The 72089-nt window shown below is 35.0% G+C and overlaps 2 pseudogenes; one reads left to right on the top strand and one right to left on the bottom strand.

Annotated features, from left to right (window-relative positions):
• Positions 1-49796: 49796 nt before the first annotated feature.
• LOC149209450 (coniferyl alcohol acyltransferase pseudogene) lies at positions 49797-51366 on the bottom strand (annotated as a pseudogene).
• A 4086-nt stretch (positions 51367-55452) lies between these two features.
• Positions 55453-66990, top strand: LOC149209449 (putative protein phosphatase 2C 58; annotated as a pseudogene).
• Positions 66991-72089: the final 5099 nt, after the last annotated feature.

The following is a 72089-nucleotide window of genomic DNA, read 5'->3' as shown; positions in this document are numbered from 1 at the left end:
AGATTTCCATTATATAACAATGGAGGAGACCCAGTTTTTGTTAAAGATAATTATGGAAACTGGACAAAGACTAATCCCTATGTGAAATTACAACTCACTATAACTAGCTCTTCGGAAAGTCCACCTTTGTTATCATTGAATCAACAGACTTATCAGAATTATTGGCTAGGTTTCTCGAATCAACCTACTTGGATTTCCTTATTACCTTTTGGTGTCGATGCTCTTATCATAGGCCTAATGACTTTATTGAAATTGATTTCAAATTGTCTTTCCTCCTCAATATGCTAATCACACTTAAATATTTCCTCATCTCTCAAGGGATAACACTAATCATGGATACAACATGGATAGGCAAAGCAACTCTTTCACCTCCTACATTAGCGGCCCATGATTTTTCAACATCCTTCACCCAACAATTTAGATGATCTCCATAACACGTCTCCAACATTGCCCTGATATGCACAAACTACACTCTTACGTTGTTTTTCCCATATGAATTACAGAATCCTTCACCCTACATGGATTCATCTTAATAATTTCTCTACATTGTATGCCACCACCTCTAAAATTAGATGCATCTTGGCATTAAGAGATATATTGATGAAGATGAGGTTCAATTAGTATACACATTTACTTCTACTATTATATCAAAGGAAACTTTTATCACTTCACAGTTTGTCTATGTTCTGATTTCTTTCTCAACTTGCTTTTCTCTTATGTGATTTTTACCAAATTATTTTTCTTAATTCATTATGGATCATAGAAGCCTGAATACAGAAACTTGCTTTTCATAAGAAGTTTTTTTGCAAAAAATTCCAAGCAACAAAGTCTATGCTTGAAAGTAGGTATTAAATTTCCATCTGAGTGTTACCGTATTTTCTGTGAGAGTCCAATTGTAATAAAAAAATTAATTTGTTAAAAATTCCAAATCTCTAGATTGATGAGAAATTTGGTATGGAACTGTAATATGCATAATTGGCAAAAACAATGAGGAAATTATGGATAAGTTAATTGCATATTGTTGTGGATCATTTATTTTCACATCAATCATATGTTAGGCAAGTTTGGAGTGAACTAATAAAGAGATCAAATGGGAAAAATGATTGGTGCGGATAAATGTTGTTAATCTGCTCTGAAATTTGGTACGAGAGATAAATCAATAGTTGTGTTCATGGGAGCCTCGCATGCTTTGTTTTGTGAGGGATTTGGCTTGCTAGAACATCCCAAGACAAATATAGTCCAGCTAAACAGGTATGCCATCAAATTGGATATGCTATACAGAAAACATGAAAACATTTTGTCACCAAGAATTTTGAAAGCTCCATAGGTCAACGAAAATAAGGCTTCATTTTTTTTAGATGGAGCCTATCATGGAACTCTAGGCAGATGTGGAGTTGGTGACATGTTACATTTAAGGGGTACTCATTATATTATTTTAAAGAATGCAGCAAGTCAGGGGACAAATAACAATGTTGAGAACTAGGCTTTATGGTAACTTCTAAAAAGGGCAGCCAAAAAAGGTACTGAGTGTATCAAAGTTATGGGGATTCTGAACTATTATGTATTAGGCGAATGGAAGAAGAGATATAGAAAATATGATGCTAATTTCATTCATTGTTTCAGAGCCAGGGTTGGAATTTCAAAATAGACCCATTGGTAAAATTTTACGGTTTTGACATTTCTCTAACCCTTATTCACAATTTCAAGGAAAGATCTTCACATTTTTACAAAATTTTAAACTGTATTAAATGGGAGAATCACCCCATGATGGGAAATTTTCTTGTCAAATTCTATCCCACTTAAGAGCTCAGAATGAAATTTTCCAGAGAAATTTCTTACACTCATATTTCTAGACAAGAATGAGAATTTAAAGGATAGATTATATGTGGAAGCACTATTAGTACAGGAAGGAACTCTCGTTGAAACAGGAATTCAAGGATGAAGCTATCCTTACATAATTTGTTCAATTTTTATAATGAATTTTAGAAAACATAATAGTAAATCATCTGAATCTGAATGATTTTCATCCTTCTATGAAAATCCCTTAGTTCAGGCAAAGATAATAATGTAATTTTGTGGTGTTATTTGGTGAAGCCAGATAAAACATTTCCCTAGTATGACTAGAACATTTTGTTGTAGATTACACTTGAACCCTTTTTGGGTTGACAACAATTTACTCACAATATTAAAAAATTACACAAATTTCCATTATATAACAATGAAGGAGGCTCAATTTGTGTTAAATATAATTATGACAACTGTGCAAATACTAATCCCTATGTGAACTTACAACTCACTATAACTAGCTCTTGGAGAAATAATACAACTAGCTCTTTGGAAAATCCATCTTTGTTGTCATTGAATTGACAACCTTATCAGAATTATTGGCTAGGTTTCTCGAAGAAGCCTACTTGGATTTCCCGATTACCTTTTGGTGTGGATTCTCTTATCATAAGCCTAATGCCTTTATTGAAAGTGGTTTCAAAGTTTTTTTCCTCCTTAATATGCTCATTGCACTTAAAGTTTTCCTCATCTCTTGATGGATAACACTAATCATGGATACAACATGGATGGGAAAAGCAACTGTTTAACCTATTGGATTATCGACCCATGATTGTTCAACATCCTTCACCTAATAATTTATATGATCTCCATAATGCATGTCTCCAACATTTCTTTGATATGCACAAACCACACACTTCGGTTGTTTTTCCAACTGAATTAAATAATCTGCATGCATGGAGCTTACTAATTTCTCTACGTTGTAAGCCATCACCTGTAAAATTAGTTGCATCCCGGCATTAAGAGATATATGGATGAAGATGATGATCAATTAATATACTCATTTACTTCTAATTATCTCGAAGGAAAATTTTATCACCTCATAGTTTCTCTATGTTTCGATTTCTTTCTCATCTTGCTTTTTATTAGAATGTTTTTGAAAAACATTCCAAGAAACAAAGTATATACTAGAAAGAAGGTACTTAATTTCCATCTGACCATTAAAATATTTTCTGTGAGAGTCCAATTGTAAGAAAGTTGTTGACATGTTAAACATTCTAAATCTCTAGACTGATGAGAAATTTCGTATGGACCTGTAATATGCATAATTGGAAAAAATAACGAGGAAACTGTGGATCAATTAATTTCATATGTTAATCAGATAGTGTTGTGGATAATTTACTTGTGCACCATTCATATGTTAGGCAAGTTTGGTGTGAACCAATAAAGAAATCAAATCAGAAAAATGACTGGTGAGGAGAAATGTTGTTAATCTGCTCTCAAAATTGATACCAGAGATAAATCAATAGTTGTGTTCATGGGAGCCTCCCATGCTCTGTTTTGTGAGGCCTTTGGATTGCTAGAATATCCCAGGGCAAAGATAGTCTAGCTAAATAGGTATGCCATCAAATTGGATATGCTATACAAAAAACTTGAAAACGTTTTATCACGAAGAATTATGAAAGATCCATAGATCAACGAAAATAAGGCTTTAGTTCTTTTAGATGTTTCCTGTCATGGAACTCTAGGTAGATGTGGAGCTAGTGACATTTTACATTTAAGGGGAACTCGTTATATTATTTTAAAGAATGCAGCAAGTGAGTGGACAAATAACAACGTTGAGATCTAGGATTTATGGTAAATTCTAAAATGGGCAGTTAGAAATGGGTATTGACTATATCCAAGTTATGGGGATTCTAAACTATTATGTATTGGGCAAATGGAAGAAGTGATATAGAAAATATGATGCTAATTTCATTCTATGTTTCAGAGCTAGGGTTGGAATTTCAAAATAGATCCACTAGTCAAATTTAACAGTTTTCACATTTCTCTAACATGTCTTCACAATTTCAAGGAAATATCTTCACATTTTTACAAACTTTTAAACCATATTTCATGGGAAAATAGCCCCATAATGGTAATTTTCCTGTAAATTCCGTCCCTGTTTAAAGCTAATAATGAAGTTTCCAGAGAAATTTCTTGCACTCATATTGCTAAAAAAGAATGCAAATTTAAAGGACAGATTATCTGCGGAAGCACTATCAATGTAGGAAGGAATTCTCGTTGAAACAAGAATTCAAGGATGAAGCTATCACAAAATCTATTTAATTTATATATTGAATTCTAGAAAAGAGACTAGCAAACTATCTCAATCTGAATGATTTTGAATGTTCTATGAAAATCCCTTAGTTCAGGCAAAGATCATAATGTAATTTTGTGGTTTTGTTGGGCGAAGTCGGAGAAAAAATTGCCCAAGGATGACTAAAATATTTTGTTGTAGATTACCCTTGAAGACGTTTTGGGTTGATGGTAGTTGAAACCTGTGTCCTCTGCAACTTTCAAAAAGACATGTAAACATGTATTCTGATTTCTCCTATGAAATATCAAATCTGCATGTTCATTTTTCTGGAGAAAGATACTAGAAAAGACATGTAATGATGTATTGTTATTTCTTCTATGAAATATCAAATATAAATGTCTTTTTTCCAAACCAAAAAAAAAAAAAAAAAATCAAAATCTTGAAAGTAGTAATTTTCCATGACTGTCCTAAGTATCATTATATCGTAATTCAATAGTAAGAAAGGTGTTAACTTGTTTTACATGTGGATTTCTTATATTGATGATAAATTTGCCACATTTGTAAATACTAAATTTATTTAAAACTAAAATATAATAAATTAATAACCACTTGGAAAGTACATGATAGGTACTGGATGAATATCTGAATGTTCTATCTCCCCAAGGAGTCTTATTACGTTTTCAAATATAAAAATTAAAGATTCTCATTATATTCTGAAAAATAAAAACAGAGGAAGATTATTGTTTTAAGTTTTTCTCAAGCGGGTTTTAAACATTTGATGTAAGAAGAAAGTACCACTGGTGATGCTATAAAAGAGTGTGTGGTGAATGTAGTGATCTCTAAATCTTCATTTTAGTTGAGAAATATGAAAATGTTCATTATGTTAAAGTTCCCATAACTATTAAAAACATTAATTTAGGAAGTGAAAATGATACTAAAACAATTATATATTAGAGTCATCCTCTGAAAAACTCAAATAGGAAAAGGTATAATATTGATATACATTGCATTTTCAATACAGGACTTTCAAGTATTTATACAAATCGGTGATATCTAGACAAAATTTTCAACTTATAAGTCCATCACATACAAACATAGGAGTAAACTCTAGACAAATGTTGCAACTTATAAGTTCATCACATATAGACATAGGAGTAAACTCTATGTTTTGTGATCATTAAATTTCAATATAGTTGCTAAGAATATTGCAATAACCATCCAACTATATACAAATAAGAGCATATAAATGCTCTAAATATAGGTTGATAGGCAATGCAAACATATAACAATTTTTAAATGTATTTTTAAAAGAGCTAAACATTTAAAAGATAAAAATGCTATCACAACTATATAAAATGTATAAATCCAAACAAAAGAATGGCTAAAGAGATAATTTGAAGTCACGAGGGATATCAAACTCTCATTTGAAGCCACAAATGGTATTCACAAGATGTTTAGGATATGTGGTTTGGAGTGTTAACGACTTTCATGTTCAAATTAAGCAACATGAGTTCTTCTTGAAACAACAAAGTTGTAATTCTTTCCTCACAATGATCAATTTGTCATTTGAAGAAATGACCCTTCTCTGCATTATTTCTTCTAAATTGACAAGTATATTTTTTAGAGAATGAACTTGCAACTAATTGTGAACTAATGTTTCGGAACTATCTTGTGAGAGAAAATAAGAGTGTGGTTCTTCTTGGAGATTTAAGTTTTGCAAAATTGAATAGCATTGAAGATTATAGTGAATGGAGATTTTCAAGTGTTGCAAAATTTGCATGGTTTTGACACACACATACTAATCAACCTTTTCTAATTGTATACAAAGAGGAGCTTATAAATGCTCTAAATTTAGGGTGATAGGCAATGCAAACATATAACAATTTGGAAAAGCATACAATGGTTTGCAAATGTATTTTTATAAACAGCTAAACATTTAAAAGATAAAAATGCCATCACAATTGTATAGAATGTATAAATCCAAACAAAAGATTGGCTAAAGATCTAATTTTAAGCCAGAAATGATATTCACAAGATGTTTTGGGTGTGTGGTTTGGAGTGTCAACAACCTTCATGCTCACATTAAGCATCATGAGTTCTTTTCGAAACAACAAAATTGTTGTTCTTTCCTCACAATAATCAATTTGTCATTTGAAGAAATGACCCTTCTCTGCATTATTTCTTCTAAATTTACAAGTATATTTTTTAGAGAATGAACTTGCAACTAATTGTGAACTAATGTTTGGGAACTGTCTTGTGAGAGAAAATAAGAGTGTGCTTCTTCTTGGAGATTTAAGTTTGGAAAAATTGATTAGCATTCAAGATTATAGGGAATGGAGATTTTCAAGTGTTGCAAACTTTGCATGGTCTTCACACACACATACTAATCAACCTTTTCCAACTATATACAAAGAGGAGCTTATAAATGCTCTAAATTTAGCTAAACAATTAAAAGGTAAAAATTCCATCGCAACTATATAGAATGTATAAATCCAAACAAAAGAACGGCTAAAGATCTAATTTGAAGCCACAAATGATATTCACAAGATGTTTAGGACATGTGGTTTGGAGTGCCAACAACCTGCATGTTCAAATTTAGCATCATGAGTTCTTTTTGAAACAACAAAATTGCAGTTCTTTCTTCGCAATGATCAATTTGTCATTTGAGGAAATGACCCTTCTCTGCATTATTTCTTCTAAATTGACAAGCATATTTTTTAGAGAATAAACTTGCAACTAATTGTAAACTAATGTTTGGGAACTATCTTGTGAGAGAAAATAGGATTGTGGTTCTTCTTGGAGATTTAAGTTTGGAAAATTTGAATACCGTGGAACATTAGAGTGAATGAAGATTTTCAAGTGTTGAAAAATTTCCCTGGTCTTCACACAGACATACTAATCATCCTTTTCCAACAATATAAAAAGAGGATATTATAAATTCTCTAAATGTAGGTTGATAGGAAATGCAAACATATAACAATTTTCAAAAGAATAGAGTGGTTTGTAAATGTATTATTAAAATAGCTAAACATTTAAAAGATAAAAATGCCACCACAACTATATAGAATGTATAAACCCAAACAAAAGAATGTATAAAGATTTAATTTGAAGCCACACGAGATATCAAACTCTCATTTGAAGCCGCAATTGATATTCACAAGATGTTTAGGACACATGGTTTCGAGTGTCGACAATTTGCATGTTCAGACTAAACATCGTGAGTTCTTTTTGAAACAACAAAGTTGTAGTTCTTTCCTCGCAATCATCAATTTTTCATTTGAAGAAATGACCATTCTCGACCTTATTTCTTATAAATTTAAAAGTATATTTTTTAGAGAATAAACTTACAACTAATTACAAACTAATGTTTGGGAACAATATTATGAGAGAAAATAATAGTGTGCTTCTTCTTGGAGATTTAAGTTTGGAAAAATCGAATATTGTGGAACATTATAGTGAATGGAGATTTTCAAGTGTTGCAAAATTAGCATGGTCTTCACACACACATCCTAATCATACTTTTCCAATTATATCAAAGTGGAGATTATAAACACTCTAAATGTAGGTTGATAGGCAATGAAAACATATAACAGTTTGCAAAAGGATACAGTTGTTTGTAAATGTATTTTTAAAATAGCTAAACATTTAAAAGATAAAAATGCCATCATAACTATATATAATATATAAATCCAAACAAAAGAATGGCTAAAGGTATAATTTTTGAAGCCACAAGGGATATAAAACTCTCATTTGAAGCCACAAATGCTATGAACAAGATGTTTAGGACACTTGGTTTTAAGTGTCAACAACCTACATGTTCAAATTAAGCATCGTGAGTTCTTTTTGAAACAACAATGTTGTAGTTATTTCCTTGCAATGATCAATTTTTAATTTGAGGAAAAGACCCTTCTCCACATTATTTCTTCGAAATTGACAAGTATATTTTTTAGAGAAAACTTGAAACTAATTGTAAACTAATCATTGGGAACTATCTTGTGAGAGAAAAATAGAGTGTGTTTCTTCTTGGAGATTTAAGTTTGGCAAAATTGGATATTGTGGAACATTATAGTGAATGAATATTTCAAGTGTTGCAAAATTTGCATAGTCTTCACACGCGTAATAATCATCCTTTTGATTGAGTATGATTGATCTGTTTACAAATATTTTCTTCTAGTAATGTCTCAGCTATAACATCAGTTTGGAAAATATATAGTTCTATTAAAAATGGACATCTACAAAGAACATGTTAGAAGTGTGCGGGGTGATACTTAATATTTGTACACCAACATACTTGTTGACAACTTCATTGAGCTATTGCATTTCTATTGGTTACCGAAAAACATGGATGCATTGAAATGCTCACCTGAGTGTTAGCAATCAATATCATTATGGTAGTGATAAGGAATTATTTGGTTGTTAATTTCTTGATAAAATTGGACTAACTAGGTTTCAATGCAAGGGGCTTCTCACACAGTCATAGAAAACAAAAAATGTGTATAATACTGCCAATCATAATTCTATCTTAGTTTTAGTTAAAATAAAAAGTCCTTTACTTCAGCAAATCAAGGTTCAAATGCAATACTCTCCATCCTAGATTGGTAAAATAAATAAAAAAATTGAGTTTCACAATATTTTATCTAGGTTTTTCTTCTTAATGGACTAAGTGCAATCATGTCTTCATTGAAGGATGTTTAAACAGATCTCGTATATTAAACACATTTTTCCATGGTAATAAGAGTTTTATAGTTTTTTATAAGGAACTGACATGTGTGTCATGAAAAAAGTCATGACTGCTGCGTGATACAAAAGATGTGAAGGGATAGAATATGGAGGATTTAGATCCATTCAATAATTTCATGGAAGTGATGTGGTTGGATTTGTTTTAAAATCAACCTTATCTCATGAAAAAGAGAAAACCATTAAAAATATTTCACATGACATACATTTTTTTATTAGGCCTCAACTCATTGCAAAATAGAAAAGTTGTTATTGATCTTGCAACTTAGAAATAACACTTGAAAGGCTACCCTTCTTAGTGATCAAGATTCAACATCTAATTATGTAGATATTGGTGTAGATGATATGAAACTCCTTTAATAATCAACAATGTAGTGGAAAAGGAAGAAAAACAATCCTTTTTATGGATTTTTATTCAACATGAACTCCCATAGAGCTTGAATACAATCCAAATTTGTACAGTAGATAAATGAGTTGTCTTTGTTGGGTTTCATAAACATAACTTGGTACCATTATTGTGTTTATTTACACCACATTACTATTTATTGCTAACTTAGAAAATGACTACTTTAGACTATTGCACCACTCGATTTTTGTTTAATTAAAAAGAATAATTAATAATTTTAAAATATTATTTAATAACTTTTTAATTAATAATTCTAATTACTATTTTAATTATCAATTTTAAACAAAAATAATATAACATAACATTTTGAATTTACAATATCTCAATATAAGTGAGAAATATAGAAATAGTGGGAAATGTTTGAAGTTCAAGTCTTTCTGAATTTCCACACACAAATTCTCTATATTTGTGGACATGAAAAAGCAATGAAGAACCCATTCTAAAAATACACATGTAATTAACCTTTGTTATAAATCTTATAATATGTTAAAATGGATGAAAACATGGACAAAGGTTACCTTTGCAACAGAGAACACGACGTGAGGGGGTGACATTTTAACACCGACAGACTAACAACCGAACACGGTACGAAAGTAGAAAGTGGTTTGTGCCAAGATAAAAAAAAATTATGGTAATCATAAATTATTAAATATCAATTGGAATGAATAATATAGTTTTAGTGTAGGTTCTATGTTCTATGTCGATTGACGATATCAAAGTTTTTCATCTTCATTAAGTCCAAATCTACATCTAGAAACTGTAAATGCCCACTACATGAACGCGATGACCTAATAAAGATGGATAAGAGGTATTGTACAACATCTCCTTTTTGTAGGGATGTCTTTTTGGAGAGATACTATGTGGCGAATTGAAAGTGTAATCCATTATAAGCTATTGCTTGTAATTTTTTATTGAAACTTACAAAATCATATTAGAAGATCAAGAGCCAACCTTCGTTACAAACATTATACTATCTATAAAATTCAGATAATATAAATCATTTAGCTTTATCTTCCACTTTTCATGCAATCTTTTTTATTAATTCTTATTTTCGATGACCATTTACATGTCACGATGGTTCCTCAATTTAATCCTTATGGCATTTCCTTTGCAACATTGGGTGCAGATGCTAGTTTTAAATACATTTCAATATTATTTCAGATTGAAATATTTTATTGCTGTTGATATATATATATATATATATATATATATATATATATATATATATATATATATATATATATAGATATATATATATATAGATATATATATATATACTCTAAACTTGGTATTAAAATAAATTAGTTAATGTGGATATTAAAATGATTTACTTACTTAAAATATAAATAATATCAACTTTATTTATTTTTTGTTTTAAATATTGGAAATAATTTTAAAAGTTGATATAAAATTATCTTATTTCATATTGACATGGAAATATTTTATTTCTAACAAAGAGTGAGAGTATAATTTTTTTTCCATATCTCTTTTGTATCAAGGAATATTCGAGGATTAGATGGACATGAATTGACTTAAGGATGATCCTTTATGTTCAGTTGTAATATCAACAAACAATAAAATCACATTTAGAGTTTGTTTGGGGTTGCTTCCGAGCATATGTCTAGAGGTATGAAATACCTTGGCTTCCATATTAAGCCATGAAATTACAGGATCCTAGAATGGTAGTGGCTTATCGACTGATTCTATCAGAAAATTTCGCGCTCAGAATTTATATGACTTGTTATGGGAGGTCGCTTCACTCTAACTTAGGCTGTGATAACTCAGATGGGTGTGTATTGGGCACACTTATTCCATCTACCCATCACGATCATCAAAAAATTAAATGGGATGATTACTAATTTCATCTGGTCCAGAATGTGGCAAAAGCATAAATATCATCTTACCAAATTTGATCATACCTCCATGCCAAAGCGATTGGGAGGCTGGGGCATATTGCATTTGAAGAGATTTGGCTATGCTCTTCTACTCAAATCTTTATGGCGAGGGATATTTGGATATGACACCAAGAGTTCAATCATAAAACATAAATACCTGAAGGACATCGACTTTATGGTTTGAATGCGTTGGGGTTGTATTGGCTGCAACACCGGCTCATCTGTTCGACGCAACTTTACAAAGATCCATCATTATTTTCTATCACTTCTCTCATGGAAAGTGGGTACTGGACACCACATTGCTATTGGATAGCATTACATCTAGGGCATTGATGATATTGACAAAATCTTAGATCCCCTCCAACATGGTCTTAACAAAAATGGCATATACTTCTGGGAATAAGTCATTTAGACTTGGCATAATAGTTTCCCAATTTGGAATTTCTCTGTAAGGTTGGGGCTATTTGTACATAACATAGAGGATTGGGAAAACATCTGCACACAACTACAGCTGACCGGAATTTGCAGAGATGCGGAAAGAGATTCGATTGTATGGAGCGGAAAAACGAAGGGCGAAAACATCATGGTGGCCGATGCATATGAACAACTCTGTTGTTGGGACACCATACATCCTAAGGTATGCTAGTTTTCTAAATTTTGGAATTCTCACATCCCTACAAAAAACACTTTTTTCTCTTGTTAATCTCGAGAAATAAAAATTTGACATGGACAAACCTTCAAAAAAGAAATTGGTCCGGACCTGGGATTTGCGCTCTTTGCAGGAGTGCGAAAGAAGATAATTGACATCTATTCATTATTTGTCCTATTGTTTCTAAAATTTGGCAAAATCTAGCTGCCATATATGGTCTCCAACTCCCACAGTTCACTTGCATATCTAACTGCCTTGAATGGTGGAGTCAGCAACACATTACATAATGCTATATTCCCCCTATTTTCCTTTGGGAGATCTAGAGATGGAGGAACAACATTATCTTCAACAACTACAAAGAAAACAATGCATTGGTGGCGGAAAGAATTAGATGCACACTCTCATCTGAACTACAAATGGGCATGAATACTAAAAAATCTAAAAAAACAAAAACAGGCCCAAACATCATATACCCTGAGGGGTTTTTTGACGGTGCATCACAAAGCAGCACATGCAGATGTGGTTTCTTGATCCTATTTTCACCTGAGCAGGCATATCATGTTCACTGGGGTGCGGGTAAAGGCACTAATACAAAGGCAGAGGCAATGGCATTATGGGGCCTACTCTGGTTTGCTAATTTCCTAGATATTCCTACTATTCACATATAATTTTGTTTTTTTTTAATATTAAACACTACTCTATATTAAACACAAATAAAATTACACTCTTTATTAATCACTGATAAAATTACACCTACTGATCACCGATGGAATTACAAATGATGTCATACTGGACTCTATAATAAGCCTCTAAGTTCAATAATGTTTATCCTTAATAATGCCGCATTTTATTCAAACTCAAACCATTATTTTATTCTTTACAGAACATGGGATCTTCCTATAAGTTTATAGACAATCGACGAATGATAGCCAAGTCGTAATAGATCCAGACCATCCCAATCTATGGCCCAGACATTTTGGTGGGTATGCATTACAATTCAGGTCACTGTAAATTTTGGAAATTTAATGTATAAGATCAAAGTCAAACTATTGTCCTTCATTTTTTTTAATTTTTTTTTTTTTTTTTCAGAATTCGACAATTCAACAAGACAATCTTTACAAATAGTTATCCACCACAAAGAACTATCTATTAGTAACAAAACGATCACAGGTGTGTATCTGTTAATTCTTATTATTATGCATCTATAATAAGACAATCTTTACCAATACTTATTGATTCACATCCACTTAAAAATCTACTCACCACAAAAAACTCTGTTAATAACGAAACGATAATAGGTGTGTATAAAGTGCAGGTTTTATTACACTGAGCCAACGTTTACTGTTACCAAAATGGGTTTGTTAAATGATGATGATAACAACTTAGATTCGGGGTTTATTTTTCACTAATGCATTTGTTAGAAAAGTTACATGACTCCAACAAAGAGCATTTGATGTTGGATATTTAATGGACACTTTGAATTTTCTACCGATTAGTTATTATGCCAACACACCTCCAAGGCCCATTATGCAACATTACTATTAATATATATTACTATTAATATTATATAGAGTAGAATCAGTGTAATCATATTAAATATATTAATGTGGTTGATTTATGGTTTACATAGCTGAAAGTTTCAGTTGTATCTATCATTCATAAATATATAACAAAAAATACTATTGCAACAAAAAAATTATTATTAACTATTGCAACAAAAGTATTATTATTAATTAACTTTGATTTTACTTGACCCTTAAGAATTCCAGGTCTTGATAAAGAAACAAAAGTATTGAAGATTTTCATCCTTTACAACCAAGATATAAGGAAGTTATTCTAAAATTAAATATGCTTTGAAAATCCAAATTGGTGGCCATTCAGACATCATTTTTTTTAAATTTATTAAAAATCATAGCATTCAGATGAAACATATGCTGAGCATCTGAACATATTGTTTTAAGAATCAATCTAAGCAGTCAATTAAAAAAATTAAAAAAATTTAACAAATTATCATACACCTTAAGTTGAAATAGAAAAATTTAATTAAGAGGTGTTTAAATATATTTTGAACTATAATCACCAAGTTTCACTATTACATCTCAACATGAAATAAATTCCCACATAAAATGCTCACTACAATGCATTTTAATGATGCTTTGGGTTACATGAACATCCTTCTGCCAGCTAATTTTACGGTTTACAATAAGTTTATGTTATGCATTATTCAATAATCATGTCAAAACTGTTGAGATTTTCTGTTTTAATAAAATAGGCAAAAATCTCAGTAGGTGACAACAATCTGATTTGGTTGCTATATTAGCTCTATTTTGTTGGGAGTGAGTTAATGCATCCTATATTTGTTGTAGGAGGATTTATGAGGCAGCTAGATCCTCTTAGCTATAAAACAGGTGTCCAGACGGATTGGGTGGTGAGCGTGAGAGTTTGTGAGGAACTGAATTATCATGTAATCTCCTATTTGATAATAAAATTTTGCCGATGCCTATGTTTGGTGGACGTAGCTCAGAATGGTTGGGTGAACCACGTTAAACCCTGTGTCTCTTTTATGATGTGTTTATATGCTGTTGCTTGTATTTTGTTTAGCTGCTCACTGACTGCTCCGACAAGTGGTATCAGAGCGTGTTGGAGGCGTGGTGCAGTGGAGGTTATCAAGCACACATCTGTCTACCCGCGGTGAATCGTCCCAGTTCTATAAAGCGTGCAGTGTGGCTGTAGTAGTGTTTACGGTGTGTGAATATGCTTCGAACGTGTTGACAAAGTCTGCTGGAGGAGCGTGTAGATACCAAAGCAAAACCTTTGATGCAGCTGTGATTGATTCATGTCAAGCACCGTGATCGATTCGCATGATATGGAGCATTTAGTTTGGTTAAATCTTTGGTGAAGCGCAAGTCGTGGCGGTGGACTGATGCTGAATACCAGCGTATAACAACATTTACCAACGTATAACAGAGAAATCGAATGTGACACCTTTGCCGTGGACCTGACCTGCGTGTTAAACATTGCTGCGTGGGAGGTTTTTTTTTTTTAAACAGCGTTGTGGATATATCTATATATATATATATATATATATATATATGATTTATATGCGTGGAGAATAGCGTTGAAACAACGTTGTGAAAACCATATCGGCGTGGGGCTGAGCGTTGAAATCTGCGTGGACCTGCGTGTCAAACTTTGCCGTGGACCTGATCTGCGTGGTAAACATTGTCTGCATGAACCTGCGTGGATATGCAGGTAACTAACGAACCGTGTACCCATTGGTGCATAAAAGAAATCCAAGGAATATGCGTGTTTATTGGTGCGTAAAAGAAATCCAAGGAATATGCGTGGTAAACATTGGTGGGTAAACATTGGTACGTAAAACCCAGAAAAAATTTGCAGTTGGCGCGTTTTACTTATAAACAGTCGCAGCAGAAAGGTAATTGGCATGGTCCCGAAGGAGATAAGCGTGCCAACGCGCTAAGAACTAAATTGGCGCGAAAAGTAAAGGTAAAATAGCGCCAAGTTTTTTGCCTTACACTGATTTTTTGTTGGCGCGGATCTTCTGTTCTTTAGCAAGCGCCAAGTCCCTTTCTGGTGCATTTGTATTTGCTTCCAGCGCGGTTTTTTTTTTTGCTAAAAGACAGAAAAGGGGTTTGTTTGTTTTTTATTATAGAATAAAAGCATTATACAATAAAGCATTGGCATTTGTTATAGATTAACCTTTTTTTTTTAAAGTTGGAATTGGAGATTCTTTGATTTTTTAAACGAGATGGTGAAAACTCAGAGTGCCCGATTTGAAATCGAGAAATTTAATGGCAAAAATAATTTCGAGATCTGGAAGGTAAAGATGCATGATCTGCTGGTACAACAAGGCGTGGCGAAGGCGTTGTTGGGCAGATCCAAACTGCCTTACCCCGTGACAGATGATGAGTGGAATGAATTGGATGGAAGAGCCTTGAGCGGAATCCGATTGTGTTTGGCTGATGATGTTTTATTTAACATTGTGTCAGAGAATACTGTGGCTGGTTTGTGGACGAAGTTGGAGAAGCTGTATATGACAAAATCCTTGACAAATCGGATTCTCCTGAAGCGGCAGCTATACAGTTTACGAATGAAGGAAGGTACTTCCATTACTGATCATTTGAATGTTTTTAATACTTTAATGGTGCAATTAGAAAGCATAGAAGTAAAATTTGAAGCGGAGGGTAAAGCCATAACTTTATTGTGCTCGTTGCCTGAGTCGTGGGATCATTTTGTTACGTCTATAAGTCTTAGTTCATCCGAAACCATTGAATTTGATGATGTCGTCGGAGCTTTGTTGTTTGAGGAGACCAGGAAGCGGTCGAATGCTGACACCTCTACATCAGAGGCAATGATGGCTAGAGGTTGTTCTATAGAAAGATGCTCTGGTAAGCGCAGTGATTCGCGTTCAAAGTCAAAAGGAAAGAAGAGTAAAGTAAAGTGTTGGTTCTGCGGAAAATCAGGGCATTTGAAGAAGGATTGCTGGAAGCGACAACAAACTTCTAAAGAAGCTTCATCGACAGAAAAGAAGGAAGCAAACACGACTGATACAGGTTCAGCATCTGGTTCAGGTATGAGCGACGAAGTCTTATCAGTTAATTTGTCAAATCATGATCAACATTGGTTGTTAGATTCCGGTGCATCAAACCACATGTGTATTCATAGAGACTGGTTTAAGACATATAGATCAGTGAATGATGGAGTCGTGTACATGGGTAATGATGTCACATCTAATATTGTGGGAATAGGGAGTATACAGCTGCAAATGTTTGATGGGACAACCAAAATGTTAACTGATGTAAGACATGTACCAGATTTAAGAAAAAATCTAATTTCACTGGGGGCACTTGACACAAATGGATATAAAACTGTCATTCAAGGTGGAGTAATGAAATTTTACAAAGGTATTTTACTAGTAATGAAAGCTAAGAAAGTAGGAAATTTGTTTCAGTTAGAAGGAAGAACAGGGTCAGTTCATGTGTCTACGGTGTCTGAACATGACAATAGTTCCATTCGCCTATGGCATCAGAGGTTGGGCCATATGAGCGAAAGAGGGTTAAAGATTTTGGTTGATCGCAAGGTACTTCCTAATCTAAGATCTGGAAAGTTAGATTTCTGTAAACATTGTCTGTTTGGCAAACAAAGTAAGCAAAAGTTTAAAACAGGCAAACATACTAGTAAAGAAATACTTGATTATATCCATTCAGATGTTTGGGGTCCAGCACCTACAACCTCGTATGGTGGCTCGTCATATTTTGTATCGTTTATTGATGACTTTTCTAGGAAAGTGTGGGTCTACATGTTGAAAAGGAAGTCTGATGTGTTTATAGTTTTCAAGCAGTTTAGAGCATTGGTAGAAAACATCAGTGGTAGAACTATAAAATGTTTAAGAACTGACAATGGTGGTGAGTTTACCTCCAAGGAGTTTGAAAACTATTGCAAGGATGCAGCGATCGAGAGACATAAGACTACTATGTATACTCCTCAGCAAAATGGAGTTGTTGAACGCATGAACAAGACTCTTTTGGAGAGAGCAAGGAGTATGATGAGTAACGTTGGTTTGCAGAAGGAGTTGTGGACAGAAGCGGTGGCTACAGCTTGTTATGTGATAAATCAATCACCATCGACAGCGATAGGTTGCAAGATTCCTCAAGAGGTATGGAAAGGTCACCCTTGTGATTATTCTAAACTCAAAGTGTTTGGTTGTGATGCATATGCTCTAGTGCCTAAACATTAACGAACTAAATTAGATCCAAAATCAAAAACGTATATCTTTGTTGGGTATGGTGATGGAACAAAGGGATTTAGATTGTGGGATCCTACTACCCGCAAAATCATCATCAACAGAGATGTAAAGTTTGATGAATCCTCTCTTGTAGAGTTAGATGTAGATAGTAAATTGAAACAGGATGATGTATCTAATTTTTAGCACATTCAGTTTGACAGCACCTCTGATGATAGTCATGATGACCATAGTTCAGATTCTAGTCATGAACAAGTTTTAGAATCAGATTATGAACAGGGTTGAGATGGAGGTCATGAATAGGTCTCAGATGGTGATCATGAAGAAGTTCCTACAGATGGTAGTCAGCCAATTGCAGAAGCACCAGAAACATCCTTAAGGAGGTCTACAAGAATCAAACGCCCTCCGAGAAGGTATGATGATTATGTTACTTCAGTTGCTTTGACTGCTAACGATGATGAACCCTTGTGTTATCAGGAAGCTATAGAAGGTTCAAAGAGTGACAAATGGAAAGCAGCCATGAAGGAAGAAATGATGGCCTTTGGTAAGAATGGCACATGGGATCTAGTTGAACTTCTGAAAGGCAGGAAAACTGTGGGATGTAAACGGGTTTTCAAGGTGAAACGGGGTGTGAATGATTCAGAGGACAGATACAAAGCAAGGCTGGTTGCAAAAGGGTTTTCTCAAAAAGCAGGCATAGATTTTCATGAGATTTTTTCACCAGTTGTTAAAATAGTTTCAATTAGAATTGTGTTAGCATTAGTTGCTTTTCTTGATTTAGAATTACAACAACTAGATGTTAAGACTACATTTTTACATGGAGATTTAGATGAGGAAATTTATATGGAACAACCGGAAGGGTTTGTTCAGCATCGCAATAAGAAATTTGTCTGCAGGCTCAAGAAGTCATTGTATGGTCTGAAGCAGTCGCCTCGACAGTGGTACAAGAAATTTGATTCTTTCATGTTTAGTCAAAAATATATAAGAAGTGAATATGATCATTGTGTTTACTTTAAGCAGTGAAGTAATGGCATGTTCATTATCTTAGTGTTGTATGTTGACGATATGCTTTTAGCAAGCAAAAGCATTGAAGAAATCAACAGGTTAAAGACTCAGATGGCAAGGACATTTGATATGAAAGATCTAGGAGCAGCAAGACAGATTTTGGGCATGGAGATTTTCAGAGACAGGAGCAATGGTATGCTGTGGCTATCACAACAAAAGTATATTGAGAAAATACTTGTGAAGTTTGGTATGAACAATGTGAAGCCTGTGTCAGTCCCTTTAGCTTCCCATTTTAAGCTTTCTTCCAGTTTATGTCCTAATACAGATGAAGAAAAGGATTATATGTCTTGAATTCCATATGCCAATGTAGTAGGATGTTTGATGTATGTGATGGTTTGTACTCGACCAGATATTTCACATGCAGTTGGGGTTGTCAGCAGGTATATGGCAAATCTGGGTAAAGAGCACTGGTCGGCAGTGAAATGGGTGCTTCGGTATTTGAGAGGCACAAGTAGTTATAGTATTACTTACAATAAGAGTAGTGAATATGTTTGTGGGTATGTTGATTCTGATTTTGCAGGTGATTTGGATAAGAGAAGCTCAACTTCAGGGTATGTCTTTACTCTTGCAGGTGGTGCTATTAGCTGGATGTCAAAACTACAAAACATTGTTGTTTTATCCACTACTGAAGCAGAATACATTGATGCTTCGCATGCTTGCCAAGAGGCGGTTTGGTTGAAAGGTTTGCTTGGTGAGTTTGGTAGGTTACAGGAAAACATCAAGTTACTTTGTGATAGTCAAAGTGCAATACATTTGGCTAAGAATCCGGCCTATCATAGTAAATCAAAGCATATTCCAATTAAGTACCATTTTGTAAGACAGGTTATCACTAAAAGGGGGGTCTCTCTTGAAAAGGTGCATAAAAAAGGAAAACTGTGAAGACATGTTCACGAAACCAGTTTTGTTGGAGAAGGTGCGTTGGTGTTTGGCTTCTCTTGGCTTGCAGAAAAATAAATAATAAAGAAACAGGGCATCAAGCTAATTGTTGTCAAGGTGGAGATTGTTGAGATTTTCTGTTTTAATAAAATAGGCAAAAATCTCAGTAGCTTACAACAATCTGATTTGGTTGCTATATTAGCTCTATTTTGTTGGGAGTGAGTTAATGCATCCTATATTTGCTGTAGGAGGATTTATGAGGCAGTTAGATCCTCTTAGCTATAAAACAGGTGTCCAGACAGATTGGGTGGTGAGCGTGAGAGTTTGTGAGGAACTGAATTATCATGTAATCTCCTGTTTGATAATAAAATTTTGTCGATGCCTATGTTTGGTGGACGTAGCCCAGAATGGTTGGGTGAACCACGTTAAACCCTGTGTCTCTTTTATGATGTGTTTATATGCTGTTGCTTGTATTTTGTTTAGCTTCCCACTGACTGCTCCAACAAAAAATAATTTTTGACTAATGTTAATCGAAATGAATGGATTCTTTTTTGTCATTTAGGAGCAACATTTTTATTATTGTGCGGATAGGTGGATGCATTATATAATGTAATGTTATGTTGATTAATATTAAAATTTAAGATTTAAAAAAAATGGATTTATAAGTGTTTATGTTTGTTATGAAGAAGTCTATTAAAAATTTGAGAAAATCCATTATGCAATGTCATTATTTTAGTTTTGATATATTTAAACTCCGGATTTGATTTTTATGAGCATTTCGTGGACTGGGATTTAAGATATCAGATTTAAGATGAATCTAGCAAATTAGTAACAAAAATACAAAAATAGAGATGAATGTACTTATTATGTAGGATATATTAATATGTGTCACTAGTTTTCCTTAGCTTTTTGTACTGTACTGAGACATATGTAATAAAAATATTATGACCATATTAATATTGTCAACTTAGGTCATATTCATGTTTTTGTAATGCATCATTTTTCCATGAAATTCTTGTGTAATGTATTTTATGTGAGGGTATAATGAGTATATTGTAAAATGTATTTGGGATAGATAATCATAAATATAATACCAGGATATGATTTCCTCACAAGGCTTCAAATATAATTTTAAAAGGGATTTAAAAATAGTTTATGAATTAAGATAATCTCACTTCTCCAACTCAAAATAATTTTATAGCAAGTGGAATAAAAATTATTGTTTGTGTAAAAGAGGTTATGGAACCATTCGTGATCACTTTAATTGTCAAGAAATTTATTATAAAAGTTGATAGTTCAAACCTAGGTTTACCCATGACCTTACTAGGGGTAGTCATGGACACCTAATGTCCCCTCTTTTGGGAGAAGGAGTGATTAGTAAAATGGGATGTCACTGTTATCACTCAGGTTGTTCCCAAAAGTTGTAAGAAAGAGAATACGACCGAGGTAACCATAGACCAATCTTTTAGATACAGATTCTAGCCAATCTGCATCCAGAGAGGGCTCTCTCTTTATGATTTAGCTTTGTTTTGAAGTGTGTTAGGCTAGATATGAAGTACAAGGGGTTTTATTTCGAGTTTGGTTGGAGGGATGGAGATTCAATAGAATAGTGAGGTAAAATTGAAAAGTTTTAGTCCATTAGGCATGATGGAGTCAAAGAAGGATAGCTTACTAGATTCAGTTTCTGACTGAGGATGGCACCACAAAGCAAGGTACTCAAATATGGAACAATTCATAAGCTGGAATCAGATGGAATGGAGTCAATGGGTGAAGGTAACTTAAGAATCCTTCATCAAGTTGACAGAGGGAAAGTGCATGATTACTATCAAGGAGCAATTAAGGATTCCTTAGAAAATATTCAAGGTGAAAGAATCAGGGGAAACACGAGCAATTAAGAATTCACTATTTATGCTAATTCTGAAGAAAACATAGAAATAACAAAGATTGAAGACAGAGTGGAGTTAAGCAAATTTTAAATTATTTTTTTTCTTTACTATTGAGATCATGAAACATAGATAATATAGTAAGCATATAAACTGAAAACACAAGTTAGAAGGGACTTATTGATCCATAATATGATTCAAGAATTCTGTAATAGGTCCTCAGCATTAAATTCTCATCCAGTAAGCTCGACAAACAATGGTTCCAACAGCCTTTTATTCCAAAAATTTCAGTATTATAGTCAAGAACTATGAACGCCCATCAACCAACCCTAAATACTTCGTCTAGGGGGGTATTTATACAAAAATATCAAATATCTTACAAAATATCTGAAGAAGATAATATTTGATGACAATTAATGCTTCTTTTACAAGAGATAGAGACAAACAGTATCGAAAATAGGGGAACAATAAATTGATGCAATAAATTAATGTTGTGTTGGCTATTCCACCTTTATGAGATGTACCGGAGGTAGGTGCTACAAGTTGGTTTACGGCCATCTTCCATTGGTACTCTGTGCTGGCTACTCCATCCTGCATCGGGTGTTCTTCAACTTTGATGTGATGTGCTTTGACCCGCATGACTCTGATTCATTTCTGTTCTCCGCATTATAGTAGATGGTCCAAAATTTTCAATTGACCAAAGATAAGTTTATAGAATTTCTAACATACTTTGTCAGCATTCCGGTCCCGGTATTTTATGTCTCTGAAGCTTCCTCAAAGTTTCGTCATCGTCTGTGTATCTGAAGAAATTAGGTGGGATGGTGAACAAATGCTATACCTCGTGCTCAATGTAGAATAAATTTTCCAGGCTGTCGTATAGGGCTCGGCCAGATGGAAGTGCCTTCTCTCCTAATGTACTTGATGATGCATTAGCTTGATCAGCAGCATAATTATTCAACTTGTATGTGTAATCTACATGTCTCATCAGATGATCATTACTCCCCAAAGGACTTGGAAAACCTTTTTAATGCAAAACTGTAAACTTTTCTGTGAAAGAATCAATCTCCACTTGCATGTCCTGACATCTCATTTCCAAATTTTGCATCAGAGTTCTCATGGTTATAACTCTCTTGATTTCTAGAATGGTGCCTGTTCTATCTCTGATTCTCAGTGCCTCCAGTTCTTCACTGGTCTTGGTGTTCAAAAAATATATTAACGGTTAGCTTGCTCAGGCATCTGTCCCAATAAGGCTCTTGTCTTTTGAATCTCCACTTGGGCCACTCTTATCAAGTCAATCTGCTCATAAATGACTTCGATAGACCTCCACACATTACTAAGGGATTGATTGATGTTGGTCCACAAAATTCCTCTGATTTCTGCTAGAGGTTTATCCAGAGAGAGATCCTTTTCTAATCCTTTCACCTTGTTCTCCAATGTTTTGATCTCCCTTGTTTTCTCTGCCACATTCATTTTGGATTTATCATAATTCTTTTCCACCTTTGCCAATTTATTTTTGACCAATTTCAATCTTGATACTTGCAGTTTTAATTCTTCCATAGCTTTTATCAATTCCTCTGTGGTCATGCTAGTACTGCTGCCTGGCGCTGTTGCTGAGGTACCTGTGATGATCTCTGCTATTGATGCTGGGACAATGGGAGGCAATGCTGTTATAAATGTGGAGGGGGTAGTATTGACTGTTGGGACTACTTCAGGTGGCTGGGAGGTCGACTCTCCCTGCTTTTCTTGTAGAGCTTTCTCCAATGCCTGCTCTGTTTCACTCAGTCTCTCATTCAGTCTCATGAGAAGGTCCATCATGTCCTCCTCAGATTTCTCTTGTACAACTTCTACAGTCTGTTCATGCATGGAAGGAGGCAGTTTCAGCTGTTTTCTGAGGGCAGCAATGTCCTCTTCTTTCTTCTTCATCAGTGCCTTTATGCCTTTGGCATCTTTGGGATCATGTCCCAGCTCAATGATAATATCTTCTAAGGATTTTATCCTTTTGTCCTTAGCAAGAGAAGAGGCTTTCTCCAAATCTAGTTGAGCAGAGGTGTTGTTCAAAGAATTTTTCAATTTATGAACTAACATCACTTTATCAGCTAGTGTGGAGTAGACCATCTCTCCAGTCTGTTTATGCAGCTCATTCTGGTCTAAGGGATGAATATCCTTGGCTAAGACCTCCAGATTTGTCCTGATGTAGTCAACTGCTGATTGTGGTCGATGCACCTTCGACTTAAAGTAACTCATTATCATCTTTCCTTGTTTTATGTCATATGCTGACATTAATCTTTGCTGTTTTGCGGGAGCCACCTTAAGATACTGGTTGTAAATTTGAAGCCTCAGTGGATCGTTCCTAGCCTTTATCTCAGTGAATGTCCTTTTGATGTCAGAGGGCTGCTTACCTGGTGGCCTGGTAAGTGACACTTCAACACTATGCTGCCTTTCTAGCTCCTGCCTATGTGAGCTAGTTGATGTCTCTATCAGTGGGGAAGTTTGCTGGCTGGTTACCCTCTCACCCGTTAGACTTTCTATTGTTTCTACAATGATTTCTTCTTCAGACAGAGGATTCAGTATTTTCCTTTTTTCCCCTAGTTGTTTGCAGGCCCACTGATAGGTTTGGCTTCTTCCTTGTCTCTTTTCTTGCCTCTTTCCTCATTTAGAGGAGTTTGTAATGCAGGAATCTCTGCTGCCTTGGTTTGGACCGGAGGAATTTTCCCCTATTGATCAGTCATTGCTTTCTGCTTCGTGTCTGCCACTTCCTTGCCCTTAGAAGACCCTGTAACTGGTGCGCTGGTTTCTTGTGTAGGTTGCTGTGAAGTTCCAGCAGAGGATGTACCAACTCCTGTTTGCTGAGGCAGCTTGAAAGATACCTATCCAAAAGAGTCCAGGTTAAGGGTTTTTTCAAGGTCTTTCATAGCTTTTTCCATCTTTTCTTATTCAGTAAGTTCCTCTATTAATGTCCCTTCTACCCATTCTTCCTGATTAGCAAACTGTTCAATTTCAGGGATTTTATGATGCACATACACTGATAACCTGTTTCTTACCCTTCTATCACTTATGAAACTACAAGGGTCATATGGTACCCACTCAAAACTCTTCTTGAATTTAAGGTGGTCTTGTAATATGTTCTCAGTATCTATCCAAGCCTCCCTAGAATGGATAATATAAGGGCCTAACTGGTTTTTTATTCTAAGATGAGCCTCCTTCTTTACATTAAAAAAGTGGGTTAAGTCTGAACAGATGAGCTGCCTGAAATATTATAATGCAAATAACCTCATAGGCACATACCTAGGCAACTTGAATGGGCATAATTCACATCCATATATTCTGATCTCAGTGTGATTCTGGTAGAGGTACCAGTCACCTATCATGTACTGTTTGGACAGCTGTAAAATTTTCTTCATATCACCAGTAATTCTAGGAGAAGGAGCTCCCATCAACAGAGTGGAGGCTGGGTGCACAAATAAGTCAATGAATTCACTGTAGGTATAAGGGGAGTCATAGTTATGGAAGACTGAGCTCCAAAAAACCATGGGCCTCCTATTTCCCTTTGAGTCTAATTTTCTGATGGGGAATGGGAAACTGTCTAGGTGATAATATAACAACAGATGATATATGAAAGTTATATATTTAAACACTCCTTCCCTTTCAAAATTCATGAATTGAGTATGGATTTTGTCAGCAATGAAAGAGGCATAGTTATACTTGACAACAGGGGACTGTCCTAGGGTAAAGGTAAATAACAGAACCGAGACAATCTCATCCACATATTCACTGGACCTAAATCCCAAGATCACTGATATTATGTCAAGAATGATTCTTCTAGTCTCATTGAAACAGACATGTAAATAGGGAGGTGGGCCTTGGGGCTGGCATTTTGGTTTCATGAACATCTGGGCAATACGAGTTATTTCTGGGCTGGTCAATTGAGAGGCCTTTTCAAGCAAAAATCCCATGGAAAGATGAGCAAGGGGCTCAGTGGAATGGAAATGTATCATCTCGTTGATGGATTCAACAATTATGTAAAAAAGGACAGTTTTATAGGGTGACATAACAACTCTCTGAGCAGGGTCATAATTGGCACAGCATTGGTGAATAATGTCAGGGAAAGCATGTACTGAGGGAAGATAGTACATGGGAAGGTTTGATTCCCATAGTCCAAGAATGTCAGAATTACTTAAATGACTATCTCTGATTTGGTAGACGGTATGAAGATGATTTTGGCAACCAGACGGATCTTTTATTTGGAAATATTTGTCGGCCATGGGTAGATGGTTCTGGTCTTTATGAGGCACATTGAAGGGTGAGACATTGAGGGCCACGGAGGCTTCCATGTGTGGTTCTTGTGTTTTCAAATTAGAAGTCGGGCTTCTGGGGAGACAATGGTCTAAACAGTAATTCTGGGTGTATTTTTATGAGAGCTACAAACTGATTTTGCTTGAATTTGGCTTTCTTGGGTAAAATTCACAGAGGAAAAGGAAAAATTATGGGTTTGGAAAGTGAATTGGGGTAAATACCTATTTTTAGAGGCAAATCAGGCACTTCGTAGGTTGACCGACGAGCTGCAGAGCAGGAAGCTGAGATTTTCTTGGTCGAGTGGCGGACTGGATGCTTGTGCAGTTGTCTGGACGTAGCTTGCATGAAAACAATTTCGCAGTAAAAATGGGTAAAAATGACAGTTTTGCGATAATTTTAACGAAAATTGGCTTTGGCGGGGGTTTTTGGCTTTTACTGCATGCTGATGTCACGATGATGGGACATTTTGTTGTGACGCGGGGGGGTGGTAAGCGGTTTCTTCCGGCACAGCTTTTGGGGTGGAGTGGTTTCAGACGGGGAGGCAGCGAGCAAGGCGGGAATGCGATGCATGTCCCCGGTACGGCGGGAATACCGCCAGCTCCCTGGGAGTTAACAGTCGGATGAAAAGGGATCACAATATGTGCATCTACCGTTGGATGTACAGGGCCTAGATCTGACGGTTGACGAAATTGGGATGTGATGGATGGTCAATGTGCGGGCCCCATATATCAAATCAAATGTTTCAATGGTTTTCGGGGCTTGTTTTAATGGTCTGCGGGGTGAGTTTAGTTAGGTTTTTAATTAACCCGGGTGGTTAATTAAGTCCTTTGAGCGTGCGGCGGGGTAGGTTATTAAAGGTTCCAAAAGAACCATTAATCCCTACTTAAACAGTAATACGGTCGTAATTGACTGGGGGCAGGATTATTAATACGTTGGGGTTTTCTTTAATGTATTAACATAATACGGGAAAGGGGAATAAGTATAGGGAGTTATATAATAATGTCAATAGTTAATATGAGTTTATGAAATAAATGGCACTAAGTATAATGTTAGCAATTTAACACTTGACACTTAGGTTGAAGGAGGTTTACACAAGAAATGTGGCTCTTCCTCTAAGTAAAAATAGAGTTTTACTTAGGCATTTGCTGAAAAATGGGATGAGTGATTTTAAGGATATTAAGCAGATCTGAATACCTTTGGGGAAAAATTAGCAAGTGATTTGGGAAAAGATGAAAGGGGAGTTAATTATGCTCTTGCCATGGTACCTGTGATAGAAGTAAAATTTAATCATTTTGAGAGACAAAACTTATCACAAGTTTCTTTCTGAAACACTAAAACTGCCTACCCAGCCTACTGTACTTAACATTTTTTCTTCTCTTTTCAATGGGTGGATTTAGACTAGTAAACCCTTTTTCAGCTTTTATTTTCTTTGCATGATCAACCTATCTAAATCTGCACTTATTTCTTCCAAGGGCTCAGATTCAACAATTGAGCTCCTTTACTTCTCTACCTATCTACCTATTTGCGAAGTTTAAATAGTTTGGACAAATTTTTATTCTCTATCTCTAAAACAGGAAATTCAAACATGAACTGGCCAAGATTAAGCTATTTGGCCATTCATCAACTTCAACATAAAGTTTAACAAACTGCACATGATACTTTATTTATTGAAAGTGAAGTAGTAGTGGCATTTGGACTTGCACACTTTCCAGGTCCTTTGTTTGGGGTTCATTTCTTTTCTTTTTTCTGACCATCTTATTCTTTTTACTCTTTGATTTTTCTTTTATGGTATACCCTCTTTTCATTTTTTAAATTTTTTGATTTTTCAAGAATATGGAAAACCTTTGCAGCAAGAAAAGGTATGTAGATATTAGAGCTCATCAATGTCAATCATGAAATATGACACCTATTGGTAAGCATAACATTGGCTCCACTTGGGGATGTCTTTCCCTGGTGGAAAGTCAAGAATAGCTGGTTAGATGGCCTTATAAACAACTCTTGCTGCACTCTGAAATCTTCCTTTGCTGTAAGTAGAAAAACTATACAAAGGACCATGTAACATATATACATTTCTCTTGAGCTGAAAATGAAAATAGTAAAATTCCTTCATTGTTTCTCAAAAATTTCTACCTATTCCTTCCTATTCTTATTGTTGTAAAAAGCTGCAGAAACTAAACTTCACTATGTACAAGTTAGAATCATGATATATCAACAAACTAGATCAAAACAGTGTTTTAGCATTCAACCATTCGCTGGTCCATGTTCTGCTTCTGTACCATCTAGGCTTTTCAGAAAGTAAGTATTGTTGCCTTGTGAAGCCTGGATGATAAAAGGTCCCTTCGATAGGAAGTCAAACTTCCCATGTTTTCTTTTATCTTCTCTTCTAGAATCCCATTTCAAAACTTTGTCTCCTATGTAAAAATATTCTTCCTTGGTCCTCTTATCAAATATCTTCTTTAGTTTTTCTTGTAATACTTGGGATCTTTGGTATACCTCTTCCCTAGTTTGTTGCAAATGTATAGTCTGATTAATTCTTCTCTGAATGTCATTTGGTTCCACCTGAGCTTCTTGCAGTAATTTCATTACAGGAACTCCTAGAGATGAAGGAAATACAGCCTCGATACCATAGACTAACTCATAAGGGATAGTCCCAATGGATCTCTTGGTAGTTAACCCGTCTGCCCATAATGCATTGATAAGTTTCTCATGCCAATTTTTCTTGTTTTCTTCCAACACTTTCTTGATGATATTAATTAGCCTTTATTGGAGGACTCAGCTAGACCATTACCTTGAGGGTAATAAGCTATGGAATGGCCTAAGGTGATGTGGTACTTATGACAGAAACTGGTCATTCTCTTGGATTTAAAAGCAGCAGCATTATCAGTTATAATTTTTTCAGGACAGCGAAATCTGGAAAAGATGTTGGTTTCTAAGAATTGTATGAGCACTGAACCATTGGCTTGTCTACAAGGGATGGATTCTATCCATTTAGTGAAGTAATCTATGGCAGTAAGGATCCATTTATGTTGGCCAGAAGAGGGAGGATGGATTTCCCCAATGAAGTCTAAACCCCATTGTTGAAATGGTCTTTTAGTAGAAATAGGTCTCAAGGGTAAGCGTAATAATTTCCTTTTGCCTTCAAAAATTTGACACTTATGGCAAGCAGTAACAAACTTCTTGACATCAGCGAACAAGGTTGGCCAGTAAAATCCGGCCAGTAGGATTTTTTCTATAGTTGATTTCCAGTAAATATGTCCACCACAGTCCCCTGCATGAAATTCTTTGAGTACCTTATCAGCTTCATCTTTTATTAGACAATCTAATAGAACGCCTTCATGATTTTTCCAAAAAGGAGCACCATCTAAAATACAGAATTTTACAGCATTCACTTTCAAAAACCTTTTCTTTGTTCTGGATAACCCTGGAGGAGTCTGCAAGTTTAATAATACATAACATATATCAGCATACCAAGGTGATTCTAAGAAGGCCTCGCTGATTTGTGGAGTCGCCATCTCCTGTTCGTTATCCAGTTCATTGATGTCCAGGGCTTGAAAGTTTGTTTCAGTCATAGGTTTTGCTAATCCCTAACCCTTTATTAGCTTTGTAGGTTTTATTTCAATATCATACTCTAATATAGTAGCAATCCATCTGCCTCTCTTGCCTTCAATCCCCTCTTGAGTCAAGATATGTTTGACAACAGTGCTAGGAACATAAGCTATTACATGAGAGTACAATATACAGACTTTGAAGTCTTTGATAGCTTTCACAAGTGCATAAGTTTATTTTTCCATCATTAGGTATTTTAGTGGTGCATCTCTAAGTGCTTTACTAAAGAAGGCTATGGGTTTTTCACTTCCTTCATCATCTTTTTGTAGTAAAACAACAGAAACGGTGTGTTCTGATGCAAATGAAAAGATTATGAAATCTCTGTCAAATTTTGGGCTTGTAAGGACTGGTGTTTTGGTTGAAGCTATTTTAATTTTTTCAAATGCTTGTTTAGATTCTACTGTCCATTTAACCTTGGAATCTTTTTTCAACATATTGTTCATCAATCTAATTAATTCAGCCAAATTGGGTATGAATCTTCTTCAAAAGTTAATTTTCCCTAAGAAAGATTGAAGTTTTTTGATATTCTGGGATGGGGTATTTGTAAAATGGCTTATATTCTATCAGGGTCAATTTTGATGCCATCTTTGGAGATTATATGACCTAACAATTTGCCTTCCTCCAGACCGAATAATGACTTCTTGGGATTCAATGATATACCATACTTTCTGCATGTTAAGAACACTTGTCTCAGATGATCTAAATGCTGCTGATCTGATTTGGAAAACACAGTAAGATCATCAAGGTATATGACTAGAAAATCATGAATTTCTTTTGCAAAAGCTATGTCCATTGCTCGTTGGAAGGTTGCCCCTGCATTCTTGAGTCCAAATGGAATTTTGACATATTTGAAAGTTCCCCATGGTGTTGTAAAAGCAATATTTTCCTAATCATCAGGATGGACTAGAATCTGGTTAAAGCATGAAAAACCATCCAAAAGTGATATCCTAGAAGCACCTACTACCCTTTGTAAAATATGGTCCATCTTAGGTAAGGGGTAGTGATCTTTCAAAGAAACCTTATTCACATTCCTTAAATCAACACACAATCTGATTTCTCATGTTTTCTTCCTAGTGGGTACTAAATTAGACACCCACTCTGAAAACCTGATAGGTGCATTTATCCTTGCTTCAAACATTCTTTTGACTTCTTTTTCAATTAAGGGGACTAGTACAGGGTTAACTCTTGTGAGTTTTTGCTTGAATGGTTTTTGATTTTCTTTGAGGGGTATTGTATGTTGAATAACAGAGGTGTCATATGATTTCAGATCTTCATAACTCTAGGCAAAAACATCCTGGAATTCTTTGATCAGTTCAACATAGTTAAGTTTCTAATCAGGTGGCAATGTCTTGGATAATTTTATCATTTTTGGGTGTTCTTCAGTTCCTATGTTACAGTCCTCAATGTCTGCATTTAGAGACTACATTTTGGGCTTCCTTGGGATATCATTTGAATAAAAGAAATCTTTCAGAGGAGTTAATCCTGTGGGTAAATAATTGTCTTTTAAATCAATAACTTCATATTCTCCTCCAATCACTTCATCGGTGTCTATTTCTTTAAGATCTTACAACTTTTCATTAGTAAATTTCGTTGGGTGCAACATTTGTGTTGCACTTTTTGCTGAAATGTGTGTTTCCATTTTATCTATTTGATCAACCTCACTAACAATGTCCATGTCTATATTAGTGCTCGAAAATTCTTTTTCTAGAGTCAGAAAATTGTTAATCTAGATATCATTTTCAAATACTTGCCAATTCTTTACATTGTTAGGTATGGTTGGCCTATGTTTAATTTCAGCTGTAAACTGATGATTGGGTTCAAATGGCAATTTACAAGTGCTGTCAAATGTTGCCAAACTATGAGCATGCAAGTTATGCTTCCTTGGAATTTTAGCCAGCTGTGTTTCTAGAAAGATATTGAGTATTTCAATTGCTGCTCCTCTGTAAGATCTCAACCTGGGATATTTATGAGGAGTTCACCTTTTATCTGTTGAATGACTAAGTCAGAGTCTCCCAAAACTGATACCCTAATTGCCCCTAAACTTTTGACCAATTTGAGTCCTAGCAAGAAGGCTTCATATTCGGCCATGTTATTTGTGCATCTAAAATTCAATCTGTAAGCATGCCCTTTAGCATGATCATTTTCTAGATTGTACACCCAAATTCCTGCTCCTGCCCCTAGTTTATTAACTGAACCATCAAATTCCAAGTACCAAAGAGTTTCACTTTTATAATTGGTATCAGGAGTTTCAAAAATTTGTTTGCTAAGGAAATCCGGCTCTTTAGTTTCATGTTGTTTCTCTTGAGTGTCTGATATATCATTATTTACAGAAGTTTTTTGAATTTGAAGACTAGAGTTTTCATTTATAATTTCTTCTTGTTCAAGTGCTAAAACCTTGACACCAGTTGGAGGATCATTTTCAGCATTGTAGAGAATGAAGGAGTCCATGTCAGAGTGCATGGAGTAGATGGGAAAATTCTAGGTTTTCTCCTAGCTACTTACCACATATTTCATTAAGGTTTCCCGATACAGTCTGTTTGGTTGACCAAATACTGAAATGGTAGCATAGGACATGTCCAATTGTAAAGATCCTTGGAGCTTTGCACCCCAAGATCTAGACAACAACATGCCATATTTTGGTGGAATATTAGCCACCACCACATCCATTAAAATAGTCTTAGCAGGGTATTGAACTAATGATACACATAAATCTTTGATCAATCCTAGACATCTGACCTGGCATGAGTCAAAAGAGAACAAGTCTTTGTATGGCCTGGTGATATATAGGTCCAACTTCTCCATTACAGACTTAGGCATTAAATTATGAGATGCTCCAGAATCAAACATGGCATTGTGAAGTACTTTCTCGTGTATATTCAGACTCACATAGAAAGGAGGAACCCCTCCATCTACTGATTTTTCGTTTACCTCAGGGCCAAAAATTAATTCAGGATGGTCATCAAGGACATTTACTGAATCTTTGTTCTTTGAAATTTGGAGTGATCTGTAGATTTGACCTCTGTAGGCATCATGCTTAGCCAATTCTGACAATGGAATGACTATCTTTAATTTTCATATTTCGGTCTCAAGGTTGAAAGGTTTTTCTGTTTGAACTTTTACATTTCGGGTAGTGAGATTTTCTTCTTCTGCTGTTTTTCTGTGTCTTTTTCTTTTACAGGAGTTTTTTTATGAGCTGAAGATGCTTTTATGTCAATTTCTGAAGGTTCTTCCATATTTCCTTTAGGAGGAATAGAAGTGGAAGGTTGCTTGCTAGGTTGTTGATTATCTGATATATATTCAACTGTTGGATTATTTGGGTCAGGACCAGTTCTAGGAAGGGTTTGTACAAGAGGGTTCTTGATCTTGGCTTTGTTAGATTTCTTGGCATCTTTCTGTTTACTAGTTTCAGGGACATCTATCCTTCTACTCCTCATATTTTATTTCTTGTGGACTTCATAAATGGCTGTATCATATCCCTCCCTAAAATCAAATGATTCACCTGATTGAGTTTGGAATTGATTAAGAGTGTGAGCTTCTTGGTCATCCTGGGTCAAGAAAAGTTGTTGTTCACTATTGAGGCCCATTAAGTTAATTTGAGTATCTTCTATTGGTTCACTAGAAGTTGAAGCTTCAGCATAATTTTCCTGGAATGGGGGCCTAATATTTTGGTCGGGCCCAGCCTTTCCAGTATTAGGATTCTGATTTTTTCTGAAGTTTGAATTTCTCCCAGTATTGCTCAGTTGACCATCCCAAGAGGATTTCCTCTCAATTGTTTCTACTCTATCACCCAGTCTATCCATTCCTTTGATTATGGCATCTAATTTCTGTTCAAATGTAGAGGGTTCTTCTTTAAAAGGTGTCCTCCTTTCAGCTCTAGCTTGAGCTTGTTTAGAAATCAGATTGGCCTCAATGCTGACAGCTATGCTCTGCATGTCTTCTAAGCTATGAGGATCTCTTTCCCTAAGCTAGTATGCCATATCAGAGTCAAATGCATCAGGGAATTTAATCAAGGAAAAATCTGGAGGAGGTCTGAGATTCTGAGGAATAGGATTGTATATATTATTAAATCTGGTACAGTAAGCTTGAATAGTTTCTTGTGGGCCTCTCTTTAAGTTTTCATATTCTGATAAAATGTGGAGAGGATCTTTCTTCTTTTCCCATCTGTTCAAGAAGGTCTGATAAAGAGCTTCTGGGTCAACGATAATGTTTGCAGGAAGTGCCCTAAACCAGGTCCTAACATCTCCAGTTAAACTTTGAACAAAGACTTTCATTCTCACATCATCAACATCAATCTCATAGTTTTCAAAATAGTCAATCATTTTCTTAGTATGTTTTTGAGCTATGTAGGTACTAGTACCATCAAAATAGGTGATTTTGCTTTGATAATCTTGAGGCATAGCCCTTAGATTTGCAAGTAATTGTAGGGGAGCATATCGGTTTGCCATATTTGCAGAGATAAGTGGAATAGCTGGAAGAGCAGGGATAACAGTGGAAATGTATGCTGTGGATGGAGGAGTGGAAAGGATGGTTTGAGGTGCTGATGTTGAACTTGGAGAAAGTGCAGTAATGACAGAAAGGATTGATGTTTCTCCAGAAGTAAGCTCAGATTGGATAGGGTTCTGCTGGTGTGTATTAAGGTGTGAATTAGTAGAATGTTCTTGACTTTCTTGGCTTCTAAGGATCCTAGAGATTTGATTAGGATTTTCAAACACAGGTGGGGAATTTGGATCAGGATTTGCCTATTCTGTCTCTGATTTCCAGTGCCTCCAGTTCTTCACTGGTCTTGATGTTCAAAAAATGTATTAACCGGTTAGCTTGTTCAGGCATCTGTCCCAATGAGGCTCTTGTCTTTTAAATCTCCACTTGGGCCACTCTTATCAAGTCAATCTGCTCATAAACGACTTGGATAGACCTCCACACATTACTAAGGGATTGATTGATGTTGGTCCACAAAATTCCTCTGATTTCTGCTAGAGGTTTATCCAGAGAGAGATCCTTTTCTAATGCTCTCACCTTGTTCTCCAATGTTTTGATCTCCCTTGTTTTCTCTGCCACATTCATTTTGGATTTATCATAATCCTTTTCCACCTTTGCCAATTGCTCTTTGACCAATTTCAATCCCGATACTTGGAGTTTTAATTCCTCCATAGCTTTTATCAATTCCTCTATGGTCATGCTAGTACTGCTGCCTAGTGTTGTTGTTATTGCGGTTACTGAAGTACCTGTGATAATCTCTGTTGTTGATGCTAGGACAGTGGGAGGCAATGCTGTTATAAGTGTGGAGGGAGTAGTAGTGACTGTTGGGACTACTTCAGGTGGCTGGGAGGTCGACTCTCCCTGCTTTTCTTGTAGAGCTTTCTCTAATGCTTACTCTGTCTCACTTAATCTCTCATTTAGTCTCATGAGCAGGTCCATCATGTCCTCCTCAGATTTCTGTTGTACAACTTCTGCAGTCCGTGCATGCATGAAAGGAGGCAGTTTCAGCTATTTTATGAGGGCAGCAATGTCCTCTTCTTTCTTCTTCATCAGTGCCTTTATGCCTTTGGCATCTTCGGGATCATGTCCCAGCGCAATGATAATATCTTCAAAGGATTTTATCCTGTTGTCCTTAGCAAGAGAAGAGGCTTTCTCCAAATCTAGTTGAGCAGAGGTGTTGTTCAAGGAATTTTTCAATTTATGAGCTAACATCGCTTTATCAGCTAATGCGCAGTAGACCATCTCTCCAATCTGTTTATGCAACTCAATCTGGTCTAACGGATGAATATCTTTGGCTAAGACCTCTAGATTTGTCCTGATGTAGTCAGCTGCTAATTGTGGTTGCTGCACCTTGGGCTTAAAGTAACTCATTATCATCTTTCCTTCTTTTATGTCATATGCTGACATTAATCTTTACTGTTTTGCAGGAACCATCTTAAGATACTAGTTGTAAATTTGAAGCCTCAGTGGATCATTCCTGGCCTTTATCTCAGTGAATGTCCTTTTGATGTCAGAGGGCTGCTTGCCTGGTGGCCTGGTAGATGACACTTCAACACTATGCTACCTTTCTAGCTCCTGCCTATGTGAGCTAGTTGATGTCTCTATCACTGGGGATGTCTGCTGGCTGGTTACCCTCTCACCTCTTAGACTTTCTATTGTTTCTTCAATGATTTCCTCTTCAGATAGAGGATTCAGTCTTTGCCTTTTTTCCCCTAGTTGTTCTGTAGGCCCACTGATAGGTCTGGCTTCTTCCCTGTCTCTTTTCTTGCCTCTTTCCTCACTCAGAGGAGTTTGTAATGGAGGAATCTCTGCTGCCTTGGTTTGGACTAGAATAATTTGCCCCTGTTGATCAGTCATTGCTTGTTGCTCCGTGTTGCCACTTCCTTGCCCTTATAAGACCCTGTAACTGGTGTGCTGGTTTCTTGTGCAGGCTGCTGTGAAGTTCCAGCAGAGGATGTACCAACTCCTGTTTGCTGAGGTAGCTTGAAAGATACCTGTCCAAAAGAGTCTAGGTCAAGGGTTTTTTCAAGGTCTTTCATAGCTTTTTCCATCTTTTATTGTTTAGTAAGTTCCTCTATTAATGTCCCTTCTACCCATTCTTCTTGATTAGCAAACTGTTCAATTTCAGGGATTTTATGATGCACATACACTGATAACATGTTTCTTACCCTTCTGTCACTTATGAAACTCCAGGGGTCATATGGTACCCATTGAAAACTCTTCTTGAATTTAAGGTGGTCTTGTAATACGTTCTCAGCATCTATCCAAGCCTCCCCAGAATGGATAATATAAGGGCCTAACTGGTTTTTTATTCTCAGCTGAGCCTTCTTCTTTACATTACAAAAGTGGGTTAAGTCTAAACAGATGAGCTGCCTGAAATATTCTAATGCAAATAACCTCATAGGTACATACCTAGGCAACTTGAATGGGCATAATTCACATCCATATATTCTGATCTCAGTGTGATTCTGGTAGAGGTACCAGTCACCTATCCTGTACTGTTTGGACAACTGTAAAATTTTCCTCATATCATCAGTAATTCTAGGAGGAGGAGCTCCCATCAACAGAGTGGAGGCTGGGTGCACAAATAAGTCAATGAATTCACTATAGGTATAAGGGGAGTCATTGTTATGGAAGATTGAGCTCCAAAAAACCACAGACCTCCTATTTCCCTTTGAGTCTAATTTTCTGATGGGGAATGGGAAACTGTCTGGGTGATAATATAACAGCAGATGATATATGAAATTTGTATATTTAAACACTCCTTCCCTTTCCAAATTCATGAATTAAGTATGGATCTTGTTAGCAATGAAAGAGGCATAGTCATACTTAATAGCAGGGGGCTGTCCTGGGGTAAAGGTAGATAACAGAACCAGGACAATCTCATCCACATACTCACTAGACCTAAATCCCAAGATCACTGATATTATGTCAAGAATGATTCTTCAAGTCTCATTGAACCAGACATGTAAATAGGGAGGTGGGCCTTGGGGCTGGCATTTTGGTTTCATGAACATCTAGGCAATAAGAGTTATTTCTGGGTTGGTCAATTGAGAGGTCTTTTCAAGCAAAAATCCCATGGAAAGACGAGAAAGGGGCTCAGTGGAATGGAAATGTATCATCTCGTTGATGGATTCAGCAGCTATGTAAAAAAGGACAGTTTTAGAAGGTGACATAACAACTCTCTAAACAGGGTCATAATTGGCACAACATTGGTGAATAATGTTAGGGAAAGGATGGACTGAGGGAAGATAGTACATGGGAAGGTTTTATTCCCATAGTCCAAGAATGTCAGAATTACTTAAATGACTATCCCTGATTTGGCAGAAGGTATGAAGATGATTTTGGAAACCAGACGGGTCTTTTATTTGGAAATGTTTGTCAGCCATGGGTAGATGGTTCTGGTCTTTATGAGGCGCATTGAGGGGTGCGACATTGAGGGCCACGGGGGCTTCCATGTGTGGTTTTTGTGTTTTCAAACTGGAAGTCAGGCTTCTGGGGAGACAATGGTCTAAACAACAATTCTGGGTGTATTTTTATGAGAGCTACAAACTGATTTTGCTTGAATTTAGCTTTCTTGGGTAAAATTCATAGAGGAAAAGACAAAATTATGGGTTTGGAAAGTGAATTGGGGTAAATACATGTTTTTAGAGGCAAACCAGGCACTTCGCAGGTTGACCGACGAGCTGCAGAGCAGGAAGCTGAGATTTTCTTTGTCGGGTGGTGAACTAGACGCTTGTGCAATTGTCTGGATGTAGCTTGCATGAAAACAGTTTCGCAGTAAAAAATGGGTAAAAATGACAATTTCGCGATAATTTTAACGAAAATTAGCTTTGGCGGGGGCTTTTGGCTTTTACTGCATGCTGACGTCACGACGATGGGATGTTTTGTCATGATGCGGGGGGGGTGGTAAGTGGTTTCCCCCCGCACAGCTTTTGGGGTGGAGCAGTTTCGGACGGGGAGGCAGCAAGCAAGGCGGGAATGCGACGCGTGTCCCCGGTATGACGGGAATACCACCGGCTCCCCAAGAGTTAAAGGTCAGATGAAAAGCGGTCGCGATATGTGCGTCTGCCGTTGGATGTACAGGGCCTAGATCTGACGGTTGACGGCATTGGGATGTGGCGGATGGTCAATGTGTGGGCCCCATATATCAAATCAAATGTTTCAATGGTTTCGGGGCTTGTTTTATTGGTCTACGGGGTGACTTTAGTTAGGTTTTTAATTAACCCGGGTGGTTAATTAAGTCCTTTGACAGTGCGGCAAGTTAGGATATTAAAAGTTCCAAAAGAACCATTAATCCCTGCTTAAACAGTAATACGGTCGTAATCGACCAGGGGTGGGATTATTAATACTTTGGGGTTTTCTTTAATGTATTAACATAATACGAGAAAGGGGAATAAGTATAGGGAGTTATATAATAATGTCAATAGTTAATATGAGTTTATGAAATAAATGGCACTAAGTATAATGTCAGCAATTTAACACTTGACACTTAGGCTAAAGGAGGTTTACACAAGAAATGTGGCTCTTCCTCTAAGTAAAAATAGAGTTTTACTTAGGCATTTGCTGAAAAATGGGATGAGTGATTTTAAGGATATTAAGCAGATCTCAATACCTTTGGGGGAAGATTAGCAAGTGATTTGGGAAAAGATGAAGGGGGAGTTAATTATGCTCTTGCCATGGTACCTGTGATAGAAGTAAGATTTAATCATTTTGAGAGAAAAAACTTATCACAATTTTCTTTCTGCAACACCAAAACTGCCTACCCAGCCTACTGTACCTAACATTTTTTCTTCTCTTTTCAATGGGTGCATTTAGACTAGTAACCCCTTTTTCATCTTTTCTTTTCTTTACATGATCAACCTATCTAAATCTGCACTTATTTCTTCCAAGGGCTCAGATTGAATAGTTGAGCTCCTTTGCTTCTCTACCTATCTACCTATCTGCCAAGTTTAAACAGTTTGGACGGATTTTTATTCTCTATCTCTAAAACAAGAAATTAAAACATGAACTGGCCAAGATTAAGTTGTTTGGCCATTCATCAACTTCAACATAAAGTTCAACAAACTATACATGATACTTTATTTACAAAAAGTGAAGTAGTAGTGGCATTTGGACTTGCACACTTTCTAGGTCCTTTTTTTGGGGTTCATTTCTTTTCTTTTTTCTAATCACCTTATTCTTTTTACCCTTTGATTTTTCTTTTAGGGTATACCCTCTTTTCATTTTTAAATTTTTTTGATTTTTCAAGAATATGGAAAACCTTTGCAGCAAGAAAAGGTATGTACATATTAGAGCTCATCAATGTCAATCATGAAATATGACACCTAGTGGTATAGGAGCATAACAGTCACAAATAAAAAAATAAAAATAGTTATAGAGTTGTGATTTCAATGGACTCCATATCATGAAAATATTAACCCAGCCTACTTATAAAACAAATCATAAATTCTTTGTAATTTAAGCAAGTTACCAATTCACCATAGTAAAAAGACAATTATGATAGTAATAATTAGAATGAACTTAATATCTCACACTAATCTAAGCTATTTAAAAAATAATTTTTTTATGAATTTTTAAAAATTAATTATATATATTAATAAATAATTACATTCTTAAATATAATTTGTTATATTTACTAGAAATCATTCTTAAATATTTTAAAATATTTTCATTTCAAATTTCTATTCAACACCTTTGATTAACTATTTAATGCAATTTTATTTGTTAATTACATATTTTATATTTGAAAATATAAATTTGTAACACCCTCCTCCCACATTTACCCAAGCTAACTGGTCCACTCTGGTAAACATGTGACGAGAGTCTACTATGATGTGATTCAACCTCCTAGGTCTCCTTAAGGAAGTGGAACCGACAAACACAACCAATATGAACTTCCACACATGCAATAGAACCCTTAAGATCTAACCAACCCCTGAAGATGATCAACCACTGAGACAAAAAATCATTTGACTGACGTTGACCCTCATTCGCTCCCATGACAAGCTCTGCAAGCAACTAAGGCCTTCCAGTGACTCCCACAGCATGGCATGCCAACAACTATGGACTTTTCCAACTAGTTCTATGCTAGCGACCCTAGATTTTGGGCCACTTTTTTAGAGCTAGGACTTAGTCCATGGCCTAGAACTTCATAAAAACTTCAAGAATGATAAAATAACATGGAAAAAAAGGTACTAATTCAAACATTGATACAAGTACAAGTAATCGTCAAACATGTCACAATTGTGTAATCTATACGTCATAAAATTATATTTAATCATAGGGTTCTCATACTTATCTGAGATTTGTCAAGAAGCACTGATGCCATATCACAATAGTTGTATAATCATCTATTAGGTCATATATTCATTGTAATTTGAAATACTAATCAAATCGTGATGATATCCATACATCAAGTTTGTCATGGAAGATACTCATAACCAACATATTATCAATATAAATAACAAAGATATAGAAGCCATAAATATCACATGTGAACCAGTACATTTATACATAAATACCAAGGAGAAAGAGCTCTTATTGATGAATGAATAGGTCAACCAAGTTCTAGAATTCCACGAACTAACGGACCATATATTGGCTAAACCAAATATTTCTACAGCCAATCACGCCTATTCCATATTCCAAGCATGAATGTGGGACTCATAACCAAAGCTAACTAAGGCTTCCAAGGATAAACCACCTCAACTCTCATCAATATAATCAGGCTTTACCGCAATCACAACCAGATCAGTAGGCCCTAAGCAAGCATGGAGGCCACCAGATTTCTCCACCTACACAATGAAGAATTTTCCTGCTTCCTAGTCTCTAGGATTTACTATATATTCGGTCATGCACTGGTCAAGCATTCATAAGCATAATCGAGACTCCACCCTCTAGGGTTTACTGTATATCCCGCCATACACCAGTCGAGGATTCCTAGGCCTCATCAAGGGCACACACCTATAGGATTTACCATGTATCATGCCATTCACCGGTTGAGGATTCCTAGGCCCACCGAGGCACACAATATGTGTATTTACCATGATTCATTGTTTGGTTCAGGGATTACTATGACATTTATTCTTATTTAGAGACCACCTCACTAAATTTTGAATCCATCTAACAATCCAGCAACACACCATGACTATCTAGAAATGGCAACGAAAGGCTAAAGAACATTATCACACTTAAAAAAACCCATGCAAATAACAACAAGAGAACCAAGAACATATATGAATGTACCATGCATGCCAAAACTAGCGAGGAAATCACACATTCAAAACGATACCTACAGGTAAACCCATTATAGATGCTTGATCCTACTCTTGCTTGCTTGAATTTCACTTCCTCTTTCCTTCATTGCACTTCCTTTCCTTTCCTTGATCCAATTCTAGAGTGCTCCAAGAATTCTCTAAGTGTACAAGAGTGTGATAGAGAGAGAATAGAGAGAGAGAGCTCCATAACTGAGCTAACAAAAGGTACCAACTGATCCTTAGAAGCCTTTTTATTAACGAGTCCTCTATTTTCTTCAATTTTCCATTATTTTTCCTCCTCACATGCAACCCATGACCTTTCACCTTCCTTTTCTCCTAATTTCCATTATTTTCATAATAAATTGCCAAAAATTCCATGTTTCCTTTCCAAATCCTTTGCCATTTTCCTTAGCCATAATAAATCAAATGAAAATCATCACAAGTATGTTTTTCACAACATTCAACTTGGAATAAGTTTTTTGTGACTTTGGTTATATTTTTTCCATTATTCAGTTGATTATAAGAAGTTTCAACTTGGGGTTGTTATAGTCCCCTCCCCCTTAGGAGAACACCATCCTGGGTGTTGAATGACACCTACAACCAATAAGACTACTGAAAGCAACATGACAACATAATAACGTGAAAATCATAATGACATGGCAACCATACTACTTATTGGAGCTTTAAAACATATCTCATGGTGATATTTACATCCATGTACATATGTACATATACCAAAACCATTCGCTCAACCAGGGAATAGAGAGGGATACATAGCCCGCACCTGATCCACCATCTCTGATGTAGCTTCATCGGGCCCAAAGTACTTCCACTGCACTTTAACCTGCTCCATGAGTGCCTTTCTCTGCAGACAACATTGTGGTTCCAGTTGGACTTCTCCTTATGTCTCCACCTACAATACAGACCAATGAATCACATGATCAGTATCTTTAACAAACTTCTTAAGAAATGACACATGGAAAACATCATGTAATTTCACAGTCGGAGGTATTACAACTTGATAAGCTATTGGTCCAATCCTTTCAATAATATTGAAAGGTCCATAAAACCAAGGTTCTAGCTTGGCACATGATCCAATTCTCAAGGAGCTCTTCTTGGGCTTGATGCACAGGTACACCTTTTCCCCAACCTGAAACTCCCTAAACAACCTATTCTGATCTGCATAAGGTTTTTGTCTATCCCGTGTTTCCTTTATATTCTTCTTGATTACTTGCATTTCTTGTTCCATTTATGCCAACATATATGGTCCTAACAACACTATGCTCATTGGATCACTCCAACTGATGGGAGCATTACAACTCTTCCCATAGATTTCCTTAAATGGACTCATCATCAGAGACTCCTGATACCCATCATTGTAAGAAAAATCAACCAACGGAAGGTACTCCTCCCATCACCTTTGTTGATGCATCACAGGCATCCTCAACATTTCCTTTAATATCCTATTGGCCCTCTATGTATTTCCATCTGTTTGTAGAATATATGTTGTGTTGAAGGCCAACTATGTCCCCAAACCTGCAAAAAACACCTTCCAAAACATGGAAGTGAACTTAGCATCCCTATCTGATACAATATTCCTTACGACACCATGAAACCTCCCTACATCTCCGATGAATACCTATGACACATCGTTAGTTGAATAAGTGGACTTCATTAGAATGAAGTGCACTACCTTAGTCAATTTTTCAACCACAACCATGATGGAATCATGCTATTTAGATGTATTCGGAAAATACTACGATGAAATCCATGGAAATTAACTCCAACTTCCACTGTGGAATCAGAATCATGTGAATTAGTCCACCAAGATGTTTACATTCTCTCTTCACATGCTGACAATCCAAGAATCTAGCCAAAAACTCTGTGATGTCCTTATTCAGATTCAGTCAATAATAAAACTTCTTCATTGTTGTCAATGTATTTTGATATCCTTGGTGACTTGAATATGTATTAACATGAAATTCCCTCATGATAAGCTTCTTGAGCTCACTGTTATCTACTACATAGATCATGCCTCTAAGTATGATCAAACCATCTATTGTTAGACCATAGTCCACATCTTGATCACCTATACCCTATTGTAACATGTGCATAAGCTACATGTTCCTTTCATCTTGTTGTCTTTCCTGTAAGATATGATCCTGTAGATGTATCCCATAAGAGCTCATAGCTGTAATATAATTCATATGTATCCTCCTACTAAGGGAATATGAAACCTTGTTCTCTTTTCCCTTGATGCACCTGATCTCAAAATCAAAATCGTTGATCATGGAAAACCATCTAGTTTTCCTAACATTGAGATTGGGCTGATCAAACAAGTATCTCAATCCACCCAACATCACTCATCAACACAAACCTCTTGCTAAGAAGATAATGTCTCCACATCTTCAATGCATGGATGATTTCTACCAACACAAGATGATGTGTTTGATAATTCTTCTCTTGCTCATTCAATTTCCATGACTCATAACATAGTACCTGTCCTTCCTACATAAGGACTCCACCAAGTCTTCTCTTGCAATCATTTGTACATACCACAAACGCTTTGTCGGGATCTACAATCTTTAAGACTTAAGAATTTGTCAACAATTGTTTCAACTCCTCAAAACATTATGCACATTCTTTTGTCCATTCAAATTTCTTACCTTTCCTTTGCAATGATGTAATAGGATAAGAAATTTGTGAGAATTTCTTGATGAACCTCCTATATTAACCTACTACCCCCATAAATTATCTTACCTCATCCACGTTTTTAGGAGCTTCCCATTCTATGATAGCCCTTATCTTTTCTGGGTCCACTGCTATGCCTTCCTTGGATACCACATGCCCCAAGTAATGTATCTTTGTCTAAAAGAAAATGCATTTACTAAGCTTAGCATAAAATTGATGCTATCTCATTGTTTCTACTAAGTCAGAAGAATTTCCACCACCACGCTGCTCATTTGATCCATAGGGATCATTTCATGAACTCTAATCTACCATCTTTCTAGTCATCTTTGATCTCTTTCCTACAAGTATACCATGTCAACTAAACCAAAACATAACCATAACCAACATACCTCAGTATAATTAAGGGGAGGATATCTCATCTACAAGGTCAACTAGATTAGGATGATACATGTATAATCATAAGCATAAAAACATATGAACACATTTTCAACCGTTATCCATTCTTCAATGCATGACCATACCGACCACATACCATGACCTCATGCAGGACAATTATCACCATGTCAATGTATGCATAAAAACTTATAAAAATTAACATGCCTAATCAATTCATAATTGACATGAGCTCATCATGACCATATCCAATCAATGACACCATCAACTTTCACGTGGTGAAAGAATTGCAACCATGACCAACATCATGCACACATAACAAGCATAGAGACAATAAGAATAAGAAACACATATGCAACTGACATATATGCATGACCAACATGCCACCCATCTAATGCAAGGGGTGAACCATGCTCTGATACCACCCTATGGTATTAGATATCACATAAAGAGAATGGAAACTAAACACCACCCAAAGAGAACAAAACCCGCTCTGATGCTACCTTGTAACACCCTCCTCCCAAATTTACCCAAGCTAACATGTCCACTATGATAAACATGTAACGAGAAGCTACTATGATGTGTTTTAACCTCCTAGGTCTCCTTAAGGAAGTGGAACCAGAAAACACAACCAATGTGACCTTCCACACATGCAACAAAACCTTCATGAGCCAACCAACCCCTGAGACAAATCATCATATGATTGACATTGACCATGAGGGGCTCCCATGACAAGCCCTGCAAGCAACTAAGCCATTCAATCGCTCCTACAACAAGGCATGCCAATGACTATGGACTTTTCTCGCTAGTTTTGTGTTAATGACTGCAGATTCCATGCCACTTTTTTAGGTACACGACTCAGGCCACCGCCTAGAACTTCATAAAAACTTCAGGAATGATAGATAACATGGAAACAAAGGTACTAATTCAAACATTGATACAAGTAATTGACCTCACCCCTACTAACCATGACTGACATTTTGTCAAACATGTCACAAATGTGTAATCTACAAGCCCTAATATCATACCTGAGCATATGGGTCTCATACTTATCCAAGGTTTCTCAAGAAGCATTGATGCCCTATCACAATAGCTAAATAATCATCTATTAGGTCATATATTCATTGTACTTTCAAATATTAATCAAAACATGATGAGAGTCATACATCAAGTTTGTCATGGAACATACTCATAACAAGCATATAATCAACATAAATAACAAGGATATAACAACCATAAATATCACATGTGAACTGGTATATTTACACATAAAATACCAAGGAGAAATAACTCTTATTAATGAATGAATAAGCAAACCAAGTTCGGGACTTCTATGAACCACCCGACCATAGATTGGTTGAACCAATTTTTTTTTAGCCAACCCCTTGTGACATATTCCAATCATGAATGTGGGACTCAAAACCAAAGCAAACTAAGGCTTCCAGAGGCCAAACCACCTCAACCCTCATCAATATAAATAGGCTTTGCTTCAATCCCAACCGGACCACTAGGCCCTAAGAAAGCATGGATGACACCGTATTTCTCCACCAATACCGTGTGGAATTTTCTTGCCTCCTAGTCTCTAGGGTTTACCATATATCCAACCATACACTGGTCAACGATTCTTAGACCTAATCAAGAGTTCACCCTCTAAGATTTAATGTATATCCCGCCATACACAAGTCGAGGATTCCTAGGCTTGATCAAGGGCACACACCTCTAGGCTTTGTCGTATATCTCGCCATTCACCGGTCGAGGATTCCTAGGCCTAACGAGGCACATAATGTTCGGCTTTATCACAATCCAAAGTTCGGTTCAGGGATTACTAAGCCATGTGTTCTTATTCAATGAACACCTCACTCAACTTCAAATCCATCCAAGAATCTAGCTCACCCAAAACAGGAGAACCCCATCACAACATGGCTATCTAGAAATGGCATGACAAGGGTGAAGAACATTCTCACACTTGGAAAAACCCATGATAATGACAACAGGAGAACCAAGAACACACATGTATGTACCATGCATGCCAAAACTAGCAAGGAAATCACACATGAAAATCAATACCTGCAAGTAAACTCATTGTAGTTGATTGATCCTACTCTTCCTTGCTTGATATTTTCTTCCTCTTACCTTCTTTTATCTTCATTTACTTACCTTGATTCAATGCTAGAGTGATCCAAGAATTCTCTAAGTGTCAAAGAGTATGAGAGAAAAAGGATGGAGAGAGAGACCTCCAAAACTGAACTGAAAAAAGGTACCAGCTGATTCTCAGAAGCCTTTTTATTAATGATGCCTCTATTTTTTTTTTTCAGTTTTCCATTATTCTCCTTCATTTTCCTCCTAACCTGCAACTTGTGACCTTTCACATTCCTTTTCTCCTAATTTCCATTATTTTTACAGATAAATTGCCAAAAATGTCATTTTGCATTTCCAAAGCCTTTTCCATTGTCTTTGCTAATTTTCTTAGCCATAATAAATCAAATGAACAGCCTCACTAGGATATTTTGCCCAACATTCACCTTGGAATAAGTGTCACGTGACCGATTATTATTGTTTCCTTTATTAACTTTATTACATAAAATTTTAACCCAGGATTGTTACAAAATTACAGACCAACACATATTGAATAATCTGTAATTATACTTTATAACATTATTCCTAAATATAAGTATCATGTGACCTTCACTATTATTTTTTCTTTTATTAAATTTATTACATGAAATTTTAACCCAATATTATTACAAAATAACAAACCAACACATATTAAATAATTTATAATTATAAATTATAACATTATTTCTAAATTATATAACTCACCATATATGTTAGAACCAATATATAAATATAAAACACTGAACTCTACTCCTCCGTTAACACCATTTTATGATGTAGTCATCAGCTACTTTGATATCATATCCATAATCTTAATAATGTAATAATATGTTACAAAAACGTATCATTTCTATCACCGTAAGGTTAAGGTTTTATTTGAGCAGCTTCTATATCTCAGAGATTGCATAAGTTAACTCTCCGATATTACATTGGTATTGGAGAAAATAGCACATTATAAATTATGTAAAACAATACTTAAAGAATGATAATACGATCTTCCATCCTGTTACGTATTCAAATTTTAAATATTTTAATGATATATGATATTTATATTTATATTTTTCTAATAAAATTTAATTTAAAAAATAATAAGTAAATAATATAATTTAAGTGGTTAATAGCATGCATCTCTTTTTAAAAAAATTATAAATTTAAAACCCAAAAGAGTTTAGCATTGGTAGTTAATCGTAGATGGAAATTAGCACGTTTAATACATTATGTTTTTCTTTACTTATAAAGTCACTTCATTTGTTTCATTCTATGTTAATCATAGAATAGTTAATCATGAGAGAGTTAATCATGATTAAATATAGAATAAATACAAAACATACAAGAATGCTGTTTGAATTGAATCAATAAAACTTTTCAACAAAAAGCGGAGCAACATCATTCATGAAAAAAAAGTTGAATCGTAAATTAATTAAAGAAGTTAACCCATCACATATTTCAGTGCTTAGAAAAGCATAAGTAGATTGATGAGCATTTTCTATTGAATGTTTGTAGGGTAGTTTTTTTCTAATCCAAGTAATAAATGAAATAGTGTGGCGTATTCTTTCCTATTCTTTTATGTCAATGAATATCATTTTAAATATTAATTATTTTTCATTTTTAAATTTATGTTTATTTTTTTATTTTATATAATATAGTTATAAAATTATTAGATAAATTATTAAATAACAAATATTTCTATATATATAAATTAAATAATTAATTATCAGATTATCAGATATTAAATTAGACAAATTATCAAAATGTAAATATATCTATTAATTATATACTAGCTATATTTGCTAATGTGGTTGTGCTAGTACATGGACATCATTTAATATATGAAATTATAAATAAATTGTGTTTAATTTTCTATATATATATGTATATGAAATTATTTAAATGTAACATCTAGATATATGTAAATGCAAAGTATACATAGGACATCATAGTTTCAAATACAAATGAGAGTAGAATATGTATATGGAAGTGGGTCCCTTATCCCATAAACAATGAGTATCACACATCAATTAGTGTTTGACTTAGTTGTGACCTTAAAATGAGATTATTAATATTATTAAATGATGAAATTATGTAAACCTATAAAATGAACAAATAATAATCTTATATATGAAAAACATACTTTGCCATCTATTATGAACCTTAATATGATCTCTAATATGACAAATGGTGGACCCCAATTTCATTAGCAATGAATGGTGATTATGTGGTGAATTGTGATAATTCCATGATGATTAGTAGTGAATGTTGATTCCGTGGTGATACGTAGTATGGAGTGGCCACCAATATTGAGATGCTCTATGACACTAAGCACACACATGGAAGATCTATTTTTTATATATGGCTATGATTACATATTTGATTAAATCTTAATGCCACTTCTTATTTGCAAATGTTAAAATTTAAGCATAGATTTAGAAAACAAGATTGGTCCATTGACTTAAGTGGAAGAGGAGAATATGTTGATATTTATTATTTGGTAAAAAGATAAAAACTTTAATTAATAAAACATAAATATGTTTATAGATGTTTTTATTGAATGTTTGTAAATTTTTTAATCTAAATCATTATTTTATCGTCATAAATGAAAGAGTTATTATAGTTATTATATTCTCATTCTTTTGGAATTTCAAATATTAACTACCTTGCATTTCTAAATCCATGTTTAGTTTTCAAATTTACCTAATAGAATTATAAAATTTCCATGCAACTTATCAAAAAAAAAAATTATGTAAACAATGCAAATTATTTCGACAATAGGCACATTCTACAACCGATTATGCCTAATCCCTATATTTTATATCAACTGTAAGAGTTAACATACTTAAAAGTTAAAAAGATCTTATATTTAACTTATAAATAACTCAATAAAAATTTAAATGTTCATTTAAATATCCCTATAGACCCATCTTAACCATGGGTCTAGTAAAATTTGAACTGAGAGGTCATTCTTCTCCAAAAATCATTCCTAACCACCGAGAGGGACTACTTCTCTTGAGGTATAAATCCTTCTGCATATCAAGAGATTTGATCCCTCTTACTTCTTGGTAGGTATGTGGTTAATATAGATCCTTACCGGTCAAATTTCAAATGATGTTGACATATAACCACTAGGTTTAGTATATGTGCTTGATAAACTCATCATCATTTATTATTTAATGATTTCCACAATTTTTGTCATTAGTACAATCACATTAGTAAATGTGGTTGGCATATATCAATAAACTTCATTAAATAATCATAATAATGATAATAAATTATTTTTAAAGTTAGAGCCACTCTGACACCAAACTGTTATAGAACATCAACTTAGCTCACCACAACTATCTAATTATTAAATTTATAAACATATACATATTCTATCTTTTAGATTTTAATATATAACCTTTAAAATACAACAAATTTGAACTAAACAAAATTACATGTTAAACTTAAAAAAGAAAATACAAACATAATGTTTTATTTTTTATTTTGATAATAAACTAATACCATTTTGAAGAAAAATTAGAGTAACCTCCCTAATGAAAGGAAACAGAACGGTACACTCGTCAATGAAGTTAACCATCTACTAAAACCATAATATAAAAGATTTTAGTAATCAATACATTCCTAGGAAGTTTGAAGTAATACGACGAAAAAGGCAGTCAACATGTGACTCAATCGCCTCGAGCTGATTCATAGGAAAATGCATGTAAACCACGCAGCTTCCATCCCCTAAAGGACTTGGTAGTGGCATTACGTAACCGGCTTCTCCACCCAAAGGAAAATGGTAGCTTCCAAAACAAGGATTTCCCCATCCAAAGTCAATCTTGGAAAAAGGGAAACGTAAGCCAGAAGAAACCAAAATGCTTGGACCATTAGATTCTGCCATGTCCCTTTTGCAATAAATAGTAGGGAAGCCAGGGTCAGGTCGGATCATCTCCACCCAGTCAATTAAGCTTTGAAAATGTTCCTCATTTGCAGCTCTGTATATAACGTTATGAATGAGCTTAGCACTCCAACTAAGAGGTTGGCTTTTAATATCTGAGGCCTGAGCTTCCACAGAAGGTAATAATAATACATTGCCGAAGTAATTAGATGGTATTCCCATGTTTGTTAAACGGGTACGATAATCTATAACCACACCTATGCTACAATTTCGATCATTGTGCATCTCCTGACTAAGGATCAGTAATTTCCAGAGATAAGCAGAAAAGGCAACCAATTTGCTATACCGTTTACCGTCTTGATTTGCATTACTTTGGAGAAACTGAACATCTTTGGCGGTGAGGTGATAGATCCTGCTAACTAGAGAAGGAGGAGGATCTTGTTTCTTGGATTTTTCTAAAGGCAGAGAAGAGTGTCTCATATACATTTCATCAATTGCAGAGCAATAATGAGGAGGCCGTCGAGGGAGTAATACGGATCTATCAAAGTTAGGTGTCAACATTTCAATGGACTCCTTTCGAGTAAGCTTTGCCCACGATGATAAAAACATATTGGTAGAAAATGCATCAGCAATCCTATGATCAAATTTGGTCCCAATAATAATACCTCCGCAACTAAATTTTGTTACCTGACAAAACAGGAACCGAATCATTAAGTCAAAATGATTTTGAATAAGACTTTACTATACTCATACGTAGGGTTTAATAAACTATTGCTTCTCTTATTATTGTGTGTCAAGGGATATATAGAAAGGCCTAACGCAGAATTAGCATATTGCATTGAAGAGTTAAAAATACACGGAAGCTTACCTGGGTAGAAAATACGGAGTTATTTGAAAGCATTGGAATGAGCTTCCCCTCAATGGTTTTATCTGGATTGTAGAAATCTAACTCAGCAAGTCCTATGTTCGCAGCAGCTTGAACGAATTCAACACCCTGGTCGTTGCAGAGCAGTTCTGGCTCCCCAGAGGTATTGCATACCATTTGGCCAGCAAAAACACAGTAATAAGCCAATGCCTCTGATAACGAAATTTTCAGATCATGGGTAGCTTCCTCTGCAAAGGAGGATACTGATCTGGGGGTGGGCAGCTTATAACATAAGAAAAGGCTCACCGAAAGAGGAGGAATTGTCAGATCCAAATTGGACAGAGGAAGTCGATGCTCCTGCACAGGATGGGTATTAACCACAACTTCCTTGCGAACTATTTTTACATTGAAAGCATCACCTGGGAGGGCAGCCATCTCTAAAACTAGCCAAAGCACGAGTTCTTCATTGGAAGCAAATACAGCTCCTTATTTGTAGGGCTGGACCCGCTACCTTTTCGCTTAATTCTATTAGAGTTATCGGCTGAATACTTCAGGTGACGGGAGCTGTGACTAGAAACACGTTTTTAACATTATCCTATACCGTCAGCGTAACATAACATATTTTGTAAATCAAATGGTTTATAAATTTTGATAAATATCACGGTAAGTATCAAAAATTTAAAACTATTATTTTGCGGAAATTAAATAAATTCACATATATGAGTTTTTATATCGACGTTTTTATATGGGTCGATTATTAAATAAATAGATATGAGGATTCCTGTAATAAACTACTAGCTTGAAACAACTGTGTATGGTTTATATTCTTTTGATGAAATGTGTAGATTAGCGGCTAACAAAGGTGAAAGTGCTGTTTCATTATTTGTTGCAACAACGCTACCGAAATTTCAAGCATAAATTCGAGGTTTATCAAATCAATTCGTGCGTTCATTTCGTATTCGACTAATTTTAATTTAATTTAAAAAAAAAAAAAGAGAAAGACAGTGTGATTGTATGCATGGTATAAGATATTTAGTTTGAATAGGTATTAGTTTCTTTTTCATTAAAAATTTAATTTTTTATTCCTAGTTTAATATTAGGAAATATATTTTTATTATTATTAAAATTAATTTATGTTGTTTAGTAACTTTCATTTCTATTAGTGACTAATTTTTAATTTTTAATTTTATTTAAGTTTTTGATATTTTTTTTCTATTAAATCTGTTTTCAAAAATTATAAATTTTTCATAATATTTTACAACTTAAAATGACTTGTTATTATATTAAAAATATTTTTTAATAAATTTAATTATAAACAATTATATATATTAATACAAATAGTAGATATACATATTCTAATATAAACAATTTTAATTAATCATCTTTCAAAATTTTAATGATGACATTCAACAACATAATATTTTATTAATTGTTTATTTTTTTTAGCTACAACTACTGACTACTAGCCCTGCTTCTGGTTCTGCATCCGATCTAAACTCAAAATAAGAAATAAAAGTAATTGACAATCGTTTTATGCGTTTCGGTCTTCGTCATTACCCTCAAGTCACCTTGTTAGGTTTTACAAATAGTATACAGAGTCTTATATATGCGGTCAGATTCGTATGGTTTTAAATTCAACGATCATGCCGAACCACAAAATATTATTTGGCATTACGTGGAAATTAGTATTGCCTGTAGCAAGAGAGATAGTGATGGTTTCACTTATAAAGCAACCAATTAAAATATATCTAATAAAATGTATGCATAAAATGTAGAAAGCTCCCTTATCCGAAAGATTCGCTGTGGACGTTGGAACCATGGCATCTTCACAAAATAATAAACTGATCGTTTATATTTATGAGAAATGTATTCCGTGTTTAATATTCCCTCTCGCGAGTCACCGTAATATTTTTTTCATTTTAAAAATTTGTTTTATTTTAAAAAATAAAGTGATAGTATAAATTTTGTATGTTTTGATTCATAGTATTTTGTTGAATTAATTTTATTAAAAAACAAGAGTTATATAGTAGTTAGTACTCGTAGGTTAGCTAAAATAAAGTATAACTAGCATTTGCACCTGATGTTCCAAAGGAAACGCCATAAGGCATAGAGTGTGGAAGAATAGCGACATGTGAATGGGCATTGTTGAAAGCAAGGGTGGATGATAATGAGTTGCAAATGAAATTGTTAGTTATGTGTATGCTAAATATGGATATTTTGTAAATAATAGTGTGTAGAAGAATAGTGACATGTGAATGGACATTGTTGAAGGCAAGCGTGGATGATATTGAGTTACACTTGAAACTATTAGTTATGTGTGTTTTGAATAGGGATATTTTATAAGTAATAGCAGTTTGTGGAAGAATAGCAACATGTGAATGGACATTCTTGAAAGCATAGGTGGATGATAATGAGTTATAGTTAATCTCAGGTAGAGGTTATCCATTATCCATGTAGTAGTTGTTGTTTATGTGAACGTGTTTTTGTACATTATGTTAAGGTTTTTCAAATGGGCATCTTTGAAATTTTGGAAAAGAAATTGAAGTGTTTGGCAAGTTTTGGCCTACTACTCATAAACATCAATCCGAAAAAGGGGTATCTGTTGTAGTATTTGTAAATGAGTAAACATTTAAAATTTGGTTTTATATGAAAAAAAGATTTAGTATGCATAATGAAACATTAAATCAAAACAATAATAATAAAACAATTTTGCATACTGTCATCTACAGATATTGTAAAGCAACTCTAGCCACATTTTGAATATTGCTACAGGGGCTTAGGCTGTAAAGACTCCACATTCAAAACAAAATGGAAAGGTAGGATGAGAAACATATTGGATCATAAAGCAATAGAGAGTATAGTGGAAGCATGGGATCCTTATAATTATCGTTGGTCCTCCTTAAGCCTTACTAGGATTGGTGCCTTTTGGTGGCTTAGGCAAGAAGAGTGATTTTCTAGGTATCATTTTCATTTTGTTGCTCCTATGGGGCTTCTTAGATTCAGAATTTGAAGGGACCCAACATCGTAAAAGTGTTGTTTGGTGGCTTGGGCCTGTAACACATGAACTGGTACTTAGCCCCAAACAACTCGAGAGTGTACAAATTTCCGAGGACAAAGGATAAAAAGGAGTTACTATTAAAATTTAAAATTCCCGCTTAACAAACTCTACCTGGGATTTCTTGAAAATTTTAATTTACCAGCCTCTGCATTTCATCAAAAGATAAGAGCCTTACTGTAAAATAAGGATTGAAAGTGAAAAGTAATGAGTTGTTATCATTTTTTTCCATTCCACCAGTCACAAAACATTAAACATGTATGTACCAGTTCACTCTACATGATTCATGATTTATTGCAGAAATGGTAAAAAAATCAATGCTTATTTCTTCTAATCACAACAGAAATTTGCATTTTGAAATCTTATAAATCTATTAAAATAGTAACAATAGTACAAAATTATATCTTATTTTTGAGTGATCAGGAACTTTACGGCCCTAAAAGTTTTATTATGAGTAAAAGCTTATAATTTCATTGTCTTCTAACAGTTTTGTGTGAATGAACTCTAAATTTCTTGCACCATTCTGACTTGAAGTAAATGCGCAGGTGGTATATTGTAGGGAGACAGAGTCAACCTGCAATTGTTTTGGAGAAACCTATAGAGCTTGTCAATCAGTAATCCTTCAAAAGGCCTAGCGCTCTTATTAGTCTTCAATGTGATTTTTCCTAGAAGATACATAAACCCTGTATTCTTTGCCAATTCAATCTACTACAATTCCTCATCTAAGAGTAGTTACTTTCTTCCACTGTATTTCTGCTTGCATAACTTCTGTCATGTGAGGAGGAATGAGTTCCTCTAAGTTTGAGATAGTCTTTTATGCTTTAAAAAACCTGGCTGATAAATTCAGAGCCTTCAATGTTTGGGGCATCTTTGTAACCATATTGGGCTACACATTTATATACACCTTTTGGCTCTAGTTTTCCAACCTTAAATCTCTCCGACAAAAGTATTGTCTTGACTGGAACCATTCTTACGGTGACAATGATAAGAACTTCATGCAGAGACCTCACATTCTCTACATAATGCTCAATAATCGGTGGTAAGTTAGAAATAAGGTCACTCCAAAAGAAATGAATTCCTGATACAAGTGAATTAACCCCAACAATCAATCCATTCAAACCTTCTATGCTGAGTTTTCTCTGTGCTAAATATTTATACTTTTTCTACCTTCCTTATTTCCAAGAGAACATTATGGTCAAAAAAATTGTTGCAATGACAAAGGGACACCAACCACCCTGTGGCACCTTATTCAATATAGATGATAGATAAACTCCTTCAAAGATTGCAAAAAACAGAGTGAAGGGTAGTATAAGAAAAACATGCATGTTCCAAACCACAAGCATGACCAAAATTGTTGCAATTAGGAAGGGACACCAACCTCCCTGTGGCACCTTTTTCAATATAGATGATAGATAAATGCCTTCAAAGATAGAAAAAAATAGAGTGAAGGGTAGTATAAGAAAAACATGCATGTTCCAAACCACAAGCATGACCAAGGTTACTACGCACGTTGTAATGAACATGACCCCAACCACTGCAACCCCTGCACCACCAAACACCTAAAATTATCCTTGGAAACTCAAAAGAATCGATAAAAACTACCAAATTCGTTTGTCAGATATAAATTCGTATATTCTTACCATATGCATTGCCAAATTGTTTTCCATCCTGGAATCCTACGACAATTGCAATGCAGATAACCGTGAGAACATAGTTAACTTCAGGTGAATAGATCTAACCCTCGTAATTTTGTGAGGTATGAACAATATTCACTCGAGGGAAGCAACTAAGAGCCATGGACTGTCTTATGATTGAGAATGTTGCCATAATAAATGCTTGACTGGCTACAATGGCTGCTAAAGTGGCAACAATACGGCAGCTGGCTTCACTCCATCCTCATCTGATACAAGAAAAGGACGTTGCAAGTTACCAAACAATAAAGTAATTCATGGATTTCATTTAGTGAAGGGTAAAACAAGGCATGATATGGAGGACTACCATGTCACAGAGTATAGGCATGTAGAAGATCATGATTTGGGGCATTTTGCTATCTTTGACGGACATTTTGGACATGGCATCCCATGTTACTTGCAATCAAATCTTTTTGACAACATTTTAAATGAGGTAGGTATGAAGTGCTTGTGCCTTGGATGTCATCTCAAACTTTCTTGGCCTTTTTGCAAGATTTTGTATTGCATTTCAACTTTTTTTGTAAATTTTTGAACTGATCAACTTTATTCAATTTTTTTAGTGATGATGTTTTAATACATTTTTTAAACATTTTTTTAAAGGGTTTTATTAAAACTAGTGTAGATTCATCAAATTTGGGTTCATCAAGTACTGAGAGGGATCAAATTTCTTGAGGTGTAAATTTTTATTATTATTTGATCTCTCTTGGTATTTGAGAGATCCGGGTTTATGATGGATCTATGCTATTTTATTTATTTTTTAGATATTGCCATATATATATATATATATATATATATATATATATATATATATATATATATAGAACAACATCTATGTCATACTGGGCTGTAGAGCACCTTGTTACTCTCGTGCAATTCCCAATAAAATACTATATTTTTCTTTTGGTAAACTGACCTTCCAATTCATGAAGTAAAACTTATGATGAGTGTGCCTTTCGTCCCTAAATGTGTAAAATTTTTACAACTAAGAATAACTGCAAGTAATATTGAGAATTTATAAAATTTAAATTTCTCAAAAAAAATGTTATTAGTTTATTTAATAATATTACTGATTTAAAAATTTTAAATATTGTGTGGGGTTCAAAGATTTTAGGGTCTATTTTATTTATAGTGGTTGTGAAGGGTTGTTTTGCAAAAGACATTAATAATACATATATTTAGGTCAATAATTCTAAGCATTCACAATCCATGAAGCCAATTAAAGAGTTTGAAATGTATTTAAAAGCTAGGGGAAAATTAAAATACAAAAGTCAATAGTTAAAACCATTTCTAACCCATCACAATAGAAATTGGAATTTTACTTTGAATCAACTTTTTGTGAGTAATTTATAAACCATGGATATAATATTTTCCAAATACAAATTCCCTAGAACCTCTTGAAAGAAAATTTTAAATATCAATTTTCTTCATAAAATCTGAAAAAATTCAGTCATAAATGGTGCGAAAAAAGGTCTTGCCTACTACCACTACATATGGTTAATTCTAATTTTTTAACAGTGAATTACAAAAACACTATTAACAAAACTGCATGAAATGTTCATTATTGAAATGTATGGCATGGGCTAATTATACACCAACAATTTCAAACATTTACTCTCTATACCAAATAAAATAAAAATCAAATTTGTTAAAAAAAACTAATAAAAAATTAAAATAACAAAATTTATTTTATTACACAATTTTGATGGTACTCAATCCACTATTATTATTATGTATATAGATCTGGGTAAAATTAGATCCTGCTTCCGATATTAAAGATGGGTAAAATTGGATCTTGCTTTCGATATTAAAGATGTAATGTAGAATAAGCCTAGAACCCAATGGCTATTGAGGCCATTGTACCTCAAAAAATTACACTATACAAAAAAATTATTCAAGCGATACCTTCCATTAATTCCATTTTAGCAAACATCAATCTCAGTTGTATACCATGAACCATGTCGTCAAAATTTTGAGGTTTAGGGTAAATAACCGAGATTGCTTTTGCTGAAACAGAACTGATGGGAGGTGTCACTCGAATAGTTGTTTTGTACAGTTTAATTTCTTGGTGTACATTTGGATTACGTGGTTCATGGTATGTAACTGAGATTGTCGTTGCTCAGATGGAATTGATAGCAGATGTCTCTTGAATACTTGTATTGTACAGTGTAATTTCTCAATGTACATTGGCCTCAAATATAGAAAAGAAAGTATAGACACTAAGTGCTCACCTAGATGAGGATCTAAATTGGTGAGAGTTAGTCCTGGCTATTTAGTATTGTTTTTATATTACAGTACCATTTCCTATTAACGAACGACAGAAGATAAGATAAGACTAGTTTTATTAATGGCAGTGGGTGACCAAAAGAGAGGTCGACGGGGCTCAAAAGTACACCAGTTACAACATACTGTGGAAGTGCCCATTACTTGTCATTAGGAATAGATGTAAAAAGTAGAGGAGGGAGAAGAAGCATCCACATTTGTATCAATCACTCTGTAGCTACCGATGTGCTTCTTGATAATGTCACCTAGGGAGTGCCAGGGTAGTACCAATCTATAGTCTACATATTTAAATTAGTGCTGGAAAGGGGTTTAGCAAATTTCAGTCCTTTCATTAGTTGAGTAGGGTTTGATTCCCAACTTAAATCGTAATCTAGAATGAGATTCTTGATTTTGCCCACAATGAAACTCTCTAAATTAGCTAATTTGTAAGTCTATTTAAATTGTTACCAACCTATATCCTTTCTGAGCTGGATGATAGGTATCACGCCTCATTACCAAATGCATATATTTTTTATTATCTTATTTTTGAGCCCTGGGGTTGGCTTGATTGGCTTTGGAGTTAGACATTGAACTTCTCAGAAATGGGATGTCACAAGTTCAACTCTTACGATTCCTTTGGGGTCATGCACTGTAATCAATGCTGATGGTCTACCTGGTTTACCATCTATGAATCATGGGGAATACTTGTAATCAATGATGATGGTCTACCTGGTTTACCATCTATGAATCATGGGGAATACTTGTAATCAATGCTGATGGTCTACCTGGTTTAGCATCTATGAATCATAGGGAATACTTGGAAGGTCTCTGTGAATTTAACAACATCTATTTAAATTCAACATCTATTTAAATTTTACAGTTGATTGTATTGTGACATGTATTGTTTTGCTATTGCTTGTCAATCAAAAATTAAAATTATACATTAAATTGGAGCAGGTTCAAAGTTTCTTTCCATTTTCCAAATTGCATATGTTTATCTCAATTTCCTAACTTGATTGTAACTTGTGAAACAATGTCGTTTTCTCCTCTATTGGTTCTATTATGGTGTTTCTACTTGCATTGACTTCATGGGTTAATTTCGTGTGCTTTATCTTTGGCATATGATATATATTGTTAATTGTAACAATGATCTGCATCTATCAACAAGATTTTTCTAGTTGTGATATATCGCCATGTCCATTTCTCAAACCTCAAAGGCGAAGATTCTCCAACATTTTACTTCTCACATATAATGAATTTCTTGTTTTCTCCATCATATTTCTAGTTGAATATGTTTCATGCGTAAATCCACTATTTTTCAAATAGCTTAAATTGTTCATATATTTCCTATACTTATATGTTCATGTGTCTCTTGCACCTATCCAAAGAAAAAACATCCAGTAGTAGCATTACGTCATGGCATAAAACAATAGTGCTTCCTTATTGCAAAAATTGCGTTTGTGACAAATCGTTATCATTTTTGATAATTTCCTTCATTTATATAAATATGATGGTTCTCAAATGACTCTTTAAAAAAAAATTGTATATTAGATGAGATTTCTGACTCTGTTGCACATGCAGTAAAATGCTTTTACAACTAATCTGCCATTTGTTGTATTGGTTGTCACTTGCTATTTTCAAATTTTTGTATGGTGTGAAATGCTAATTAAGTACTTTACTGCTGACAAGTATCTCTGATAATAATGGAGCCGAAGTTCTGGACAGACCCAGAAAGTGCCATCAAGAATGCATACAACCGGACTGATGGGAAAATTTTAGCAAAGGCAGCTGATTTAGGGCCCGGTGGCTCCACAGTGGTCCCTGCTATTTTAGCTGATGGGAAAAAACTCTTTGTAGAAAATACAGGGGATTCCAGGGCTGTTATATGTAAAAATGGCACTGCTATTCAGCTGACTGTTGATCATGAGCCAAGTATTGAACGCCAAAACATCGAGAAGGGTGGATTTTTGACACTCCTGCCAGGTACCACTACAAATGCAGTGCAGAGATTAATTTTAATGAGAAAATACTTAAATAATTTTTTGATTTGTAACTTTATAATTATATCTTAATGTTATAGCTCAAGAGTAACAGTTGAATGGTCACAGGGAGAAACTGTATACTTAATGGCATTTTTTTTTGATAAATTAGGAGATGTACCTCGAGTTCATTAAAGTTCAGAACTAGATGTGAGAGACACGACCATAGATGTAGCCACAAAATTTCTCATTTTGGCTAGTGATGGATTATGGAAGGCAAGGCATTTTTTCCAATCATTGACTTATTCGCATAGTTACTGTTAGATGCATATTTTTTTTTCGCAAACATTGGAGAAATCATCTAGGAAATTTTTTGATTACTGTATTTTCATTAATTTTACTCGAATACTTCATCTAAATACCAGAGAGGTTCTTTTTTGAAGTGCTTAAAGAAAGATGCCCCAAGTAATTGCATTGCAAAGAGAGAATTTCCTTTCCCTAGGTGCCAGATCCGAGGGGAATTTATCTGCCCAGTCCGTGGAATTGCACGTAGTGTCACCCCTTAACTTATGCTATAGGAATGTGGAAAACTGTAGCGAGAATGCAGGTAAGGTGGTTGGCTTAACATTCCGTCGACCTCACCAGTTGAATCAATGCCTGTTGGGAAAATAAAATCTTCTATGGAAATGATACGTAATTATTAACATAAATACTTTTAAAAAATCAAAGAATATAGATCAAACATTCTGAAGTTTCAATCGAGATCACAGTTTCTCTAGAAGGAAAAACACATTGACAGTAAGTTCAGTTATGTCAAACTAAATTAAACCTACCGATTGGGAAGAGATAGAACAATGATTGACAACAGCAATAAGGAGGTGCATAGAGCATCTCTGAAAAGTCTAAAATCTGTAATGAGCTCAAATGACCAAAACAGGTCAACATGACTGGGAAGAAAAATGATTGACTGCCTAGAGCATCTCTGAAACAGTCTAAAATCTATGTTAAGGAAAGAAAGGAAAAGTAGAGAATAAGATGGAAAAGGGGTCCGGGTGGACTCACAAGGGGGGAAAATCCAGAAGCATAAACCCTAGACAATGAAGTAAGTTAGAGGAAAGCATTCCAGTAGTAGTGTTGCACCAGAAAATGTTTCGTGGAAGTAGTTGGGACTTGGGAAGTTTGAGGAAGAGCAATAACGAGGTCAGAGTGAGAGTCAGAAGAGGAGCCATCATCACTGTAAACCGCCACAAATGTGCCAATGCTGAGCTGATAATGGGCCAATGAGAGGAAAAAATATTTTCAAGGATTGAGTTCCATGTCATATTTATTATTATTTGGACATCTAATTTCATTTTTCATATTTCACTATTCAATATTCAGGATTGTATGGAATCCTATGACAATTACAAGGCAGATACCCATGAGAACATAGTTAACTTCAGGTGAATAGATCTAACCCTCGTAATTTTGTGAGGTATGCACAATATTCACTCGAGGGAAGCAACTAAGAGCCATGGACTGTCTTATGATTGAGAATGTTGCTGTAATCAATGCTTGACTGGCTACAATGGCTGCTAAAGTGGCAACAGTACAAATTTCCGAGGACAAAGGATAAAAAGGAGTTGCTATTAAAATTTAAAATTCCCTCTTAACAAACTCTACCTGGGATTTCTTGAAAATTTTAATTTACCAACCTCTGCATTTCATCAAAAAATAAGAGCCTTACTGTAAAAGAAGGATTTAAACTGAAAAGTAATGAGCTGTTATCATTTTGTTCCATTTCGCCAGTCACAAAACTTTAAACATGTATGTACCACTTCACTCTACATGATTCATGATTTATTGCAGAAATGGTAAAAAACTTAATGCTTATTTCTTCTGATCTCAACAGAAATTTGCATTTTGAAATATTATAAATCTATTAAAATAGTAACAACAGTACAAAATTTATATCTTATTTTTGAGTGATCAGGAACTTTAAGGCCCTAAAAGCTTTATTATGAGTAAAAGCTTATAATTTCATTGTCTTCTAATAGTTTTTTGTGAACGAACTCTAAATTTCTTGCACCATTCTGACTTGAAGTAAATGCACAGGTGGTATATTGTAGGGAGACAGAGTCAACCTGCAATTGTTTTGGAGAAACCTGTAGAGCTTGTCAATCATTAATCCTTCAAAAGGCCCAGTGCTCTTATTAGTCTTCAATGTCTTATTAGTCTTCAATGTGGTTTTTCCTAGAACATACACAAACCTTGTATTCTTTGCCAATTCAATCTACTACAATTCCTCATCTAAGAGTAGTTACTTTCTTCCACTGTATTTATGCTTGCATAACCTTTGTCATGTGAGGAGGAATGAGTTCCTCTAAGCTTGAGATAGTCTTTTACGCTTTCAAAAACCTGGTTGATAAATTTAGATCCTTCAATGTTTGGGGCATGTTTGTAACCATATTGGGCTACACATTTATATACACCTTTTGGCTCTAGTTTTCCAACCATAAATCTCTCCAACAAAAGTATTGTCTTGACTGGAACCATTCTTATGGTGACAATGACAAGAACTTCATGCCGAGACCCCACATTCTTTACATAATGCTCAATAATCGGTGGTAAGTCAGAAATAAGGTCACCGCAAAAGAAATGAATTCCTGGTACAAGTGAATTCACCCCGACAACCAATCCATTAAAACCTTCTATGCTGAGTTTTCTCTATGCTAAATATTTATACTTTTTCTACCTTCCTTATTTCCAAGAGAACATTATGGTCAGAAAAATTGTTGCAATGATGAAGGGACACCAACCACCCTGTGGAACCTTATTCAATACAGATGATAGATAAACTCCTTCAAAGATAGCAAAAAACAGAGTGAAGGGTGATATAAGAAAAACATGCATGTTCCAACCCATAAGAATGACCAAAATTGTTGCAATTAGGAAGGGACACCAACCTCCCGGGGCCCAAATCGAAGCACTGATTCTTAGTGACACAGAATATGTAAAGATGCATTATATTATTACAAATTAGCAATGTATACATGGGCAAGAATTCTATTGTAATCGAATAGAATGCTAAAACAGATAGTATGTGGAAGCAGAATGATAAGTCAAGAAAATTGATAAAATGTGTGTATTGAACCTCATAGCTATCCCCTTTCTCCAAGACCTTCACATAAAAAATTTGCAATTTGCCTATTTCAGACATAATCAGCCTTTGAATGCCTAATGATTCCTGTTGTGTTGGCAATGCTTCCAAATCAGAATCAAATACTTGCAGACAGAACTTTTGGCTTGAGTCACATGATGATGATAGTGCTTTCAACCTGCCCTGAAGAGTCTCATACTTTGTGGAAGGTTCTCCCATTCTAGCACAGTTCTGACGTCTATTCCTTTTATCGGCAGCCATCATGGCAAACAAAGATCTCAAATCTAGCCTACCCTTCAAAAAACTCTCCTCTATTCAAACATCTGTAAAGTTTGGCAAGTTAAGAAGTGGTGCTAATTTGTCATAAACTGGCGGAATTTCAAAAGTAACTCCCTCTGCTAACTTCAACAAACCAGATGTTGTTGTATGAGGACCATGTTCTGGAGCAATGTCAAGATGGTTGTAATTCCCCAGATTCTGGACTGCGTCGTCTATATTAGGACCTGCCAAAGCAGGAATGTCTAATCCATGTGGAGTCCTCTCATCTTTTAAACCCTCTCAGAGCCACGACTTAATTTCTGACTTTTCCTATTTGATGTACGCTTTGCAGTGGAGGGACCTACGCGGGCAGCAGCAGCTACTTCTGCTTTCAACTTATTGGCTTTCTTGAACTTTTGTGTATGTTCCCCAAGTATGGTCCGATAATATTCCTATGATATGTGCTTCTCAAAGTCATCATCATCTTCATCATTGTTGTCTGCATCTTTCTGTGCAGATGAGTTATAACCAGCCTCTAGTTCAACATGGTACCGTTTTCTTTTTTAAAGCCATCTCTGATGGTAAATCCAATGGCCTCTTAGTCCGACCACCATTTATTTGTGCAAGCACTGTGTCATAACCTGCTTCATTAAAGTCAAAATAAACAGAGCATAATGATCAGAGATGTTAATCAAATTATCCCAACCCAACCACTGTTACATTGTTGTTAAACAAGAAAGTAAAGAAATTTCATACAATGATCTCTACCTAGTTATGATGGACAAAAACAAGGGAAGCCCAAAAACACCCCAATAGATTTCTATAATTCAAAGTAACAAATCAACATCATCTTTATGGCACCTTTAATTCCATTACTCTCATCTTGAATATAGCCATTGGAGATTCAGTACCAGAAACAGGGACCTTTCATGAGGGAGAAGGTGGCGTTATTCTTCCGGATAGCTAGAAAACTAAACAATCAAGGCTAACTAATCAGCGCTCACAAAATAAATAAAATGGTGAATATTGTTGTAAATAAGTTTCCCCGACTAGCGGGGCCAATCACTTCAAACAATTTATAAATGGATGATGAATATCTTGGGGCAAAAACAAAGGCAATTGACACAAAGGTGTATGAAACGTTCGTGTAACAGACAAGAGTATATGGCCTTCCCAGGCTACAAGAAGTTCTACCTTGTTAACAACAGTAGCAATTTTAATGTACGGGTTAAAAAGTAGAGCTTCCCATTCCAAAGAGTTTGGAGATTCAATTCAAGGAACGCGAAAACTTTCAAAGGGTACAAGCCTCGAGGTAGCATTACTCTATGGGCTAGTCAGAAACACTAAAAATTCAGTATTGGCTAATCAACAGCCACAAAATTCATAAAATGACAAAAATTGATGTGAACGAGTCTAGGCCGGGCCGTGAAGCAAATCATTTTAAACAGTGAAAAAATAGGATTAGAAACCTCAGGGGGCAATAATGGAGGTAATTAACACCAAACCCGAGGGTCATGCAACAAACAGTACTACACATACGATGGCCATTAACCCACGCGGCTACAATTTGGATCTTGTGCTCGGAGGGCGACCGTGATTGTCCAGGCTAAGATACAGCTAGATTCTTGTTCCTGCTACTAAAAACTAATGCAATCACACCTACCAGTGCCTACTGGATCTTGTTATGCTCATACCTCCCAGTGCATATGCAATAAATAAATATAATTTAAACAAACAAACAAAAAAGAACACGGCCGTCATAAAATTAAGTGCGGGAATTCATGTCCAATAACTAAATAACCTCTACTCAACGCAATTGTGCATAGAATACGCAGACAAGGTACTAACAACAAGAATGAATGTACCTGAAATGGAGACAGAAGAAACTGTTATCACCTCCAGGAGCAGTGATTAGACTTGTACCCTACTCTCTTGCAATTTTACATAAACACCAGATCAATTACAGCCAAAATTGAACCCCAATTACAGCAAAACCATGAATTTAAATAATAATGAAATTTGCAAAAACCCTGAAAATTCACAGACAATGTGCCAGACGCCGTGAACCACCAGGAAAAAAAAAATATAATTTCTACAGAAATTAGATAGGATTCGCATCACTCAATTAACAAAACCGAGAATATGCCCACACAACTAAATAACCTAACACTGAGTAAACCCAATTTCAACGCAACAACAAAAGAACAAACCCCAAAACTGGATCTCAAACAAGCTGTAAAAAAGATGTACCTTTGACAGGGCGCCTGCATGATAATTTGTCGTTGAAACCCTTGGAAATTCAGCGGTGGAGGGTCTATATTTTGTTTGGGAATCGAACCAGCGAACAACGGGTAGTTAATATCTCGAGTGCCTTGAGGCTCCTTATGCTAAAATAAACCTACTAAACTTATAAGAACGTCGGAGAAATCTAGGTTTTGAGGATATGTGGGGGTTTGGACCTGGCCATATCTTCTTCTACCATATTTCCAATGCTATGCCGCTTGCTTGCTTCCTGTTTATTCTGAGATACCACTTACCCCGTGTGAAAACCGACTTTATCAAACGGGATCACCCACACACAACAAGAAGATCATGCCCAAAGGTATGGTGATGGGCCGGCTCGATACTTCCGGCCTTGGGTTTGACAATGGCAGCAGTCTCGCACGATGCTCATGGATCCCCCGGGCATGATATCCACATCCTGGAAGTTTCTCATTTTGCTTAATGAACAGAGAGCGCAGGAGGGTTTTGCTTAATGAACAGAGAGCACAGGAGGATTCGGAGTGCAGTGCATGCTTGCCAGATGCCAGATGCGATGCGCGGCCAGATGCCAGATGCAATGCGAGGCCAGGGATAATGAATCGAACACTTTGAATCAAACGGTGAATATTAATTCCATCGTCTAACAACGAAATCAATGGCGTAGGAAGGTACAGAGTGGCACTGGAATGAAATCAATGGCCAGAGGAACGCCTTATGGTGAAATTAGATTTTATTTTTTACAAATAATTAATGGTTGCCACAGAATCTGATAGCTTCAAGAAGTCGCTGATTACAAGGGAGTAGTTTTCTAAATATGTCTCCGTGAACAAAAAATTGTAATAGTTCATGCTTCAGATATCTCTTGGAGTTCACGGGGTTAGGATCACTGCTCGTAAAGGAGAGCAGAGGGAACGGCCCAACAACAAAATCTCTCATCAAGCGAAAACCAAGAGCAATACCATGAAAGAGATGGCTTCAGCGCGAGATGGCTTCAGCGCAAGATGACCTTTATCAACAATCCTTATCAACTAGTCCTTTCCATTTAACATGTAGATTCTTACATACAGTGCTCAGGGACAAAACAATAACATTCCACCTATCGATTTTGAAGGAACGTGTAAATGTTTTTATCCGGCAGTTGCTGACACATCATTTTCGTTGAGGGTACAATTTTGTTTACATTGAATGAGTAAATGAACGTGTAAATGTTTCGGAGTGCAGTGCATTCTTGCCAGATGCCAGATGCGATGTGCCAGATGCCAGATGCGATGCGCGGCCAGGGATAATGAATCGAACACTTCGAATCAAATGGTGAATATTAATTCCATCGTCTAACAACGAAATCAATGGTGCAGGAAGTACAGAGTGGCACTGGAGGGGAGTCCTTCCCAGAGGAACGCCTTACCGCGTAATTAAGCTAAAAACAATAAAAATAAGGATTTTATCATAAAAGTAAAATAATTAATAAAATATTGTATTGTTAAAAGCCATTGCCAAAACTTAAGAAATATGATTAACACACATGCATATAATTAAAATACCTTTTTAATATAATAGTGAGTAACGTTAAAAGTCAAGAAAATGGATAATAGAAAAAAAGGAAAAAAAAAACAGAAAGTTTAATCAAAATGAAATGAAACTAAAAACAAAAAACTAGTAACTAATAGAAATAGAAGTTACTAAACAACCCATAATAAGACCTCAACCAATCACCTTACAAATAAATGAATTTAAATAATAATAATAAATAATAAAAATTGAATTCCTAATATTAAACTATGGGTAAGTGACATAAATATTTGGTCAAAGGCAAATTAATAGGAAGTCAAAGCAAAATTGAATGGGTAATACCATGGCTATAAGAAAAATGGATTCGAATTTTAAATTTAAAGGGTGAAATCAATATAATCTCATAACATATTTGAAACAGAGAAAATTATAATTCCAATAAAAAAAATATTTCCAAATTTGGAAAAACAAAAATATAGAAATATTACAATAATTTTTATAATTGCTATTTTTAAATATAAATATTTATTTAAATAGTTATTAGTATAATTGGTTATTTTTATTATTGACATATAATTACAAAAAAAAATGTATTAGAATTAAGTTATCAAGTTTTGGTGGCAAGTTGATTACATTGCGTGCCTGCAAGCATTAATATAATAGATTCCTTATTTTTTACATTATATTCTTGACCAATATTGCATGTAGGGAGCTAGGGGTAGGAGAGTGGGTATGTTCCTAACCTCCTAAATCTTGTTTGAGCCAATGGTTTTATGGCCTCTTTGTGCTTGTCAGTTCTACCCTATTATCTCTATCATGTATGTCATAACTTGAGCATTCTCATTGTGCATGTGTCCATAGGGTACCGAACGCTCCACTAAATTTTTGTATGCTAGAAATTTTCCTGCCAATGTACTCTATCCTCTGCATTGAAATGATAACCATACTGCGTAAATTCATTGAAGCATGAAATTGGGAGACTGTGTGTCCTCCCATTCCATGGTTACCTGAAATTTTTCTCCATATGTGCACTTAACTATCTTCCTCATAAGAGGTCTGAGCCAAATTGGAGCTTAATTCTCTACCCTCTGTCTTGAAATAGAAAAAATGTGCAGTCTCTAGTGACTCTATCCTCTCTATCCTCTGAATGCTCTTCCATTCTGCATTTGTGAAAGGAACTATCCATTGACTGGTACAATCGTTGTGTTCTTCTCTCAGGTTAATGGGTGAAGTAATGCCGAACCATAGTGTAAACAATGTGAATGGAGAAAAAGTGGGTGTAAGCTCTCCCTCGTAAGGCATGGTATTGTTTCTTTTGATCCACGACATTGAGTGCAGACGTTGAGAAGCTCGCAAAACAAAAAATCCACAAAAACACCATCTCTACCTCCATCTCATTTGGAACACCACGTCTTTGAAATCAAAAGACGGTATTGTTGAATGTTGAAGGCAAGTCGACCATAGTGTTTAACCTTTAGTCAGACAAATAACAATTTTAAAGCATCTTATGTGGCTGGAGTTGTAGAGTGGTGTTGTTACAATGAAAATTATGCTAATTACAACGTTGAGCCATGTGTTGGTTGAATTCTTCCATAAATAATCATGCCATGAAATAAATTTGCAACACAATGAGAAAGTCAAGCTATAGAGTTGATGATGTGTTCTTGGGTATCCTGTAACATTAGTGGGAGATGTAAGGGGATGATTATAGACCGATGTACCTTGTCCAATAATTATGTTGCGAATGGAGGGCTCTTCCTGCTAAAATAACCATTTCATAGTTTTTGCAACATTATACTAGAAACCAAAATATTTGAGATTTAAAAACGCATTGGATGCCAAGTTCAATATCCAATCAATGGTTTTCCCATCTTAGTCGAAGCACAGCATTTTGTTCAGTGTTTTCAAATCCTCCATTTGACTTGGTGTTAACCAATCAATGTTCTTCCCATCATTGTTGTGGCCCATATCTGTGCTATGTTATGTGATAAAATTCGAATGTGTAGGATATTGGAAATATTGGCATTGATGTGAAGTTAAGATGATCGATTAATGAAGATAAATGTTATTGATGTCACTAAGCTCAGTGATGATAATTTATGTTGAATGGAAAATGTACATAAATGTCGAATATTGAATATAAAAGGCTGAAAGTGATGTGAAGTGCAAATACTATTCTAATCAATGTGAAGGCTAAACATTGAGAAAAAAACTAGAATACATATATTTGTTTGAATAGAAAATGTAAATAATCCAAATCTGATTTGTCTCTTGTAATTATTACTAAATGAACTGCTTATTCAACACTATTTTTTGATCACAAATAATTTTCTTAGATAAAAATGAAAGGACAAGATTGTAAGTAGTTTTGGAAGTCCAAGAGATTATGCTTTATTTCATATTCCTCCAAAGAATACAAATAACCAAGAGGGATTGCATATAAAACATACAATGTGGAATGAAACTGATGATCTTGTTTTTGAGTGGAAGTGGCTTGCATCAAAGAAAGAATGAGCAATAACAGAAGAGAATAAGAGTGAAAAGAAGAAGCAGTTCGAAGAAATTTTAACAACAAAATTGGATATGTGGTAACTGTTGGGATAGGAAAAAGGTATGGTTTCTCTTCATAAACTGATTCATTTATCATTCATCCTTATATGATTATCTCTGTTTATAGATTAAAATGAAGAAACATCGGCTAAAGTTGGATGAAACTATTTGGTAATAGAATAGGAAAATCTAGTATGAAAAACTAGTTCTTTGCTATCTTTGTATGTAGAGATGCGGATTGGGAAAAAGTTGTTCAGTTGGAAAACCAACATGAGGCCATAAAAGGGAAAAGCCACGACATCTTGGGAAGACATAGAAGAAAAATATCAGTTCGAACATTCCTATTTTATCACATGATGAGATTTTATATTGCGAAATCCTCAGGATCCCCTGATCCTGAGGATTCGCTTTTATCCAAGTTTCTCTTTTATGTTATATATATGGCCGAAAGGCAATTAGATACAGTTCAGACTTTTAATTTGTAATTATTATTTTTGAAACATATACGTTGTTATATCAGTGACTTTGTTAGTTGTTACTCAAAATTAATGAAAGAAGGTTGCATTTGATACATCTTTTTATTCTGAGTTTTTATTAAGCAAAGGCTTCTGGCGACTCTGGGCCCAGTCACAAGAAGTTCCACTGCTCCTTTTTGTTATAGTTTTATATTCAGTCTTTGCAATTGATTTAATGTTCAATTATTTCATTTATCGTGAAGATTTGTGATATTGATTTATATTGCTATTCAATTATATTCAGAGTGAAGTCGTGAGATATACTTAAGTAGCGCTTTGATTAGAATGAGTGAATTCGTGTTGATAGCATATTGTTGTTCATTTGAATAGATGTTATCATAGATCTTGAAAGACAAGACTGATTAACTTCTACAGATTGCAATATAGAATGTTTTCCATTTAGGAATCTTTTATTGCTATTTGTTGTTCAATTACCGATTGTTGATTGTTGTTCACTTACTGTTGTTGTTCAATTGAGTAATGCAGATTGATTTGGGTTATTATAGATTGGTAGTGTTGTTCAGTGGTTATAGTTTCTTTGCTTGATTAAGTGTGATTACTCTTAAGCTCATTTGAATGATTCTATGTGTAACTCTTATTTGCATTCAGTTTCAATTGATTTCGAAACAAGTTGCATAGAATTGCAGAGTGTTTTGAGAGTATTTCTTCCATAGATAGTTCTTTTCATAATTGTGTGAATTGAATTGAAGAATTAACCTTTAGTGATTGCAACAATTCATCATTAGATAACCTCTAGCTTCACTGCACATGCTATGTTAGCACTCTTGAGATAAAAAGGCTTACCTCGGGTTGACAACTAATGTAGGGACTAAGATTGCCTGTAAAAAGAAATCTTAGTGAGCCAACAGTAACCAACATTTGTGACTTGAGGAATTTATGTTCTTTTATATGTTGCAGTTAGAAAAAGAACATGTTGTAGCATGTTGAGGTAGGAGCCTCCTGTAGGTTGTAGCCTGCAGAAAAATTGTGGGATTTGGAGCTTCTTTTGAGGTAAGAGCCTCTTGTAGATTGGAGCGTACAAAATATGATGTAAAAAAGGAGTAGCAACTTGCCTTCACATCACTTTCAGCCTAAAGTTCGTGGTTTTCTCCCTTCGAGGTTTCCACCTATATTTGATGTCTTTATGTGTTTTATCCTTGCATGTTGTGTGATTATTTTGAATTGTTGGTAAACAAATCTACTAACCTCTCTCCTTGAAATCTGTAAAAGGAATTCAATAACTATTGAGAAAAAACATAAATCATTAACTGCATAAGAAGAAGATTAAGTTGAAAACAAGTAAAAGAATTGAATTACTGATTCACCACCCCCCCCTAGTAATTTTCCAAATATCAATTGGTATCACAGCCAAGTTCCATCTCTAGCATTCTGACAACTTGAAGGAGGTCCTAAGTAAGTAAAATGGCTAGTCAAGAATGATGCTCAACAAATAAGGGCCTCTATTTACTGGTACAAATTATGCCTTCTAGAAAGTAAGAATGAAGACATATTTAATGTCTCTAGGAATAGAAGTCTGGTCTTCTGTGTTGTGGGGCATGAAGAACCAAAGGAAACAACTAGTGATAAAGATGCCAAACTTAACTTTATAGCTAATGCAAAAACTATGAATGAACTTCTGAGTGGTGTATATGAGTCTGAGTTTATCAAAGTAATGCATTGTGAGAAAGCTAAAGAGATTTGGGATAAATTATAAAATATTCATAAAGGAGATAAAAAGGTGAAGATGGCTAAATTACAAGTGTATAGAACTCAGTTTGCGACATTAAAAATGAATGAAGATGAAGATATAGCGAAATTATTTTCAAGAGTTGATACAGCTGTAAATATCATGCCGTTAGGTGAAACAATCAGTGAAAGTGTAATAGTTCATAAAATTTTTAGGTCATTACCTTCTAAATTCAATCCTAAGGTTTCAACTAT

The sequence above is a fragment of the Pinus tabuliformis genome, chromosome 1_2 (assembly GCF_031772625.1).
Source record: "Pinus tabuliformis cultivar Carrire ecotype Pingquan chromosome 1_2, CPIR1, whole genome shotgun sequence".
In the NCBI taxonomy this organism is placed as follows: domain Eukaryota; kingdom Viridiplantae; phylum Streptophyta; class Pinopsida; order Pinales; family Pinaceae; genus Pinus; species Pinus tabuliformis.
The sequence above is the reverse complement of the archived record's forward strand: the minus strand, read 5'-3'. Positions and strand labels throughout refer to the sequence as shown.